At 35.0% G+C, this 72,089-nt stretch overlaps 4 protein-coding genes across 7 annotated transcripts; 2 read left to right on the forward strand and 2 right to left on the reverse strand.

Moving 5' to 3' along the window:
• Window positions 1-17,599: 17,599 nt before the first annotated feature.
• LOC146906821 (dCTP pyrophosphatase-like protein) lies at window positions 17,600-20,306 on the forward strand. The gene is made up of 2 exons (XM_085726188.1): window positions 17,600-17,820; window positions 19,817-20,306. The coding sequence occupies exons 1-2, from the start codon at window positions 17,698-17,700 to the stop codon at window positions 20,102-20,104; spliced, it is 411 nt and encodes a 136-aa protein (XP_085582314.1). The 5' UTR covers window positions 17,600-17,697; the 3' UTR covers window positions 20,105-20,306.
• Window positions 20,307-24,145: 3,839 nt separating this feature from the next.
• On the forward strand, window positions 24,146-24,694 carry LOC146906822 (uncharacterized). The gene has a single exon (XM_085723822.1). The coding sequence runs from the start codon at window positions 24,191-24,193 to the stop codon at window positions 24,482-24,484; it is 294 nt and encodes a 97-aa protein (XP_085579948.1). The 5' UTR covers window positions 24,146-24,190; the 3' UTR covers window positions 24,485-24,694.
• A 609-nt stretch (window positions 24,695-25,303) lies between these two features.
• On the reverse strand, window positions 25,304-31,939 carry LOC146906823 (embryonic stem cell-specific 5-hydroxymethylcytosine-binding protein). Of its 4 annotated transcripts, none has more exons than XM_085723819.1 (9): window positions 31,440-31,939; window positions 30,837-31,022; window positions 30,598-30,760; window positions 28,407-28,492; window positions 27,674-27,786; window positions 27,496-27,561; window positions 27,079-27,182; window positions 26,865-26,930; window positions 25,304-25,946 (listed from the first exon to the last, which is right to left on the reverse strand). In XM_085723819.1, the coding sequence occupies exons 1-9, from the start codon at window positions 31,562-31,564 to the stop codon at window positions 25,575-25,577; spliced, it is 1,281 nt and encodes a 426-aa protein (XP_085579945.1). In that variant the 5' UTR covers window positions 31,565-31,939; the 3' UTR covers window positions 25,304-25,574. The 4 variants fall into 4 exon arrangements, with proteins under 4 accessions (XP_085579945.1, XP_085579944.1, XP_085579947.1 ...); XM_085723818.1 differs by having other exon boundaries at window positions 30,598-30,754; window positions 31,440-31,588; XM_085723821.1 differs by lacking the exon at window positions 31,440-31,939 and having other exon boundaries at window positions 30,598-30,754; window positions 30,837-31,029.
• A 19,115-nt stretch (window positions 31,940-51,054) lies between these two features.
• Window positions 51,055-51,800, reverse strand: LOC146906824 (uncharacterized). Its single transcript, XM_085727571.1, has one exon. It carries the CDS (start codon window positions 51,777-51,779, stop codon window positions 51,135-51,137), a length of 645 nt encoding a protein of 214 aa, XP_085583697.1. The 5' UTR covers window positions 51,780-51,800; the 3' UTR covers window positions 51,055-51,134.
• Window positions 51,801-72,089: the final 20,289 nt, after the last annotated feature.

Genomic DNA, 72,089 nt, shown 5'->3' on the forward strand with positions numbered 1-72,089 from the left:
AGATTGTCCGTTAAATGAAACAGTATAAATAAATCGGATTTATACGCTAGTGTCAATAGTCATATAATCTCTAAAATCAATTATATTTGGTCAGAATCATAAAGGCATTATGAACAATTTATACTGAATAAACTAGATTGACATTCATAGATCAAAGAGTTTCAGGTTACATCAAATGAGCTATTACAGATTCATCTCAAGACCTAATCACAATGGAATTAGCTACTCATGGCTAAAGCACAAATAACTATTGAAAAGATAGAATTCATTACATGAAATTAAGAACCGACTATGAGTTTTGATGGGTTCCCACCTTTGCTCTAGGTCTCCAGCTCCAAAAGTATCTTTTAATCTCCAAAAAATCGACCCCTTGCTTCAGAACGCAACTGGGTTTAAATAGAAAAAATCTGATCTGCGTAGAATCGGAGTAAGATTGCACCAAATCGGAGTAAGATCTGTCATTAAACTCATCATTAACTCCCACGCTCCACTCAAATCGGAGTAAGATGCCTTAAAATCGTAGTACGATTTTTTACGAGACCAAGTGTCTCACTTCAGCATCAAAATCGTACTACGATCTGTTAAATCGGAGTAAGATTTTGTCAAATCTTCAGCATTGCAAATAGGTCCTTTTTCAGCTTCTAAACATGCATAATCACCTGAACTCGATCCAGAAATTGCATAAAAACAATACAAAAGTGACATATGACCTAGTGTCATCAACTATATCTTAAACATATCAATTATAGGGTGTTTTGATGTAATTCAAGAAGAAATCATGCAAATTGACAAACCAAAGCATCTTGAAGATCTGAGAAGACTCGGGACGACAATGAATAAAGATTCAAGAGGAAACCCCCCCCCCCCCCCCCAATGTGTGTTTTGCGTGGGCCTAGGTGTGTTGTTTCAGGAAATAACCATTTTTGCTACTTTTTGGTAGGAAAACCTAAGTTATAAGGCCCAAACCCAGGTGGAAGTTTTGCCTATAAATACAATTGTTCTCATTCATAAATTTTCATTCAAAATGAAGCGGTTCAAGAGAAAGGCAAGCACTAGGAGCTTCAAGGAAGGAGTCTCTCTCTCCTCACTCTAAGTCTCTAGTGTATCTAGGGCTGGAAATGAGCCGAGTCGAGTCGAACTTGTCTGAGCTCGACTCGACTCGATAAGAATGGACTCGGCTCGAGTTCGATACGAACCATTTTTTTAGCTCGAGTTCGGCTCGTTTAAAGTTCACGAACAACTCGGTTCGGCTCGTTAGGTTCAACTTGCTTGCCCAAGTAACATAATTCAAAAGTTTTTTTTTTTGTTTTTGTCAAAATGTATATCTTAACCTTTTAATTTATTTTTTTTATAAAAACAAAATAGTATTAAACTATTTACCACGAAGGAAAAGAGCATGCGCAGAAGTAAAAGAGCATGCACACCTTATAGTTACTACTGTTGTGCTGCCTATACTAATGTGCTTCTATTTATAACTACTCGTCCTCACTAGTTTGTGTAAACTTACCGATGTGGGACAAATTATAGTATACATATGTGTGGTTATAAGGCTAAGCTTGCACTAGTTTATTATTAGCTTCTTTTTTTTCTCTCGCTTTTCTTATTTTTTTTTTTAAGGATCTCTTTACTTATAATTAGTATACATATAATTTTAGTATCATAGGAAGCTTGTAATTAATTAAATATATATGTGTATATATTATCGAGTCAGCTCATGAACCAACCGAGTCAGACTATATATAGTTCAAGTTCGGCTCATTTATTTAAAGAACTTAATTTTTAGCTCAAGTTCAGCTCATTTGGTTCATGAACCAAGTTTAACGAGTTAATTGTCGAATCGAGTTCCGAACTATTGTCGAGTTGGTTCGGTTCATTGCCAGCCCTAAGTGTATGTTTCATTTCTATTGGATTATTTAATTTAAGTTCTTTTTTATGTTATTTTATGAATCCTATTTAATTTTATATGCAAAATTCTTTATTTCTTCTGAAGTGAATCAACCCTGAGATAACGGTACTTAAGGAAGTGACTTTCCTAATATTGGTGAAAACCTATCCGAATCAGGAAGTAACTAAGATAGAAAATAAGGTAATTAGGAAAATAGTAGTTACAACAGAGAATTGAATTAGCGTGGTAACTTTATTCTTGTTTCATCCTTGGTAAGGTAGAAGAGATAAGACTTCCTGTTTGTAGAACTACCGAGAGGGAGAGTGTGTTGATGAACCTCTAAGATTCATAGACGAGGGAACCTTTTGGACCATTGAGATTTTATGAACTCTACTTTAAGTCTTTGTTTCAATTACCTTTGAGAAAGTAAGAACCCCACACACGTTTATGTGCGAAGGTGCATCCTCCTATAGGATTGACCACCCTAAGCATTGACTCACGTAGAAACTCCGGTGTAAGATTGCAACTCGACAATTGGGGAAAATAAACCCAGCCATATGTGAGAGTAAGTCCCCACACGTACAAACTCGTGTGATCAGCAGGTGCAACTAGACAGCGGATAAGAAATAAAACCCTACGAACTCATCACTTAAATAGAAGACGTAAAACTAATATATGAATAATGCTTGACCATTAATTAATTCCAACAAATTAATAGAGGAGATTCGAAGAATCCTAACCGCCTCTAACATTATGCAATTAAAAACATGTTACTTCTAAACTCTCGCTCTGAAAAAATAGATTAAATTGCATAGACCCCCCTATCTTTTATTTATTTTTTTGTTTTATTTATTGTTTTATGTTCCCAAATAAGTAACAAGAATTGCCTAGTTGGAACGACAATCCTTGTGGATACGATAATCTACTTACACTTTATCACATAGTAAATGATTTGGTACACTTGCCTAAATCCGACCATCATCAGGATTTGGTGGAATTGATTAAACCTTTTAGCATAGAGGAGGTGAAGTAGGTTGTTTGGGATTGTGAGAGTTTCAAGAGCACATGTCTAGACGGGATAAATTTTAGATTCATTAAGGATTTTTTGGGGGAAATCAAAGTTGATATGATGCAGTTTATTTCTAAATTTTACTAGAATGGTAAGCTTGTCCAGGGTATCAAGAATCCTTTTATAGCTCTTATTCATAAAATTGACAGCCCTGAACGCTTAGGTGATTTTAGCCCAATCTCTTTGGTAGGGTACATGTATAAGGTGTTGGGAAATTGTTTAGAAAATAGATTACAAAAGATTATTGAGAATGTGATATTGGATTCCAAGTATGCTTTTGTTAAGGGTCGACAAACCATTGATGGCATTCTTATAGCTAATGAGGTGGTAGACGAGGCTCGAAAGTTGAATTGTTGTTATTTAAGGTGGACTTTGAAAAGACATACGACTCATATGATTGTCGATATTTAGAGGTGATTATGTCTAAGATGAACTTTTCGGTTTTATGGCATAAATGGACGATGGAATATGTTACTTCGGTTACAACATCGGTGTTGGATAATACTAACCCAACTTACTAATTCTCTTTTGAGAGGGGATGAAGGCAAGGTGGCCCTCTTTCTCCTCTCCTTTTTTTGCTCACTGCTGAAGGGTTCAATATTATCATGTCTTTTATGGTTAATTCCTGTTTCTTCACTAGTTATAGTATTGGCAGTGGGGATACCATCAAAATCTCTCACATTCAGTTTGCAGACGACACCTTATTTTTTGGGGTGACAAAAGCTGGGCAAATTTTTGTTCTATGTGGGTGGCCCTTATTTTATTCGTGACTATTTCAAGTTTCAAAGTTAATTTCAATAAGAGTTTGTTGGTGGGTGTAAATGTGGCGGACTCTTGGTTATCAGAGGCAACCATGGTTATGCATTGTAAGGGCGAGAAGATTTTGTTTGTTTACCTTAGTCTCCCTATAAGTGGTGATGATCGAAGGTTGAATTTTTGGGTACTGCTGTTAGACTACATCAAATACCGTCTTTCAGGTTGGAAAAGTAAGTATCTCTCTTTTGTTGGTCGGTTGATTCTTGTCAAGATTGTCATGTCCTCTCTTCCATTCTACTTTCTTTCCTTTTTCAAGGTTCCCACATGTATAGTTTTCTTTTGCAGGTGTACTGGGAAACCATATGCTAACAATGTTTTCAATATTTGATTGTTCAAGACACAAGAATTTTCAAATCAACATTGTGAAGAAGAATTTTTGCTTTAAGACATGTTGGTTTTGTCTGGTGCAATAATCGGTATTCAAGAAAAGTATTTATCTTTACTCATGAAATTTATTTTTGGATTCTATTATTTCTCTTATATTACGACCCTTTGAATTTTACTCCTTTTCTTCTTTTTTATGATTAAAAAAGGGGAGAAAGTGTATATTTGTTTTTTGTGCAAGTTATCCAATTGCAAAACAAATGGGGGATATACAAGATAGGGGGAGTTTCATTGAGAAAACATTGTCAAAATGATATGGTTTGTCATCATAAAAAAAATGGGAGATTGAGAAGAAGATTTCATTCTTAGAGTTGGATGGGATTTGATGATAACAAACTCATATCACAAAAGAAGAAAAACTATGGCGGCACAAGATGAAGATAAAATGAAGATGGAAACTTTTAGATTATCTAGTGTGAATCATTGTAAGTATGGTCTTTATCTTTGATTTATTACTTTCAACATCTATATAACTTAGAATGAGCAGAAACCCATTTGAATTCATTACAAATAATTGACTAAGTTAAATATAAGAGTCTATGAGAAGCAAACTTCTAAAATGATGGAAAATTGATTTTCACTGTCAGGTAACAGATTACCAGTTCAAATTTTCACTATTAGGTAACATGTTACCAAATAGGTGTAATAGGTTACCAGTTTAATTTTATGAACATGTATCAAGTTATCAAAATTGTGTAATTGGTTACCAGTTTTAAGTTTTTGAATTTTTTTGAGCGTTACATACTGTAACCAGTTACACCATACTTGCTGACAAGTTACCACCTGTCAGAATGCACTTTTGAATGAGCATGTGTGATTCACATGATCAATAATGTTCATGGAAACCCCTTGGATTTGGTGTCTTGCTTCATGGACGTTTTCTAAAGCCTCTAACCATCTTTCAATATTAAAACAACATTAACCAACTTTCATATTCAAATATTCAAAAATCAAATATCACTTTCTCACAAAAACTTTCAAAATTCCATTTTGTGAAACCTTGATTATATTTTTATATCAAAAAAAGTTTATGAGCACTAAGTTATATTCATTTGAAAAGTGACATTGATTTGATACAGCCATACAAAAGTTCTTCAACATTTGTTTGTAAGATTTTCATCAAGTGTTTGGTGGAAATTCTTGGTAAAGATAGTGGAGTCCTATCTTGGTTGTAACAAAGATTTTATCACAGTGAAATTCCTTCACGGAGTGTGGAGGGGAGTGGATGTACCCCTAAGTTAGAAGGGGAACCACTGTAATTTCTTGTGTCCATTTTTCTCTTCCATACTCTCTTTATTTTTCCCGCATTCGTTCATACCTTCATCATAACTTTTTGGAAAAATAATAAGAACCCTGATCTCTCTAATATAAACCGAAAAAGTCGCAAAACCTAATTCACCTCTCCTTTTAGGTTGCACTCTGAACTTACACCGTACGACCATGTGTTCGATTCATACGAAGACATCATTTTTGTTATAAAAAAAAAAAAAAACACGATACATTAACGATTTTAACACAAAATCACCTCTAATCAAATTTCAATAACTATTGTACTTACATCTATATATAAAAAAAACTTAAAAGATAAGACATCACCGTGTCCGACCGAAGATTATCTCATAATACCGAAATAATTAATTGTTTGAATTAACCCAAATTTTTGTAGTAGTATTATTATTGTCAACTAGTATGGACACCCGTGCCAAGCACGGGCTAGAATTTTGTCATAGTTGAGGGAGACAATATTATGATGTATCTAGTGTCAGTTAAATTCAAACATGGGATAAAACAACGAAGGTTTATTAACTAATAAGAGGGAAAAAAACTAATACTTAAGCATGAAATTTTTGGATGAAGACGCAGTATCATTCTCACTTATGTGGGTGCTCCATCTCAAATGTGTCGATCGACCGGTGCTGGCTCCTCCAGAAAATCCAACGATGGTATGTTATTTATGTTTAACATTGCGGAGGAGAAGTTCTTGGTGATGGAACACAGATATTGTGTCAAGTGTTAGTAAAAATTTCACTTTGTATGAAATAGTTTATGTAAAGAAACATATAAGTGAGGTAACTCATATATCTAATGTTTTAAGACTTCAGGAGAAGATGTGATGTCAATTTCAGTAGTGTAGTTAGTCTTAGCCCAATGTAATGATACAATCAATTGTAGACTCCCGCATAAGTCCTAATATTATGATGATTTATTTTGTTAGTTTCTGAGTGTCATTGAATTCTTTTGGTTTGAATTTTAGTTCGTCATTCACTTTCATGCCAGTTTTTTTTATTCAACCTCTGTTATTTCTAATTCCTTCACTTTAGGTTTTTGGTGGGATATGACAATGGAAAAATATAGATGTGTTATGCTGAGTTTACAAAATACATGTTTATTAGATATTTTAAATTGATGTTTTTTAATGAGACTAATACTTTGGTAACATAATTACTCAGTAATCTCTAACACCTTTTACAAATCTATATAATTACATGCAACTCACTCTATTTTCTATACCGTCACGGATAAAACACGCACTCCTTAATTTTTTTCACTTATCTTTTTTCTCGTGTTCAAATTCCTTTTTTTATCTTATTTCTTTTTCTAATTTACTTTATATCTTCTCATGAAAAAAACAAACAAAAACATTCATATATGTAACCGCCACTAACCCACATTTTTACCATGTTGTGCCTCTGACCTCATTTGACTATCACACCATATCAGATATACAGAGAGTCTTGCATTTAAGGAAGAGATGTTAATGTACCATGTGTGAGTTAAAATTATAGATTGAATGAAATAGTATATATTGAACAACATATAGGTGGGAAGACTAATACATCTAATGTCTTAAGCTTTTAGGGTAAAGATATGGTGTCAATCTAACTTGCAGGATTTTTTTTCGTAGTCAAATATGATGCATTATAGGCTCCCTCAGAACTTTGAACATTATAATGAACTTTTTTTAGTTTTTAATTGCTTAATTTTTTATATTAAATATAAGTTTTTGGATGTTGTTCCCTTTCATGCAATTTTTTTTATCCAACCTCTACATTTCAAGTACTTTCACTTAGGGTTTTTAGCACGATCTGACAATGAAAAATACATATGTGTTATGTTTAGTTGTAGTATATGTTTATTAGATATTTTAAATTAATGTGAACGTTTTTTTATTGACTATAATTTTGATGAAATAATTACTCATAAATCTCTAACTCCTTCAAATAACCCAAAAAATTACCATTAACTCTATTTCTAATATTACCATGGACAAAACACGCTTCTTTTTTCTCGTATCATTTGTCTCATGTTCAAAAAAAAATTATATTTTTTTCCTACTTTTCTTTCTCTCACTTAATGAAATATGGGAACATAATAAATCTTCATCCATGAAACCATGATCAACCCACCTTTTCTACAATATTGTGCCTACGTGTGATCTTACTTTACTATGTCACCATATCACAAACACAAAGAGTCTTACACTTAAGGAAGATATGTTAATGTGTCCATTTTGACTTAAAGTCCCACATTAGATGCAAAAATACATGTTAAGAAACATATAAGTGAGATGATCGATATACCTCATACACTAAGATTTTGGATGATGATGTGCTGTCAATTGTATGGTTAACCTTAACCTAATGTGATGATCCAACTCATTGTAGTCACCATCAGAACTCTGGACCTTTTTCTTTTGTTACTGAACTCTGAACATTATGATGAATTGTTTTGTTAGTTTTTAGATGTCATTTATTTAATTTTAATATTAAATTGAAGTAGATGTTGAACAACATATAAGTTATATGACTCATATACCTACTACTTTAAGCTTTAGGGTGAAGATGTGGTGTCTAATCACTTGTTTGGTTTCTTTTAATCTAACGTGATGATCAAACTCAAAGTAGGATCCCCCGAAACTCACAACAATATGATGAACTGTTTTTTTAGTTTTTGGATCTCATTTGTTTAATTTTGGCTTAATTACAGTTTTGGTTCTTCTATTTTCACTCACTCACGGAAATTGTCCTTCCATTTCAAAATTACACGGTCTTGGTGCCTCTTTCAGATTTTTGAACTTAAAAATGGTGATATGTCATATTTAAATTAAAACTTTAAAGGAGTTTTCATGTAATTACATGGGTATTGATCATTCTACATCATCAGACTAAATGCAAGGTCATCTAAAATATGTCACATCATTGTTTTTTAGTCTAAAAATAGCAGAAAGGGACCAAAATACCACTAAAAAAACAAAAATTAGTGAGGGATAACATGAAATCCCTCTCTGATTCTGTTACTAAATTTTGCGACCAAGGAATTTATGAGGGATTTGATTTTTTCTGTCACTAATTTTCCTCCCTAATTTTGCTTTTCCTAGCAATGAAGCTGAGTGATTTTAAAATGAACGGACCAATTCATGAGTTGCGGAAAATATGGGACTAAATCTGCAATTAAGTCTTTAACTTTTCAATCTTAAAATTTAGTTTTTGAATGTCATTCTCTTTCCTGTGAATTTTTCATTCAACCTCAATTATTTCAAATTTATTTACTTTTGGCCGTTTGTGGTAAATGATAATGAAAAAATGTCAATGTGTTATGTTGGGTTGATAATTATATGCTTATTAGATATTTAAAAATATGCGGTGTTTTTTTAATTGAATCTAAATTTTTGGTAAAATAGTTGTCCAAAAAATCACCAACTCCTTTAGTAAAATCATAGATTTATCATACAACTCACACTGTTTTCTATACCTTCACAAACAAAACACACAATGATTAGTTTTTTCCCTTATCTTCTCTCATGTTCAAATCCTTTTTTCGTATCTTTTTTTTTACTTCTAATTTCCTTTCTCTCTTCTCATGTGAGAAATGAATATAAACCTCCCTCAATGAAACCATCACTAACCAACCTTTTTAAACATATGTTGTCTTCATTTGATATTATTTGACTATGTCACGTAATTATGGACACAGAGAGTTACAAACTTGAATAAAAGATGATAATGTGTCAAGTGTGAGTTAGAATTCTATAGTGGATATAGAAGAGTTGATTTTGAATAACATATAAGTGAGATGACTCATATACATACTACTGGCTTAAGGTTTTGTGTGAATATGTGATATCAATCTCACTTGTATGGTATCTCTTAGTCTAATATGGTGATAAAACTCAGTGTAAGATCCCTTGGAAGTCTCAAAGTTATGACGAATTGTTTTGTTAGCTTTTATATGTCATTTTTTAAAAAAATTTATCCTAAATTTTGATTATTGAACGCCATTCGCTTCCATGTTATTTTTTTTATTCAACCTCCCTTATTTCAAATTCCTTCACTTTTGGTCTTTTGTAGAATCTAACAATGGAAAAATGCATGTGTTCCACTGAGTTGACAAAAACATACTTATTAAAAAAATTAAATTGATGTTGCGATTCTTTAATTGAGTCTAATTTGTCGTAAAATAATTACCCCAAAACTCCTAATTCTTCAACAATCCCGCAAAATTACCAGCAACTCACATTATTCCATATACTCTCACGGTAAAAGCACACACTCATTTTTTTCCTTATCATTCCCTCATGTTAAAATTCCTTTTTTATTTATTTCTTTTTCTCGTTCATTTTCTCTATACTCATGAAATAAATGAATATAACCATCTCTTCTTGAAACCCCCATCAACCAACCTTTTCTACCATGTTGTGTCTCAATATTACTTTATTTGGTTATGTCACCAGATTACAAATGTAGAAAGTCTCATATTTAGGAGAGAGAAGTTAATTTGTCGTATGTGAGTTAAAGTTTCATATTGGATGCAAGAGTAGGTGGTCAAAAAAAATATAAGTGAGATGACACAAATAACTAATGCCTTAAAATTTTGGATGAGGATGTGGTGTTAGTTTCACTTTTATGGGTGCTTTTACCCAAATGTGATTATCCAACTCAGTTTAGGCTCTCCTTGAAAGTCACAACATTACGATGAACTGTTTTGTTAGTTTTAGATGTCATTTGTTTAATTTTTTATCATGTTAAAATTTTAGTTTTCGAATGTCATTTGGTTTGACGCAATTTTTTTAGTCAACCTTTATTATTTTAAATTACTTCACTTTTGGTCTTTGGTATGATCTGAAAATGGAAAAATGTAGATGTGTTATGCTGAGTTGGCAAAATACATGCTTATTAGACATTTCAGGTGAAGATGTGGTGTCAATCTCACTTGTGTCATTGCTCTTACCATAATATGATGTTCCGACCCAATGTAGGTTTCCTCCGTAGTCCCAACATTATGACAAACTAATTTATTGGTGTTTTGATTTCATTTGTTATTCTTTTTTAGAGTTAATTAAGTAAATGGTCCCTATAAATATTCAGAATTTCATTTTTAGTCCATACAAAAATAAATCGCACTTTTTAGTTATTGTAAAAAAATTCGTCAGCAGTTTTAGTCTTTGTCAAGTTTTTTTATCAGCATTCTTAGTCCCTGTAAAATTTCCATTCCGTGTTTTTGGTCCCTAAAAATGCCAAATAAAAAAGTTACAACGATTAAAAATTTGCAATTTTTTTTTCAATAAACTAAAAAAAAAATTTATATTTATAGGAAACATTTACTTAATTAACCGTTTTTTTCGATAAAACTTCATTTGTGGATGTCAATCGCTTTCATTCTATTCTTCTATTCAACCTCTATTTTTTCAAACTCCTTCACATATGGTCTATGATGGGGTGTGACAATGGAAAATGCACATGTGTTATGATGAGTTTACAAAATACATGTTTATTAGAAATTTTAAAATGATACAACATTTTTTTAATTAAGTCTAATTTTTTGGTAATAATTACCCAAAAAATTTCAACTCCTTCAACAAAACCACATAATTACCGATAATTCAATCTATTTTATGTACTCTCACGGATAAAACACACAGTACATATTTTTCACCTTAATTTTTCTCTCATGTTATTTTTTTTCTCTTGATATTTGTTTTATTTTTCTTTCTAGTTTCCTTTCTCTATTCTAGTAGATGAAAGGAATATAAACCTTCCTTCATGAAATCATCATCATTCAACTTGTTTGAACATGTTGTGTCTAATTTTGACCTTATTTGATTACGTAACATAATTATGGACGTAGATAGATGCACAATTGATTAGGATATGTTTATGTGTCAAATGTGAGTTAACGTTAACATTGGATGGAAGAGTAGATTTTCAGCAACATATAAGTCAGATGACCAAAATACCTAACGTCTTAAGGTTTCATGTGAAGTTGTGGTGTCAATCTCATTTGTATGGTTGCTATTGACCTAATACAATCATCCAACCCGGTAAAAAATCACCTGGAAATCCCAACATTATGATAATTTATTTTGTTAGTTTTCGGTTGTCAATTGCTTATTTTTTATTATCTTAAAATTTAGTTATTGGATGTTATTCTCTTTCATGCTATATTTTTTATTCAACCTCAACTACTTCAAATTCCTTCACTTTTATTCTTTGGTGAAATTTGACAAAGGAAATAAGCATATGTGTGTTGTTGAATTGACAAAATAAATGCTTATTAGAAATTTTAAAATAATGTTGCGTTTTTTTAGTTAGTCTAATTTTTTGGTTAAATATTTACTAAAAAATCTCCAACTCCTTAATCAAACCAGTAAAATTATAGGCAATTCACTCTATTCCTTACACGCTCATAGAAAAGCACACACTCCTTATTTTCCTTATCGTTTCTCTCATGTTCAATTTTTTTTTTATCTTCACTCCTTTTCTAATTTATTTCATAACTTCTCATGAAAGAAAGGAACATAAACCTACCTCCATCAAATCACCACCAACCCACCTTCTTTACCATGATATGTCTTCATCTAATTTTATTTCGCTTTGTTACCAAATCATAGAAGGGAAGAGTCTCACACTTAAAGGGAAAGATGTTAATATGTCTTATATGAGTTAAACTTTCAGATTGGATGCAAGAGAATATAGTGACAAACATATAAGTGAGATGATCCATAAATCCAATTCCTTTAGGATTTGAATGAAGATGTGATGTTAATCTCGCTTGAGTAGTTTCTCTTAGTCTAATGTGATTATGCAACTCAGTTTACGCTCCCGCGAAATTCGTTACATTATGATGAACTGTTTTCTTCCTTTTTGGATTTCATTTGCTTAATCCATTGTTTCTCATGAAAGAAAGGGAAAAAAACCATTTGCATGAAACCGACATCAACCTACCTTTTTTAGCATGTCGTGCATCCGTCTAACATTATATTGTTATGTCTCTATATCAGGGTCGCAAAGAGTCTCATAGTTAAGGGAGAGATGTTAATATATCAAATGTGAGTTAAAGTTTCACATTGGATGCAAAAGTAGATGTTAAACAACATATAAGTGAGATGACCAATATACCTGATGACTTAGGGTGTGTTTGTTTCAAGGTTTGTAATATGATTCCCGGGAATGTGACATTGGAAATGCAACATTCCCATGTTTGTTTCAAGTTTTGAAAATTTGTTCCCAGAAATGTTATTTGCACATAATTTCTTCTATTGTTATTCCCATGCTTAAAGGATGAGAATCTAACATTCTCATGAGAATAGAACTCAGCTTGCCATAACTTCCCACTACCACTCACGTTTAGTTTCATTTTTATCTTTTTAACTAAATAATTTCTAAAACATTTCCATGAAATCTAAATTTTTAACAAACACATGAGTTGGAATGCTATTCCTAGAAATATCATTCCTAGGAATATCATTTCAAGGAATGTAATTTCTTACTTTGAAACAAACACGCTTAGATTTTGGTTCATTATGTGGTGTCATTTTTTTAACTCCTTAAAAAAACCATAAAATTACCAACAACTTTCGGACAATATGTTTGACCGACCAATCCCAATTAGCACGAATGATTAAACCAACACATTCTTTCAGTAAAAAAAAATTATGATTAGAGATGGTTTAAGTATAAGGGATATTTCATTTTTCATGATTAATTTGAAATAAAAATTCATTTTCAAGTTCACGGCAATTTTCCAACTTAAGGGTTTAACCTAGCAGTAGAAGGACAAACTTTGAATTTCGAGATTCAGAGTTTCGAACTCTGTTAGTATCCTTGGAGATAGGTAATTATATTTTTGAGCGCTCTTTTATCTCTAAGACTATCCAAAATGGTGGATACTTAATCTATTTAGCACCATACTAAATAAGCACCAAATTATGGAGCAAATAAATATGATGCTTGTAGAGAAGGGTGGCTATGGAAGCACCCTCTCTCTCTCTTCACTTTTTTGAGGCCCTACCTAAATAAATTGTATAAAAAAATTGTTGAAATTTAACGATTTAGAGTTATTGGTGGGACTAATTTGGTCATTTTTTTGTGGGGTGCTCGGTTGGCGAGATTGAGTGCTTATTCAGTTTTAATATTTAAAAATTGTAAAATTGATGATGTGTATATATATGACCCACTTAAGCACCTAAAATAGGTGCTCCATGTGGATGGTCTAAGGTCTTTCCTACATTGGACATAATGAACACTCTCGCACCATAAATGTTATACCCCAAGAATCATCATGGTGCAATAATCATTAGTGATATCTCGTGTACATTTTTCTTTTTTAAAATTAGCCGTAAATGTATTAAATAGTTTTTCTTTGTATTAAAACACATTTACGTGCATTTGTTATTAAAAGACATGACATAATTTAAAAAAAAAATCAAGATAAACATTGTCGAAAATTCGTAAAATTGAATTTGAAAAATCACTGAATTATAGCTAAAATTTAATTTTGGATATCATTCAATTCTCCTTTTATATTGTGTTTGTTATTGTTATTTCTTTAAAAAAAGTTCATTTAGAATACGCCCATCAGACTTTAATTTTTCATAAAAAGATTGAGGCTTTTCAACGACTACTATCGGAATCTACAATTTACAATTTAAACAAAATTGTGTTTTTTTTATTATAAAATATTTAGGTGAGTTAGACTCTGGAGAACACATCAAGGTCAGGACATGTCTCATGACTCAATGAACACTTACAAAATTACCTAGAGATCCCCTGTCAAAGAGATTATTACGCTAGTAGCGGGGATTGAATGCACGCCCATAAGAATGAGTCAACTCATTATTAGTTGAGTCAACCTTGATTATGAATACTATTATTAGTACTAATAGCAAAAATAGTGAATCAAAAGATGTTACCATATAATGATATCATTTAAATAACATTTTTTTTTAATCTGATCCAATAAATGAGACATTTAATAGAATCATTTTAATTTAAATGACCGCATTAATGACTCTTAATTTATTTTATCATGATTATATTTAATAAAATGAAAAAAATCACAAAAAGAAAATATTAAATATGTCAAATTATTCAAATTATAGTATTTGAAATTTAGAGATTTGTTTTTTTTGAAAATTTAACGATAATTTTTTCAAATACATGAAATATTCCCAAAAGACAAAAAATATTTTTGTTTTTTGTTTATTTAAAAAACTTAAAATATTCAATAGTTTTTTTCCAAGTAATCTCAATTATTTGAATTTCGATAGCACATCACTCTTTCTTTGCAATGTAATTTAAATTTTTTATTTTGTTTAATTAATGGCTACAATTAAGGATATTATTTAAAGAACATTTTAATTTTTTGGTTGACCTCTTTAAAAAAAATGTCTGTCCTATTAAACGATACAATTTAATATTTATAGGATCAACCCAATTAAAATGACGCATAAAATATAATTATTATAAATTATAAAAATATAACATTTCAAAATTAATTACAAATTTTTTTTTGTTTGTAAATTAAATAGTACCACAAAAGAAATGAAGGTAAAACATTAATAAAAAAAGGTAAAAAATTCAAATAATTCAATTTTTTTTATACGAATAGAAAAATTGAACTTTTTGAATTTTAAATATCTTTCATTTATTTGATATAAAATACTTCAATATTTGTTTGTTTCCATCTTTTTTTGGTTTATTTGTTTCCTTTAATTAAGGGTTATAATTAACGCTGTTATTTAATTTGTTTTCTTTTTCCTTATCATCCACCAAATGAGGTATTTTCATTCTTAATAATTAAATGAGACATGTTAACCTTTATGAAATCATTCTAATTTAAATTAAATGACATATTAATTACTCTTAAATTGTTTTATGATTATTATCCTTAATAAAAGGAAAAAAAAAGAATATTTGTGAACTATATAAAATTATTAAGTATACAAATATATGAAACTTTCGTGTTAATATAATTCATTTTGGCTTGTTAATAATACCAAATACGTGAAACTTAGAAAGAAAAAAAGAAAACAAAAAGAAAAAAGACACGACATTGAGACAAAAGATTGAAAAGAATACATTTTTTTTATTAAAATTGTGCATGGAATTGCTTGCAAATGGAGGTTACTTATAATACAATGTAGATAGCAAAATTAACAATATTTTTAATAGTCCCTGAAAAAAATTATTTAATAATAACTATCTAATTGACAAATCAAAGGAGAAAAAAAGTCATATATTGATTGTCAAATAAATGAGATGAAATGACACTTTGTCAAAAAAAATAAAAAATAAACCATGATTATTGATCAATGGTTGATTGAAGCTTTTGATACATTCTATTGAAGAAACTATGTTAAGTGAAAATCCGTCATAGTAAAACATGATGAAGTTTATAGATGTCTTCTTAAAAGAAAAGGTTTGTCCAAATTAGATGATGTGAACCAATTGTATGCAACCTTTAGGATGATGTTTAACATATCTGGACATGTCTGGAGATGTGTTTAAAAGCATCAATTATGATTCATCAAATAAGAGTTCATGTGTAATATATCATTTGTGTAAGACAAAAGTTCATAAAATAAATATAGATAAAGACTAAATCAATTTATTGAGATTAGTTTTTCGACATATCAATTCATTAAAAATATTCAATCACCCTAAGGTATCTAAACTCTAACATCTTGATTCTATATCAAATACAAAACATTGTCTTGACTAAAAATTATATTATTGATGTTGAACGTCTTGAAGTCGTAGAATGTAGACACATGCTCTCCAATGGGACCCTGAGAAAGTAGCATCAACAATTAACAATTAGATACAAATAAAAAAGAAAATCAACCCTATAATCTACAAACAAATGGTTAAACTTCTATCTTTTAAAACACATAAAATACTTGTTATTACAAAATAAAAATTATGGGGGAAGAGACACATGAAAATAATGAAAAACAAATTGTCTATATATAGGGGAAAAAATCAAGGCATGATCAATTTTGATTGGTTGATGAAAACTAAATTAGTCATGGTTCATCTTGATTGGCAAATAAAAAGATGAATGAGTCATAATTCAATTTGATTGGATGATAAGAAAGCATTAAATGAGATGAAGAATGTGAAGATGCCACATGTACTCTTCAAAAAAAATTAAGGCAAATATATATAATAAAGATTAACTATAACCAAAGAGTCAACTCTTGACCCCTTATTTTTATCATTTTTCTTATTTCTACATTATTATTATTACAATATTAATGATTTCCTTTTTTTTTTATTGAGGTGTAAAATAATTTCCTTTTTTTGAAGGAATCATTTCCTTTTTATTTTGTCAACTTTATTGTTCTTAGGGGTGTAAGTGGTTCGGACAAAACCAACGAAACCGAAAGTCCAAACCGAACCAAACCGAAAAAATATCCGACCTTGTTTGGTTTGGTTTGAAACCGATCCAAACCAATCGAAACCGATCTAGTTTGGTTTGGTTCATGGTTTTTCATTTTGAGATCCGTGAAACCGATGAACCAATCCGGATATAATCACCCTCCTTATTTTACTAATATTATCCTACATTCCTACCTCACAAACTCATGGTTAGACCCAAAATTAAACATAAAATAATTTCTTTCATGATGTTTAAATTTCAGGATGTTTTAATTTCAGTTTGCATGGATTTTTTATTTTGACTATGTTTTAATTTTAGGATGTTCTTTTTAGAATTTTTGTGTTTGTTGATAAATGATGCATGTATGGATCATGAATGATTGAAATATTTGAGTTTGATGAAGTTGTTTTTGAAGAATGATGGATGAATGAATCTTGTATCATATGTATGAAATATTGAGTAGGTTTGTTATAAAAAGTTGTGTGAAAAATAGAGAACATGAAAAAACAAAATATGAAATACAATTATACAAAGTTTTATGAAATATTTTGTGGGAATATGATTTTTTTTAATTGTATTTTTAAATAAACCGATCAACCGAACCAATCCAAACCGAACCAAACCGATTAGTTTGGTTCGGTTTCTTTTTTGAAAAACAGTGAAAACCGAACCAATTCGAACCGATGATCGGTTCGGATATTTTTTTGACTGAAAACCAATCCAAACCGAACCGTTACACCCCTAATTGTTCTTAATATTATATTATATTATATTATAGTATAGAAGAACCTTCATTTCACTTTTTCCCTCTTGTTTTTCTTCACTCTTTTCTGTGTCTTTTTGGTTCTCTCTCTCTCTCTCTCTCTCTCTCTCTCTCTCCAAGATGGCTGGTGTTCCCGAAGGAGACTCTGTAACCCTTGGCAAGCTGAAGCAGATGATGGCTCAGTTCGCAAAAGAAAGAGATTGGGATCAATATCACTCCCCAAGGAACCTTCTCTTAGCTATGGTATATTTCTTCTCCAAAAAAAATCATAATTTTTTTATTTTCTTTTTGATCTTGTTTTTTTAGGTATACCCATTTGATTTTTATTTTTTGGGTATTCTTTTGATGAGGGTTTTGTAGTGTTCTCATATAATGGGTTAGGAGAAGAAGAAGCATTTTTTATAATGGGGTTTTGAAGATTTATCTGACCCATCATTGATTTGTTCAGATTCTGTTTGGCGTTTTTATAAAGCTTATTCTTTTACAAGTTGTGTCTTTTTTTAATGATTTTTTAGAGAAAAGGTTAAACAAATTTAAGGGGAAATAGTCACTTTGGTCCTTGAATGAGTGACGAGTAGTCATAATAGTCCCTCAATATATCAAAATAGCAAAATAGTCCCTGATTGTGCACTTTGTTAGTCAAAATAGTCCTTGATATTAAAATATTTCGTTAATATTGTCATATTAGTCCTTCAATAGACTTATTTATTGTCATATTAGTCCTTATACGTACTTACTTATTGTCATTTTAGTCCTTATATCAAAAGAGTTATTGTGAGTATTAAAGGGTTATTTAAGCTTTAGGGACTATTTTGACTAAAAAAAGTGGACAATCAAGGACTATTTTGGAATTTTAATACATTAAAGGACTATTATGACTACTTGCTACACATTCAGGGACCAAAGTGACTATTACCCCCAAATTTAATGTCTTATTTTTTTAAGGTTTTGTTTTTGTTAATCCCAAGTCAAATTCAACTTGTTGCAATACAAACACGTTCCATTTTATTGTTAGGACAAAGCATGCATTTTTATGTGTTTTTATAGTTAAATGTTAGTGGTTTGTTTTTTACTTTTTTATAGGTGTATGTTTGGTTTTACCTTTGGAGGTGTTGAATTTATTCTATAGGTGTAAAATTGATTTTGATATGTTTGGATGTTTTTCCAGTATAATTGGATTTTTGCTCCATAATTGATTCTAATTTGAAGTTAGAATTTGTAGTTTTTGACTTCAAATGCGATTTTTACACTCAAATTTATTGTTGAACTCAATTTTGCATAACATGTTACTTAAAACATAAACCATTTTTCATTCAAGTTATTTTAACTGAAATCAATTCATTCAAAATTAATTTTTGTTTGGACTGAACCAAACACACCCTTCGAGGATACGTATGTAATTAGTTTCATTGCCTTATGTTCTTTAACATAACTTACAAAATTATTTTGTAAAGTTGATTTTGTTCAAAAGTGAGTTGAATATAAAATGATTTATGTTTAGATACATTTACGAAAAAAGTGATGTTTAATCTATTCATGTTTGGATCAAAATTCCTTTTGAGTATATGCATACATCCACTACTTCTAATAAACTTGAGAATTGATCATATGTCATTGAAAGCTAAATATTTAAGCTTTTGAATGGAATTGAGTTTGGTGCTGGAATCAATTTTTGACAGAAGCCAAATATAACAAATTTGTGGTCGAACCATGATTGACCAATCTGACTGTGGTTTGTGGAGTGTCTTGCTATGGAACCAAACATAGGCTAAAACTATTTGATGCCTTATTTTACAGGTTTTTTCCTTTTTAATCCAGATCCAATTCAACTTGTTGCGATTGCAAACATTTTACTGTTACAGTTACCAAACATCATATGCAATTAGTTTAACTTGCATTGTTCTTTAACTTTACTTGTAGAATGCATAACTGGGTCAAAATAGTTTCAAATGTATGCTCGTGCCATTATATTAGGGCATATTTGGATTGGTTTGTTTGAGCTTATTTACTGGCATAAACACTTATGCAGTTATGAAACTGTTTGGAAGAACTTATGAAAATAGCTTATGACATGTTCATAAGCTCTTCAAGATAGCTTATGAAAACAACTTATAAACTGACACAATTTAACTTTATTTTATCCTTTGCTATAAGCTGTAAATTAAGCTGTTTATCCAAATTGGGCCTACATAAGATTTGGGGCTGTTATCTTAATACTTTTTTGATGTGGTTTTTGAAGATTGGTGAAGTGGGAGAATTATCTGAGATATTTCAGTGGAAAGGTGAGGTTCAAAGGGGACTACCAAATTTTAAAGAGGAAGAAAAGGTTCATCTTGGAGAAGAGCTTTCTGATGTGTTGCTTTACCTTGTGAGGCTCTCTGACATCTGTGGTGTGGATCTTGGCAAAGCTGCTTTGAGAAAAGTTGAACTCAACGCTATCAAATATCCAGCGAAAGCAAGCAAAGAGGTCACAAACAAGGAAGATGGAATTGAAAACTCTACCTCTGCCAATAATGGTACTGATTGAAAGGGTTTGATAATATGTAGTTAAACTTAAAGGGTGTAGCTGAATTAAATGTTGGTATAATGGTTTGTATGCCATTGCATTGAAACTGGTATTAGGTACTTTTATTTTTGCCACAGATTTTGTTACTGTTACCCCCTTTACAAATTTAAGATGTGGTGAACTCTCTTTTATCCATTTTAATGATATTTAAATGTTGGGGAAATAGTAGATGAATAATTAGAAATGAGGATTTTCTTCCATTCATATATATGTTACAGGTGGACATGGGTCTCAGATGATCTGTGAAACCGATCAACTCGAGCCTGACCAAAATGTTTAGATTGGTTTGGGTAGTTGGTTTAGTTCTAGTCAACTCGATGTGGTAGATTCGCATATATTGAGTTATAGAAGTTAGAACTCTATCAATTATATTAGAACCAGTTGCAGAACACGATGAAATGAATAGCAACAATGATTGTCGAGAAGGAGAAAGGGAAGAAGGAGAAGTATGTCCCAATGGGATTAACAGCAGAACAGGATTCCATGGTACGATCTTCGATCACATTGTCCACTTGCTTTTGATGTTGAATTTCCAGGTCATGAAACTCCATTTCAACTCCAACCCTTCCCTTCCCATTATGTTGATTTGAGTGTTCTCTAGATTTATGGCTAATCAACTTAGGTGGATTTACCAGAAGAAGCTGCAACTCACTTACCACTTTACTCTCACCACTGATGGACATGGGCAGCATGTTTGGAATTGATGACAGAAAAGATTGTGTACCAAAGACCCTTCCTTTCCTTTGGATGAGATGCTAGTGAGAAGGAATTCAAGTTGGTCAATTTTTTTTTTTTAAGAAATTAAACTAACCCACCGAAATTGACACCGTAGAGAATCAAACTGAGACCTTTATCCACCGAAAAGGACCGAAGTTGGTCATTTTCTAAGAAGTATTGAATTTACAATTCATTAAAAACGACCGCCTGAATCAAACCCAAATGTGATAAGTTGGTTCAGTGAAAATTATACACTATACCCTTAGTCCTTCACCCCTATAAACCATAATAAATAGCAATTTTACCTTCTTTTTTATCACGTGTCCATCCTTAGGTATGGGTCGTATGTAATTGAATTATTATTTTTTGTTTATGTTCAATAAGTGAGCCAAATAGGTTTTAATTGGTTTATGTAAAATGAAAACTTTGTGAACAACATGTGTCTGGGAGAGTTGACAATACGACTCTCTTCTAAAAAGAAATAAATAACTCTGGTTTGATTTTAGATGCTATTCATTTAATTTCAGAGTAAAAGTTAAAAACAGTGTGTTAAAAAAGAGTGTTGCTAACGTTAGTCATATCTTTATCGCAATTTGTGTGTCTCGTCAAATATCGAGTATGTGTGGGTTTTAAGCTTTAAACCATTTCTCGTATGAGGTGACATCTAGGTAGTAAATCAGTATATAGTGGACCACATGTTTTATTATTTAGATTCATTTGATGCTCATGATCATGACGACCTTATGCATAATATCTTCTGAAAAGTTAAATTGTGATGTGAAACTTTTATCGTTTTCAAACGGTATCACATCATCAACATACAATCGAATAATATCAGATACTTAACCAATTAGTGTCACATAAATTTTTGACAGCATTGAGTCAGAATGACTTAATTTTGGAAACATGGATTGGATGATCCAATTTGCTTATACTTTGGGATTTCCTCGCAAATTATGGTGTTACAAGGATTATGTTGTTTACTTGGAGATGCTTTTGTTGAAGAACCCTTTAGTGACTTAAAAAAGGATATTGTGGAGAAAGCTGTACACGTTTTAAAAAATATAGTATTGTACTATTTTGATCAATTGTGAAATCTCACCGTGGGTGGATATTGAACTCGTTTATAGGTATGTTTTAGTAATCACAATATCAAAAGAGAAGAAGATTCATCTCATAAGAGAAATAAGTTAAGAGTTTGACTTGTTAAAAAAAACGTTAGAGTTCGATGATACAAAGAAAAAATCCATAGAATTAATATTGAATGATTTGATAAAAAAAAAAAAATGGTAAATGAGTAAATGAGATGATTTGTATATAGAGCTTGTGAGAAATCAACAAATTAACTATTTAATAAAGAACTCTTACTAACTAACTCTATTAACTTTCTATATTCTAATAGAATGAGTGAATGAGAAAAAATCATATTAATTTTTGCAAGTTTTTATCCCATACTCTTTACATTTGTTTACTTAAGTTTGGATTGAGTGATGAAGATTCTCACAATTTACATGAAGCTTCTCAACTCGACCTTCATAAACACAAATTGAAACAAACCGTATTTGAAGAAAACTAATATATGAACCTTTTTTTTTACTTCAAAATACACTTTCGAAGTCGTTTTTAAAGTTCGCATGTTCATCTGAACCTTCTACTTTAAAAGAGACGGGATGAACTCAAATATGATAAATACAAAAAAGATTTATAAGATTGAGCTGCTGAGAAGAGAAACACTCTAATAATAATAATAATAATAATAATAATAATAATAATAATAATAATAATAATAATAATAATAATAATAATAATAATAATGAGCTTTGAAGTTTGAAGCAGGGTGGGAACAGGTCAGACCGTCCGACAGGGACCTATGGCCTAGCCTATTTAAAGCCTAGTTCGGCCCAGCTCGTTTATTAACAAGGTCAGGCTCAAGCTTTTTATAAAGCTTATTTAATTAAATAGGTCAGGCTAAGGCTTACAAAAAAGCCTATTAAGCCCGTCGGGCCGACCTATTAAGCTTTTTATGTATAATATATCTTCAATTATTGATATCGTTAAAGTTTTTTTCTCATAAACTCAAGTGTTCATATGATTGGTTATTTAGTAGTAGATATATTGGTGTGATTAGACCTTCGTAAGATTTCATTATTTAGTAGCAGATATATTCACGTGCTTTAGGCCTTTGTAAATTTTGGCCTATTTAGTAGTAGGCTTACATGTGTTGCTAGACTTTAGTGTAAAATAGACTTTTAAATAGGCTTTCAGGCTTCATCAGACCTTTAAATAGGCTAGGTCAGGTCTCGAAAATGAGCCTATGACGGGTAATAGGCCAGGCTCAGGCCAATAATTTTTGAAGTAGGCCACGCTTAGACCTTACAAAACCCGGCCCGGTCTAACCTATTTCCACCCCTACTTTGAAGGCCTAAGAATAAAATTAGGATCACTTTATTTAAATAAAAAAAAAATTCTTGAAATGAAATGAGAGAACAAACAAGTTCAAATTTGTCTATCGACAAAGTAAATTAAAACAAACTAATAGTATACAAGGACAAATACTACGAGATTAAAAAATGACATAAACTAAACTTTTATTTTAATAGTCAATGTTAATAATTAATTATATTAGTTTTTATTTTTTTATTTTTTATGTTTGTGTTTGTTTGAACCAAGACTTTAAACTTTTTATCCTTTAACTCAAACCGATTAAGCTATCAAACACCCTATCGTATTAAATGAACTAAATATGTTTTAAAGATTAAATGTAGTTTTTTGTTTTCTTCAAGGGTAATGCGTGTTTGGCGTCAAAGAGAAACAGTAACACTAGCAATTCACATGGCATTGGGATATCAACGTTCCCAAGGTGTGGCTAAAGTCATTGAATTGAAACATCTAAAATAACATGAGAATGAGGTTCTATGTTAATAAAATATATTAACAACTATCTCCATTGGTTACTAAAAACTAACATTTTTCTATTAAAAAAATATCAACTTCCATAATCAAAGAGCAATAAAGAGGAGGAGCCTCACAAAAGAAGTGATTATTTTAACTCTAACTCTAAAGCTCATTTATATGATATAACTAGCAAGCCTACTTCCCTTAATGATGACAGCCACAACCCTAAACTAATAAAAAAATTACAAAGGAATTCCTTTCGGCCATTATTTATTTGCACACTAGGATTATTCCTAAAGCATTAAGATTGTAATAATTGTTGCCATGATGATAAATACGATGATGATGAATAACATACCTTTTCCACATGCTATATAAGAGTTTAGTATTATGTTATATTACACAACATTTTAGGAAACTACATTGCCTTCTAAAATGCTCAAGAGAGGTTCTATACACATATCAATGTTTTCAAATTCTAACCTATTGGTTGGATTGTACCGTCCTGGGAAGCGGCTCCGAAGGCGAAGAGGAAGCAGCGTCCGGCTAGGGAACAAGCAACGGCGAGGTTTTTGCCTTGGATCGCGTCGTGTTGTACAATGGGGTGTCATGGTTCCTTTTAGGATGTTGAAGAAAATCATCATGGAAATTGCACCAAAGGGTAATTGGATTGAGGCTTATTGTTGGTCTCTACCACTTCTACGTCCTCAACTGTTCCCTCTTTGTTAATCACAAATAATGGATTTCATTCCCCATGCACTATCCATGAAAATTGTAAAACCATAAAAAATATAGAACCGATTAATGAGTGTGTAAGTTCATAAGTTGTAATTCAGAACTTCCTATGTTTTATAGATCTGCTTGGAGACATAACCCTTTATACGTTTTCTTTTGTAATCCATCATCTATAATGTACAAGAAAATCAAATTTCTCTATCATTTTGTTCCATGTAGAATTAACACTTATAGTGTGTTCGGATGCACCTCGGACTTACGTAGTAATATAACCGGTTTTCATAACTTGCATCTCCATTAAACACAGTAAAAACCTCTTGTTTAAAATCTTAGAAGGTTTTACCCTTTTTCTTTGGTAGATAGAAGGAATGACAAGAGTTATTGAAAACTCACATATACAAGTGGAGGACCTTGGTCACAACATCCGGCCTAACAATTTCAACATTTTTTGCCAGTTGAGTTAGGACTTATGGACAAAGGTTTTGCCTTTAAATTTTTAAACACAAACAAAATAAAATCATTACTAAAAATAGTTTTATTTTGTTGGGAATAACTATTAACTGTGATTGCTGATTTTATACACAGTACATTCACAGTGCTGCTCCTCTTTTTATTTCACATCTCTATGTCCTTTCTAATCCTCTTTGTTGTACACCACTCTCACACTAACAAGTATTGTTCTTTAGTTTAGGCCCACCTGGAATTTATGTTTATATTTATTTTATTCTGATGAATTAATTCAGACTTGAATTTAATTTGAGAAAATTGAATTACCATAAACATGAATTTGATATCAGTAAATTGAGATGACAATTCGAAACAAGAAAATCCATACAATACCACTAACAAAAAACATTGACATATTAAGTTTTTCTTGAACATTGGATACAGAGAGAGACCTTCCTAGCTACAAGACTAGACAATGTAACTGCAGGATATGATGTTAAACCTGATCTATATGGGACATGCAAGAGCTAGAACAAAATGGTTCTACAGAATTTACACAAAATACTGAAATACAGAACATTGTAAATTAGCAATCTTTAAGTTCACGCTGACCAAAAACTAACTAGTTAGTGGTCAGTTACCTTTTTCCAAAGTAGGAAAATAAGGTTGGTTGTTTATCATCAGCAGTCTTCGCCTTTTCCTTTTTCTTTGCCGGGTTTGCACTCACCTGATTGTTATTTGCTACAGATGGCTTTGAATCAGATGAAATTGCATCGAATTCACGCTTGATTGCAAAATTGGTAACCTTTTTAGAAGGGGAAATGCCACTGGATTTGAAGTCGGTGTTGCCCTCTTCTGTCTTAGCTTCTTCACTGAGGTCTTCCGTTTGTTCAGTCTTGACAGGTTCGTGACATAGTATTTTATTCTCTGGCTTTGTGTCTTCAACTTCAGCTCCCTTTCTTGAAAAGAACTTGGAGATTGGAATGTTCCCTTCTGTCTTTACTTGAATCTGTCAAACATGGGATGATGCCAAGTAAGTTTTTCAATATTAAGGATAAAGTCTGGCAACATTCTTTCAAAATCATGTACAGGTGAGTACAGGTCTAGCAACATTTAATTTAACGGTTAGATTGGTGAATTTAGTGTATGCAGTGAGTTATTGAACAGAGTAAATCTGCAAAGAGTTACTCATTGACTAACTAGATCCTTTACGGGCCATAAAATATGACACTGACCCATCCGTATTTTCTGTGGCATGGGTCAAACCCAACCCTAAAAAGCTTCGACTGGGTTGAACCGGGTCTTAGACACCCCTAGTCAAAATCAAGATCCTATTTAAGATTGGAAGGGAGCGTGAGTGAAAGAACATAAAACATACTATCATAATACAGATTGTAAGATCCTATCAAAGCAAGAAAATTATATGTTTAAACATAAACGTGCATGCAAGTGCACACATGCACATACAACTAGGAACTAGGTTGTCAGTCAAATCAGGGGAGGTGAAAAATCATAACACGTAGAGACGTAACACGGATCAGAAGATCATACAAAAATGCAAAATTATCTTTAAACAGAGACACACCGTACACAGCAACATGCACACAAAAGTAACCTATAAATCACACCAAACTATTGATTAAACTTTCATCGAAAATCCCCCCGGTCTTCAGACCAAGGGGCGGTTGTTTTGGTGAGGATGCAGTCCCTTATGTTCCTGTTTTTCTTTAATCTCAATAAATTGTTTGCATAAATTTTTCCTCTTTGAAATTTTATGCATCAATGAACAAACAAGAACAAAGATCTAAGCAGATGCATTGCAGAGGTTCAGATAAAAAAAAATGGGATATGTTCAACGGAGACAGAGTAAAAGGTCGGACTCCAAAAGACTAAGAAAAGGCCAAGGGATGGGAAGCAACTATCATACCTCCTTTATACACTCAGGTCCATCGAATGAAGGCTTACCCATAGCAGGTGTTACAGGGTACCACACCTGACATTAAAATATTGGGGAAAACCATGAACATAAAATCATACTAGTAAAGCTTTAATATCAAAACATTTAATAAAACAAGGAAGTTCCACGCTAACGAAGAAAATTGAAATTCAGTCTTAAGTTATCATTACTACAAAGCTTATACCAAATCAGATTCTTCGTATGGCTTCATCACACTCTTAAAACTGGAAGCACTGCTTAGCCAGGTATCAGTTGAATCCTTGTCTCCCAAAATAACAGGCATCCTGTCTAAAGACACACATTTGAAGTACAGATTTAGATACTTTTATCTATATAACACATGGTCATTCTTAATTAGCAAAAGCCAAAGAGGGCCACAAAATTCCTCTTGGTAGGTAGGTTTATAATCTAACAGATCACGAGTATTTGTGCAAGTAAACACCAAACTCATTAACCAAAGAAAAAAAACTTGATTCCACTTTCCACATTAAAGTTTATTGTTAAACTATTGAAACAAGTAAACTTCAACATTGTTTTCAGAGTTAATAATATCAACCTGAATGCTAGTTGGCATGTCAACATTTAGGAATGCATGACTCACCATGAAGCCACTGGAATGCTGAAGAGGACGAGGTTGTAACAATAGTAAATGTGTAAAGTATTTCACCTGTGGTTAAGAATATGTTACATTAAAATTAGCAATCGTAAGAATAAACATCAGCATGATCTTTCATTCTGAATAAAACCCATACCCAAAATCTTTCTATAGAAATTCTCACCTTCAGAATTTTGCCACGAGTCATAAAGAGCAGCAAAGACAAGAGGTCTTCCATCTTTGAAGTGAATATAGTAAGGCTGTTTCTTTGAACCATCTTTTTTCCACTCATAAAATCTTAAACATATACTTACAATAATTAATTCAAAGAACTGAACTTAAAGCCACTAATAAGAACACAACGGACGTAGATAGGCAAAACATTAGGAAGCAATAATTGACTGAATAAGTTAAATAATAATTGACAGAAATATTGATCAGAATAACAGACTGAATATGAAAAGGTGTATACTCCCAGAATAATGGTTGTCATGTTAGGATGGAATTTTCCTTCCTATTCTCAATTAAGAATCCACCCTAACTCAGACGAACGGCTATGTACATAACAGAAAAATGACACATAAATTGCATTGTTCACCAAGCAATCAGAACTAATTTTGAAGATGAATGACAAAAACAGCTCTAACATAGACCCAGCCAAATCTTCAACCGCGCATGCAAGCATTTTCATGTATAAAAATTCAGCACGAATATCCAAACATAAGTGGAATGCACTCCTATACCATAATTAGTTAAGTATAATTAACCATTTGGGAATAGAAATGCATTGCAATACCAAGATAATGGAGAAAACATTAGTGGATTTGATAAAAACTCAATCAACAGGAAGAAATCTTCAATGCTAAAGCAAAACCATGAGAGAAGAGTGAAAACTCTAAAAATAATGCAATACATACCCTTCTACTGCAACAAGACACCGGTTTTTAGGAAGGAGGCGACGAAATGAAGCTTTTTCATCTATGGATTCAGATCGAGCATTAAACTGCAGAACATAACAGACATCATATCAGACTAAATATTTCATTAGAAAGGGCTATAATTTTAAAAGTAGAAACATTGTAGTGTACATACTGCAAAATAGAATATGAAATCAGTTAATACGCATGAAGTAATCTCGTTTAAATACGTTTTTAGTCCACAATTTTTTTATTTGGTCCTCCATTTTCAATTGTTTCCACACAAGTCCTCTATAAATGATTTTTTATATAACTGTACCTCTATCAGTGGTCCACTAAATTTCAAGGTTAAGTGGACATGTGGCATACAATCCAAGATACAATTTGCCGAAAAAAATCATAATCAAGGGACTTTAGGTGGTTGGTCAATGTAAAAATGCATCAAGTTAGCTTCTTATTTCAGCTTCTTACTAAGATAAACTTTTTAACCATAAAGTAATTATGTATTGCCAAGATTACCTATTCAAACACTATCATAGTTACTATATTCACGTATCTAATCAGAAGTTTTAGTTAAGTTATGCCACTGGTTTTCCTTCTTCAAGCTTACCATCACCAAAGGAAAATGACAGTAACAACAAAATCTATCACTAAGACCTGTTTTCACTAGGTGAGTCAGGTTATATGGATAAACGGATGCAATAGTATTATAAGAAAATTGAACATGCACGGTCAGTAAAAACTAGTTTTACACAGACGTTCAATGAGAAACCAGTATTTTGCAGTTACTTTTAAATTGTGGTTACAAAGTGCACTTATGCGTGTAATATAATTAGTTCTCATTGAATGCTGATGTAAAACTAATAATTTACACCGACAATACATCCATGTTAAACTCTTGAGAAAATGGGATATGTATTGTCGATGTAAACTAGTTTTACCCTGATGTCTAATGATAATACAATATGAGTTTAATTAGTATGTTTTATTAGTGTACCATTATTTTGCACGTGCATCAAATGATGTGTTGTCACGTCAATTAATGAATATGACAAGTCATGTGTTTTCATATTCATTAATTAACGTGGCAACACATCATTGGATGCATGTGTAATGTGTAAAATAATTATACACTGAAAGAGTATACTAATTAAATTCATACAATATTTTACCGTTATTTTAAAATGTGGTCACAGTGAATTTATGTGGTAACATAATTAGTTCTTGCTCCAAAAAAAAAACATAATTAGTTCTTATTGGGTTCCTAACATGTATCAAATCATAAGTTATAGTTAAGTTCTGTTGCCGGTCTTCATTCTTTAAGCTATCATCACCAAAGAAAAAGGACAGTAACAACAAAAACTATCACTAACTTTGTTTTTCAACAACAGGTGAGTAAGGGATTCACAGATAAAAGGATGCAATAATATTATAAAAAAATGGAACTTGTTGCAATTTTGACGTAAACCAGTTTTACACAGACGTCCAATGAGAATCCAATATTTCGCAAATACTTTTAAATTGTGGTTACATAGTGAACTAATGAGGATAATATGACGAGTTCTCATTGAATGTCAGTGTGAACTAATTTACACTGACAATACATCTCCATTAAACTCTCGAGAAAATGGGATGTGTTGTTGACGTAAACTAGTTTTACATTAATGTCTAATGACAATCCAATATTATACGGTTATTTTTAAAAGGTAGTTATAAAGTGAACTTACGTGGTCATATGAGTTCTCATTGAATGTTAGTATAAAACTAAACTACATCGACCGTGCATCTAATTAAACTCTAATATTATTTTGAAGAAACCAAATCAGCCCACATAAATTGAAACCGTGGGAACCGTGGGAATTGAACGTGAGACCTTGATAGGAGTACCCTCTAAGGTCCCAAACCATAACCATCAGGTCAAAACCAAATGGGTTATTATAAAACTAAACTATAGTGCATCTAATTAAACTCTAATATTTTTGTGATGAAACCAAATTAGCCCACATTAATTGATACTGCGGGAATCGAACGTGAGACCTTGACAGGAGTACACTCTAAGGTCCCAAACCAACGTCATCACGTGAAAACCAAATGGGTTATTAAACTTTAATATTATATCATGAATCATGTCTATTGAGTATTGACACCAAATTAGAGAGGAAAGTAAAAAGAATGAATCAATAAAGTTTACCATCTTGTAGTGATCAGGTTTGTCAGTTTTTTTAGTGAAACTAGGGATTAAACCCCATTTCATACAATGAACAACATGGCCATCACTCTCAGCAGATGCATCATCTTCTCTACGAACAACAGGCATATTGAATCCCGGCGACACATTATTTGACGGTCTATACCTATACACAAAATCAAATTCACATACATTGAACAATGAAGATAAAATTGAAAATTGAAGAATATAGTAATTTATACCGGTCTATATGGAGAAGACGAGAAGGGGCAGTGGTGCGGTGGCAGGCCCTTGGAACGTCGTCGGCTCTAAGACTGCAACGAGTTCTGCCACACATTTCTTCTTCTTCCTCTCTCTCCGATTTTGATGGGTTTTTTAGTTTCCCAAGGCGGGAAGGGAAAATTTCACAGAAAAGGAAAGAAAGGAAACTGCTTCAAAGTGAAAATAAAGGACTCAAGACCCAATATAGTCAACTTCCAAAAAAAAAAAAACTTCATCGGATTAGTTAACATTTACTAAAATTTAGAATTTTTTAACGTGAAATGAATTAAATATGAATTTTTTAAAACGACAAAAGTAAAAGATAAAAAGTAACAAAATTTGGATGTAGAAATCAAATTTTGCAATAATTTTTTGCGGAGGAACTCTTAGTAATGTTCTAAACATGTCTGCAAAAAATTGTTCAAAAACTTAACAGTTTAAGCATAAATTAAACAAATTTGAATTGGGTAGGGACTAATACTTAGTGCAGAAAAAAAAAATTAAGGACCAAAAGAACTATTAAAATCAAGTAAGGACTAAACTTAAAAGATCCTAATTTTACAGGGATTAAAAACATATTTTACCCTACAAAATAAACCCATGTCTGCAATGGCCTTTTTCTCCCTTCTCCCAAGGTCACTCTTTCCTCTGGTCTATAAAACCCACGTTTTCTTCTTCTCTTCTCTTGTTTTTTTATCATCTTCTTCATAAATTTTCAAAGTACCCTGTAAATAAAAAAACCCAAAAAAATAAATACGGAATGACCTTGATGTGAATTCGGCGTTTGTTTCCTTCAATTCCTCTGAAAAAACATTCTGGTAGTGGAAGTGTAACGTTCAGGATGGTCGCAAGATGGTCCAGTTTTGGTTTCGAGTTCTGGGGAAGAGATGAACCGGTCTAAACCTGCTTTTCTTCTTTCTCCTCATGTTCTAATGAGAAGCAATCTTCGTTTGTTTGCGTGCCAATTGAGATTCTAAGAAGGAGCTGGTGCAGTTGTGAGAGCTTTGCCATGGGTGAGTTGTGATTCGACGTCGTTGTTTCAATCGCCGATGAATCATGCGGTTGTGAGAGTTTCACCATGGGCAAGTCAATAATTTCACACGTGGCATGCCACTTAGGTGTTGACTCGGTCAAAATTGACTATTGCAAAGGGTCTAAATTTTAAGGAGGCCAAAAATTTTCATTTTTTTTATTAGGGATCAAAATCGCAACATTGGTAAACTTAAGAGGCAAAAATTGTTGTTTAGCCATTATTTTAATAGTGCTACGATGGTAAAAAAAAAAAAAAAACTCAAAATCGTAACGATCCTCCTTCATGTCCTGCGCGGCCCCTTTATATCAGTTGTTTTTCCCATCATTAGAAACTTTCATCTAAATTTGTGGGTCGGGTCAGCCATTGGTTTGGGTCATAGGCCCACTTATGTATTTCTTCATTTCCCAATAATGCTTTGAGGAATGCTAGCGACACACATTTTAGCGCACATTTTTTAACACGCTCTATTTGATTGGTTAAAATTTATATGGGTCCATATAAATTTAGTGGGTCTCATGTGAGTTCTAACCAATGTTGAAAAGTACTCCCTCCGGTCACTATTAAAAGCAAAAATTAACTTTTTAGGTTCATTCATTAAATGATGTATTTAGTCAATAATTTACATCATTTAATGAATGAACCTAAAAAGTTGATTTTTGCTTATAATAGTGACCGGAGGGAATATGTGTTAAAATGTGTGTTCCTAGCATTTCTCCGTTGCTTTTTATTTTAACAAACAAAATCTTCCTTTTTATTTACCACTAACTGCCAAATAATCGTAATAATGGACTACAAGACTCTAAATAAAAAATTACAATTTATTCAAAATAACTATAAATTAAATACTAAACTAATAGAAAGAGAGTAAAAACTTAATTAAAAAGACTCTGAAAGTATGATATGACATGATGTCATCACTTTACAAATTCAATGATGAAAATATTCACTCTTCATATTGTTTTTTTTATTTGGTGAAATAATATGATGATTATAGCTCACACATTTTAAAAGTGGTGAAATGATGAGTCAGGGGTTCGAACTTCTGCCCGTGCACATATTATGGTGGCTGGAGTTCACACATTTTTAAATGTGGAGAAGTGGGGTGTCAGGGGTTCGAACTTCTACCCCCGCATATATTATGCAATGTCTCTACCAATTGTGCTAAGCTGACGGAGACCACTCTTCATATTTTTTTTAAATAGGGTTAATATTGCTTTTCCCTCTGTAAAATAGGTCATTTCCGATTTACCCCTAAGAAATTTTCGGTTTGAAATTCGTCCTTGTAATATTTTTTTTTTGCTTTTGGACCTTCATGGCAAATTTCGCCCCCTGTAGTTTGGGAAAATTTCAGTTTACCCTCTGTAATTTGAGAAAATTTTGGTATACCCCCTGGTAATTTGATTAAATTTCGATTTACCCCCTGCCAGATCATTGATTTTGTATAGTCAGATGACCTAGGGGTATTCAGGAAAAAAAAATTAAAAGGACGAATTCCAACCCGAAAATTTCTTAAGAGGATAAACCGGAAATGACCTAATTTACAGGGGAGAAAGACACTATTAACCCTTTTAAATATGATAAAAAAATCATGAATATGTTATAATTCCCCAATTTAATCCCTATTTTATTTTCTGTCGAATAGACTAGTGTCTAAAAACTCACATTTTTTAAAGATGAATAAGTGAGGTTGACGGGTTTTGAACTCCGACACCTGCATATAATATGCAATATCACTACCAATTGAGTTAAGTTCACAGGAAGAGACAATTGTACTCATTTAATTTGATTGAAAATGTACACTTCATCCAATCAATTAAAGACATGTCATATTTTATATTAAAATATTTTTTTAAAAAAATTGAATTTTACAAAAGTCTATTAAATTGTTTCTTTTTTCAAGTCTTACTGTTAACAGTGATAACGTGTGACGTTAAATGCTGATGTGGATCGCCAACTTAGATGACACATATTCATGGACGAAATTGATTAAAAACTTTGAGTTTTTTCTTGGACTTTTTTTCTTCTGAATTGAAAGTCATTCCAAATTGTTACATTGTCAAATCGATCTCTGAATTATTCATTAAAAGTTAAGATGGTCCTTGAATTATGTCACTCACTATCAAAATGATCCCTAAATTATTTATCTTAACTATAAATGTGATCTGTGATTTTGTAGCACAATAAGGAGATGAAAGAAGTTTTCACCATTTGAAACCATAGCTAGCAACATGAGAAGAAAAGACGTTGACTGTTTGAGATAGGACTTTATCTCATAGACTCATCAGTCGCGACAAAATTGTCTATTTTCTTCATGATAAATTTAAATTGGCCATATAGCACCAATTTTTTTGTTAAATTGTATTTTGTTCTACTTCATTTAAGTTGCATTTGTATCTTAAATACTAACAATTTTCTGTTTTCGCTCATGAGTGTACACTGCTCAATTATTTAATTTGATTATAAAAAAAAATGCAAACTGAAAAAACTAGGAAGTGTATCAAAGCCACATCTTCTTGCTTGGATTATTATTACACTGCCTAAATCCTCTAATGTCAACATTGCGTTTATATTTTTTGTACCCATAAATAAAGTTTAAAATATTATTATATGAACTATATTCTAAAGGTTTTCATCATCATATTGGAATATTACTTATATGAAATATATACCAAGGTTTTCATCGATAACTCAAATATTTTAGTTGATATTTTAGATTTTCATTGTGTCTTCTCTTGTTGCTGATCACGGTTGCAAGTTGTAGAAAACATAAAATATGAAGTGGTTTTCATCACTTTTGTATGAAGACCTAGAAGGCTACTCTCAACATGGATGAGTAACATAATTCAGAGATCAATTTGATAGCGAGTGACATAATTTAGGGACCATATTAATTTTTAATTAATAATTCATGATCGATTTGAATATGTAACGATTGTAATAACTTTCATTTAAAAAAAAATCCAAAACAAATCCAAATTTTCGGTAAATTTCATCCCTGAATACGTGGCATCGGAGTTGTCAATCCACACTAATGCTTAATGTCACACATCATCACCGTTAATAACCCAACTTGACAGAGGACGAAATTGACAATGCTTGTAAAGTTCAAGGATGTTTTTAACTATTTCGATTAATTTAAGGACAAATTAAACGACATGTACAAATTCAATGATGATAATGCCTATTCACTCTTCATATTGCTTTTTTATTTGGTGAAGTAGCCTAGTGATTGGAGCTCACACATTTTTAAATGTGGAGTAGTGAGGTGTCAGGGGTTCGAACTTCTGCCCCTGCATATATTATGGTGGCTGGAGCTCCCACATTTTTAAATGTGGAGAAGTGGGGTGTCAGGGGTTCGAACTTTTACCCCTACATATATTATGCAATGTCTCTACCAACTGAGATAAGGACTGTTACCTAAGCCCTCAGATGTGTACTTCAGATCTCAACTACCCATTACTGACACAACTCTAACAGGTTATAAGAAAAAGCTGAGAGAGGCAAAGGGGGTCCAGCTAGGGCCAGAGGGGAAACAACAACATCAGGAGCAACTAGAAGCTGAATATCCACACTCTACCCAATGATGGCTGACTATATGTTTGGAGAGGCGAATTGGATTGAAGAAGCATCATCCCAGTTGTACATTGAACCACCTTGATTATCTAAAAAATTCTCTGAAGCAGTACTGTGGCATAGACAGAAGCCTAGTGGTTCCTTTGAGAGGTTTGGTACAAAAGAGAAGATGAGGGGCTACTTCAGAGAGAATAGGGAGAGAGCTGATCGTAGGGTGTTTTATCTTGGTTTTCGGGTGTCAAACATTGATTACGTTTGAACCTTTTAAACCGGTGATATCTTATTTTTTCTTGGGAAGGGAAAAAGTAAGCAAAACCCTTGAGAATCGAGGTCCGGGAGTTGTTTTCGCTACGGGAAGGTGTTAGGCACCCATAACGACTATAGTATCCTATAGGAACCGTCTTTAATTTCTACGCGCGCGCTTTATTTTTAAATGCTATTTTGAAATGTTATCCACACCTAAGAATTTCTAAGTGAAGAATTGGAGGGAGAAGAATGTGTTTGAAATTTTATTTTAGTTGAATTGAAGGAATTTTGTTCCTTGCCTACGTACCCGTTTAAGGGATCAAATCCATCGTAGTTCTCTTCCAAAAATGTTTTTGTTTTTGTTGGTTGATTTTAAGTTTGAAAATTGGAGTTTGAAGAATGGAGATTGAGAGGCCTCAAGGGCATAAGGTTGTGAAATTGTAAGGTTGAATTAGTCATTTGCAAAAGAAGTCAAGTATGATTATTTTTCATTGAAATTTGATTAAGAAAATGAAAAGGAAAATTCAATGGGATTTTGATCCCAAGGTTTATTTTGAAAATGGTTTGAGTGAAGTTTGTTCAAGTTTTTTTGGAAAATTGGTTTTTCTAAGTATAGAGCCTAAACATTCATCTAAACACACAATCCTAAACATACATCTAAACATGCATATTCTAGCTATATCTAAAGTGAGGTGTGTGCATGTGTCGGTGCTTGTGTCGGTGTACATCATTAGAGTCCATTGTCCTTATTACATCATACCCTAGATACATTCTATGGTCTTGCAAGGAATGTAAATGACATGAAAGTAAAGTACAAAAAGTCCTAATTATTACATTCTAATCTTGGGTGAAACTTAAAGTGCAAGAAATAAGATGGAGATGGAATGAAATGGGAATGCTTATGAGGAATATGAGACATGAAATGGAATGGTTAGCAACACATGGTAATATCAAAAGAAATAAAGCAAGAGAAACATTATAACACAAAGCATAGAAAACAACCCAAAATAAAGGCAAAATGAGTGCAAACATGACTAAAATTTGCTCATAGAATGCAAGAGCCATATGACCTATAATTCTCACACTCCAACACATTTTTAAAGGTTTGGAATCAAATTTTGGAATGGGAATTAAGGCAACATGGTTAACTTGCCATTTTGGAAGCAAACCTAAGCATATTTGCATTATTTATTTACACAAGTAACTTGTAAACTAAGTAATCTATCAAGATTCACAATTATGCAGCAATATCAAACACAAACAGTGGCTAAAACTCCCTCAAATCAAATGGCATAGGTCACAAATGTTCATCAAGAAAGTGGAATTGGAATCAAGCAAATTTTCATTCATTTTTAGCACAAAATATCACAAAAATAGTAAGAGAAACACCACATTATCTTTTACCAATTTTTATTATGTAAAATTAACACTAAAAGGTCACAAAATCATCAAGAAACACTCATGAATTTTTAGGAATTTTTTTTTAAAGGTTTTTTGGACTAAAAAGTGCAAGAAAATTACTAATTCTAACAAAAATAAGAAAAAAAATGCTTCAAATACTTTTCTCAAGTCTTAGCACAAAAAATGTCACCAAAATGTTAAGAAAAATATCAAGAACACATAGAAATTTTTTTAGGATTTTTTGTAAACAAATTTGGACAAGCAGGGGTGTATATAGCAAGAAAATTGCAAAAACATGCAGGAATGGGAGGGGCGCATAGCAAAAACGTGTGCAGGCAGGTAATTGGGCCTAAGAATGCAGGGAATGGGTCGGTTTGGACATGGAGCGGGTTGAACCGGTTTGTTAACAGTATATAAGGGTTTGAACCGGTTCAACCCTCACTTCCTCCCAATCTTTCTCTCTCTAACATGTGAAAGGAGAGAGAGAAGCTCTGCAAGCAGCTTCATCTTCTCCGACGAAGTGGCTCACTCCGGCGTGGTGCCGGTGGTGGCGCCACTGCGTCGGAGTTCCAAACTCCTCCGTTTCAAAAGAAACCTACGTTTTCTAACATCCTTTTCCTTCCTCGTCTCAAATCCGAAGCTATTTTTCACAGAAAAGTTACGGAAAAGTCTAGATCTAACTTTGAATTTCGAAAATATTTTCTTGAGAGGAACAAGGACTGGTTCGGATTTAAGACGAATAGGAGGGATTTCTTTGCATCCTTTACACATATTTTCGAAAACGGTTATTCATGAGGAAAGGAGAGGAACACGGCAGAAGCAAATCTTGAGAAATGAAATTCGTACCTTCTCTGGATCAATTACGATCTGGAGATGCTACGAACAGTTGTTGTTGTTGTTCGTCCCTCTCCGTTCTTGGTTTCTGCTGCGATTCTGAGGTATTACGCGCGCGTAGCTTCACTCTCCTTCTTCTCTGGTTCGATCCAGCTTTGATCCCTCTTCTTCTCTGATCTACACGCGCCTCTGTGATCGGTGCTGGAGTTTGTCACACTTCGTGACGAATTCGCACTTTGAATTGCAGAATTGGTGCGATTCTTGCTCGATGATGATGATGCTTCTGAGAGCCTCTGCAAATTTTGTGGAACCTTCGTAATTTTCAATCGAATTTTGTTAAAATTTGTCGAATTTGGAATCTGTTTCGATGAAATGCTTGCTGAAATGAATCTGTTATGGTTGAATTGATGAAAATTGATATGAAATTGAGAGGATTTGGAGGATTTTGTGGTGATTTTGGTTCGGTTAGGGTTGAAGATGAAGATGAATCTTCATCTTGTTCTTGAAGGTTTTTACGGTTTTGATCTGAATGAAAGAGAGAGAGAAAAGAAAAAGTTGTTAGTGCTGAGTTGTAATGTGATGAATGGATCTGTTGAATTTTTGACTGCTGACTGGGCTTTATAGGCTGATGCAGTAATGCCTGGACCAATCATGATCTGCCATGTGGCGTAACTAACTCTTGGACAAATGAAAAGCTGACACGTGGCATCTGGACTAATGACTTGGACAATTAAGGACTTAAAATGCAAATCTTAAGAATTTAGGACTAAAAAATAAAAAGTAAAAATAAAATGAATTAAAATTGGTAATTTGGAAAATAACGTAAAGTGAAACGATTAAAATTGACAAAACGGACTAAAACGAACCAATGGCCTAAATGAGGTACTTTAAAGTAACCTCTCTCTGCCGAAATTTCGTGTGAAATGACCAAAATGCCCCTGGGGCTAAAACGGCTGAAAATGACTCAGATGCAATTTAAAAAATGGATTTTTTACAGGGAATTTGAAACAAAAGTTTATTTAAACCAACTTGAAAGACTCAGAGGCAATTTTTAAGATTTGAACAGAGTTTTGACACTTGAAAAGACTAAAATGCCCCTAGGGGCAAAACTGACTCAAGATGACTTCAAATGCAATTTTTGAGATGGATTTTGACATAGAATGAAATGAAGACTTATTCAAACTACTTGAAAGGACTCAACCCAATTTTTAAAAGACTGAAAGAAATTTTAACATAGGAAATGACTAAAATGCCCTTTTTCATGAATTTTGCAAATAACATAGAAATAAAATGCAGAGAAAGATGTAATTGATCAGAGACATATCAAATGGCTTGAAATGCAAGAAAAGAAGAATTGAGTTGGTATTTTTAGGTCCAAAATTAGGGTATAACAGCTGCCCCTATTTAAGTTTCTTTGTCCGGAGAGTCAAGAGACGAAGTCTTAGAGTTGACGGGACGAAGATACTTAAATATTAACATTTGCACTGCTTTTGGACGTAAAAATACGCTTTCAGATTTTCAAAAACATGAATGCCATGCAATACTTTGATTATGAATGCAAGACAAATGACTGGAGTCCATGGAACATGTCATGTCACTGGGGATTCAGACGGACATTGACAGGGTGGACAAACTAGGGGATAGAAAAAGGGTACAAGTTGTTCTTTGGGTCGAACTAGCCACTTGACCAAGGAATACAAAACAAGAGATAGGTGCAAGCTGTTCTTGGGATTGAACTTGGCAATTGACCGGAAATACAGACATATAGGCAGACACAAGCTGTTCTTTGGATTGAACTTGACACTTGATTGAAAATACAAACAGATAGGCAGACACAAACTGTTCTTTGGATCGAACTGGCTGTTTGGCTGGAGATATAGACAACAGGGTAGATACAAACTGTTCTTTGGATCGAACTTGCTTGTTGGATTATCACCACGTCATGCGGGAAGGTGCAAACTGTTCCTTCAGATCAAACTTGCCGTTTGACCGATAACAAAGCATAAACTGGGTACAAACTGTTCTTCAGATCGAACTTGCCGTTTGACCGATAACAAAGCATAAGCTGGGTACAAACTGTTCTTTGAATTGAACTTGTCGTTTGTCCGGAGGTATAGGTATATAAGCAGGTACAAGTGGTTCTTTTTTGGATCGAACCTGGCACTTGACCGATAACAAGATATGTTGGAAGTCTGATTTGACAAGATACCTATTGAGGGTAAATTGTCATTGACTTGGTTTGAAGATAAACATGACCATTTTTGTTGGCCCAAAAGCAAATGGAGAGTGAATTGACATTGATTTGAATTGAATTGAAAATTGACATTGAAAGAGAGATTGAGAATTGAGATTGAATAGAGACATAGGCATAGACACTGGATTGAGAGTTGAAATTGAAAGAGACATTGGAAATTGGAATTGAATTGAGACATAGACATTGACATTGGATTGGAGAGTTGCATTTGACATTGAGATTGGATTGGAATTGAAAATTGAAATTGGCATTGACATTGAGATTGGAGATTGACATTGATATTGAGATTGGATTGAAATCGGAGATTGACATTGAATTGAAATTGAGATTGGAAATTGCTTCGAATTGACATTGAATTGAAATTGAAATTGAAATTGAGATTGAGATTGAGTTTGACAGTTGAAATTTGGATTGAATTTGACAGTTGAGAGTCGGATATGCAACATGTATGTATGGTATAGCAAGATTATTGGATGTATGAGCACATAAAATGCATGATTATGCATGTATGAATGCTTGAAATGCATGATTGGTTTGTAACTTGACAGAGGAGTTTCACAAAGGCAGACAAAACATTGGAAGATTGGGCACGTAATGGCTCGTGCCGCAACATATTCACAGGGGAACACCTCTTTGGAGAGACCGTCGTTGAGAGACGTATCAAAACCATGGCTGAGGGCAATAAAACTTGTAGAGGAAGTAGCCTTGGAAGATTCTTGGATATAGGTCGCCGTTGCTAGGCGTGTCAGTGCTGGGTAAACATTGGATGTTCGCATCTGTGGTCAATGCTTTTCATTATTTTATTCTTTCATTCTTTCATTTTTCAATCCCATTTTTGCCTGAACCGCCCTTTCGGGTTTTCGATTCACCGGGGAATAAATTCTTTTCATTGCCCCATTTTTGCCTGAATTGCCTTCATAGGTTGTCAATCAGCGGGGTGCTCATTTTTGCCTAAGCCGCCCTTTCGGGTTTTCAACTTAGCGAGCTTTTTATTCGTATTTTTTTCATTTTTTTTCATTTCATTCTATTTTTTCATTCTTGCCATTGACCACAGATCATCCTGGGGAGTAACCTGCTTGTAACTTGTATTGAAAAAGACATTGACACTCATTCATTCATGCATGTTTCATTGAAATGTACCCTATTGCTCAGGTTTGCTTTCAAAATAGATAGAAAAAGATTTTCAATTTTCAAAAATGTTTGTTTCAGATATTGACATTATCAAATAGAAAGAAAATGTTTTGTATATGGTATTGAAAGTAGAAAGAAAATAGAATTTCAAACAGTAGAAAGGCTCAAATTGAAGTAGAAGAGTGAAAATTAGCCAAAGGCATAACTCCACAGATTTACAAAGCTTGGAAAATGGTAATTTTATTGGTTGGTGATACATTGAACACGATGACCGCTACTTTTCATAGAAATTTTGAATTCACAAGTACAGAAGCTTCCGATGAAGATGACCATTGACAGTTACAGATGCCCCAAGGGTTGATGGTGATTTGCCAGATATAGTTACTTGTCTTTTATTGTCAACCTCATTTTTGCATGAACCGCCCTTTCGGGTTTTCGGCTCATCGAGGCGCTCATTCTTGCCTGAGTTGCGTACAATCTCAGCGAGCTTTTTCACATTCATTTTTTTTGTCCCTAACTTTTGCCTGGATCGCCCTTTCGGGTTTTCGATCCACCGGGAAGCGCATTTTTGCCTAGGCCGCCCTTTCGGGTTTTCGACCTACCACGCTGTTCTTTTCTTTTTAGACAAAGTATTTCTTGACTATATCGGCATTGACAGGATTTGGGAGTTCAACACCATCCATGTGTGTAAGAATCAAAGCACCACCAGAGAAAGCCTTCTTGACAACATAAGGACCTTCATAGTTAGGTGTCCACTTGCCCCTTGGGTCGGGTTGCTGACTTATCCTTCTTTTCAATACAAGTTCGCCTTCCCTGAATTCTCGAGGTCGGACTCTCTTGTCAAAAGCATTCTTCATTCGCACTTGATACAACTGTCCATGAGCCATAGCATCCATACGTTTCTCTTCGATCAGATTCAATTGATCAAACCGACTTTGACACCATTCAGCCTCAGTTAACTTTGCTTCCATGATTACTCGAAGAGATGGAATCTCCACTTCCAGAGGGAGAACTGCTTCCATACCATACACAAGAGAGAAAGGAGTTGCCCCGGTTGAACTGCGCACTGTAGTACGGTAACCATGCAAGGCGAAAGGTAACATTTCGTGCCAGTCTTTGTAAGTTGTGACCATCTTCTGAACAATCTTCTTGATGTTCTTGTTAGCGGCCTCGACTACACCATTCATCTGAGGTCTATAAGGAGAAGAGTTATGATGTTCAATTTTGAATTCTTCACATAAAGCTTGCATCATGCTATTGTTCAGATTGGAACCATTGTCAGTGATGATCTTGTTGGGAACACCATATCGACAGATGATGTTATTCTTGATAAACTTGACAACCACTTGCTTGGTCACATTGGCATAAGAGGCTGCCTCAACCCACTTGGTGAAGTAGTCAATTGCCACCAGAATGAAACGATGTCCATTGGAAGCCTTTGGTTCAATTCTTCCGATCATGTCGATGCCCCACATAGAGAAAGGCCATGGGGAAGAGATAACATTGAGGGCATGTGGAGGCACATGAATCTTGTCAGTATAAATTTGACATTTGTGACATCTCTTAGCATGTTTGTGACAATCACGCTCCATAGTTATCCAGTAATAGCCGGCTCTTAACAGTTTTCTTGACATGGTGTGACCCGAAGCATGGGTCCCAAAAGTACCATCATGTACATCATGCATCAATTTCTCAGCTTCTTGTTTGTCAACACATCTCAACAAGACCATGTCATAGTTCCTTTTGTATAGGATTTCTCCGTCCAGAAGGAATTTGCTAGCCCATCGTCTCAAGGTCTTTTTATCCCTGTTGGAAGCACCAGGTGGATATTCATGATTCTGCAAGAATTGTTTGATGTTGTAATACCAAGGCTTTCCATTATTCACGTCTTTATCAGCTTGATCTGCCATATTTTCAATAGTAAACACATGAGCGGGTCTATCAAGACGCTGTACTTTGATTACGGGCACATCATTCCAGTGATTGACACGAAACATGGAAGACAAAGTAGCAAGAGCATCAGCCATCTGATTTTCGTCCCGAGGGATATGGTGCAGCTCGACCTTTGTAAAGTACGTCAACAGACGTCTTGCATAGTCACGGTAAGGGATCAGTTTCTCATGATGAGTCTCCCATTCACCCTTTATCTGATTAATAACGAGTGCAGAATCTCCATAGATGTCAAGGTGCTTAATTCTCAGATCCAGGGCTTCTTCAATGCCCAAGATGCATGCTTCATATTCAGCTATATTGTTTGTGCATTCAAAAGTTATTCGAGCAGTGAAAGGAATGTGGTGCCCCTGCGGAGTTACAATGATGGCCCCAATTCCTTTACCATAAGCATTAACAGCACCATCAAACACCAATCCCCACTTGCTATTGGGGTCCGGCCCTTCATTGATCAGTGGTTCTTCACAGTCTTTCGCTTTCAAATACATGATCTCTTCATCAGGGAAATCAAACTTAATTGGCTGGTAATCATCAAGAGGTTGACAAGCAAGATGCTCAGCGAGGACACTTCCTTTGATTGCTTTCTGAGCTTTGTACACAATATCATATTCAGACAATAACATTTGCCAACGTGCAATCTTTCCAGTAACAGCAGGCTTTTCAAAGATGTACTTGATTGGATCCATTCGGGATATCAACCAAGTTGTATGATTCACCATATAATGACGTAGGCGTTTGGCAGCCCAAGCTAAAGCACAACAAGTCTTTTCAAGCATTGTATACCGAGTCTCACAGTCGGTGAACTTCTTGCTCAGATAGTAGATAGCATGCTCTTTCTTACCAGTCTCATCTTGTTGACCGAGAACACAACCCACTGAATCATCTAACACTGACAGATACATAATCAAAGGCCTTCCTTCCACTGGCGGGACTAGGATAGGTGGTTCCAACAGGTATTCTTTAATGCTATCAAAAGCTTCCTGACATTCATCATTCCATACAACAGGCTGATTCTTTCTGAGCAATTTGAAAATAGGGCCACAAGTAGTAGTCATATGAGATATGAATCTTGAAATATAATTCAGACGTCCGAGGAAACCTCTGACTTGCTTTTCAGTTTGAGGGGCTGGCATCTCTCTGATGGCTCGGACTTTGTCAGGGTCAACTTCAATGCCTCTTTGGCTGACAATGAAGCCTAGCAACTTTCCTGATCTTACACCAAATGTGCACTTATTAGGATTCAACCGCAGTTTGTACTTTCTCAATCTTTCGAACATCTTTTTCAAATACACAACATGCTGCTCCTCATCACTTGACTTCACAATCATATCATCGACATATACTTCAATCTCTTTGTGAATCATATCGTGAAACAGAGTAGTCATACTGATAAACTTTTAGCAACTAAAAATATATCGAAGTAATAAAATTTATAAGTTCGTATCCACAGGGACTGTTTCAATTTCTACTCGGCAAAAGCTTTAAAATAAAGGATTTAACAAATAGAGGGTATGTAAAGCATATATTTGATTGAGTTCAACAACAAATAAAAATAAAAATAAATGGTTTTGGAAAATATAGGGATAAAAAGTGATCAGGTCTTTCGAATCAATTAATTATCGCTGTTTGGTAAATTGCACCTAGTCTCTACAATTATTCTCCTAGACTCACGACAAATTAACAAAATAGTTTTGATCAATCCCTTGACTCAGAACACACTTCTAAAGCTACAACACCCTAATCCCTTAGGTGAGTTCGTAACCGTTGAAGGCTTTATGAAAGTTAATTTTTATGTCATAACCTAACAATCATCTATCCCTAGACTGACCCGTTAGATTAACCAGAATTATTAGATCAAATTCAATAGCTAGGATCAGTAGTCAATTGATATTTGAATTCAGTTTATATGTGATCAGTATACAAAAAGCATTAAGAGCAAACAATTCTAAATAAAACTAGGATTATAATTGTATTGAAAAGAGTTCATACAATCACATGGTTCAAACAGCTCCAATTAAAATCATCTCAGACCTAATCAAAGAAATTAGCTAGACATAGCAAATGAATAAAAAACACGAATAAAAGAAATTACAAACATAGATGTTTTGCTTTTCTTCGATCCTGGTGCCTTCTATTTCTTTGTGTATGCGCAGCTTCTGTCCTCCCACAGTTCTTCACTTCCGTTTCTTCCTTCTCCAAAACCGTGATATGGGTTCCTATTCCATAACGTGAATGCGCCCCTTTTCTGTACTGTGCGCAGCCTTTATAACAATTGCCAATCCTTCTTTTTATTCTCGGGTCAACCAAGGCAAATTTGGGTCAAAAGCCCATTCCATTATTTTCTCCTTTCTCACTTATGCATCACGTTGCTTGAATATATATGTAAGGAGACATGCTACTTTTTGTCTATTTCAAAGCCAATGAAACAAATTTTCTTTTCTTCAATGGTCTGCCACGTTGTGGCTCTTTTTGTTGGTCATTTAGCCACCATTAGTGCTAATAGATGATAATAATATACTCTTTGACTCAATAAATTAAAAACAACTATTTATTTAAAATGACCTTAACTTAAATACTAAACTAATAATAATAGACTAAAAACTTAATTAAAAAGACTATAAAAATAGTGAATGGCTGACTGTCATCACAACCCCAAACTTGAACTGTTACTTGTCCTCAAGGAACAAACTTGTTAAATTGACAATTGACAGTAAAATAACAATTACCTGATCAAGCGATAGTACCCAAAAGTTCAACACCTTACTGGCTAAAAATGAGCCAGTTTGACTTGCACGCATCCACCACTTCACAACTCCACGCAACAAATTTAATAGGGTTCACACATAGTCGACATGCAATTTACATATTACCATACGTTTGAAAAGTTTCTAAACATCAATCAAAATCTATGTCAATGCACACTTTGAGGTCTTTAAGGGTTATAACGGGGCTTAAGTGAAGGTGGGATAATATTTGGATAAGTAGGCTACACAAAATTTGAGTTAGGCATTCCTACGGAAGTTAAGCACAAAATTCAATCCAACATTCATTCACCTTATAGAACAACAATTACAAAGGTACTAGAGAATATATATATAACAGTTGGGACAATCGAGTTTGAAGTTACTCGGATTTTCAATGTTTTGTCCCTTTTTCATCATTCATTTTCATTCATTTTTTTTTGATACACCATTTTTTTTTGTGTGTATTTTTCATGATAAAGTTCATTCTTTGTTCTCTTATTCTCTAGTATCCCCACCCCAAACTTAGTTGGTTGCAAATTCCAATAGCAACCCCAAACTTAATCTTTAGCAACATTCTACAATGCCTAACTCAGAAAAACAGTAAGGGACAAGTCCTAAAAGTCTCTAAGCTTGTAATGTAGTTTGTCACCGAACAAAAAGTTCTAATCCTACCGGCTCAATGTGGCTAAGAAAAGGATAAAATATAACAATTATAATCAGGGTAGGCTTCAAAAGGCTCACAGGACCAAGCACTTTTGCCTCAGTGTGCTAATGACAAAGATCAATCAACAGTAGAGAAAAATCGCAAGTTCTAGAAATGTAAATGCATGGAATACTCTATATAAGTAAATTGAAAAAGAAAATTTGGCCATGAATCCTTACAGTTTAGATATCTGGGAGTTGTGACTACCTATCTTTAAATGTCGTACACTTCGCCTTTGAAATCAAGTCACTCCTCCTTTTGAACTTTTGGAATACCACTTGACCAAACATTTGTTACTAAACTGTAAAAAGTCAAGAAACAAGAAAATTCATTAATAATAAACAAGCAAACAATTAAAGTTACTGAAAAAGGGAATCAAACTGACACGACTGACATCTGACAAAGACAAGTTATTGAAAAAATAAGAACTGATGTGGACTCTGATTTTTCTTTTTCTTTTTTTTTGTCCATCTTTTCACTTTTTTTTATTGCTTTTTTTTCTTTACTAAATAAAAATACTTGCAAAATGTTTTATCTTGGTTTTCGGGTGTCAAACATTGATTACGTTTGAACCTTTTAAACCGGTGATATCTTATTTTTTCTTGGGAAGGGAAAAAGTAAGCAAAACCCTTGAGAATCGAGGTCCGGGAGTTGTTTTCGCTACGGGAAGGTGTTAGGCACCCATAACGACTATAGTATCCTATAGGAACCGTCTTTACTTTCTACGCGCGCGCTTTATTTTTAAATGCTATTTGAAAAATGTTATTTACACCTAAAGGTTTACTAAGTGAAGAATTTGAGGGAGAAGAAAGTGTTTGAATTTTTATTTTAGTTGAATTGAAGGAATTTTGTTCCTTGCCTACGTACCCGTTTAAGGGATCAAATCCACCGTAGTTCTCTTCCAAAAATGTTTTTTGTTTTTGTTGGTTGATTTTAAGTTTGAAAATTGGATTTTGAAGAATAGAAAGAGGCCTCAAGGGCATGAGATTTAGAAAAGGTGAGGTTGGATTAGTCATTTGCAAAAGAAGTCAAATATGATTATTTTCATTGAATTTTTGATTAAGGAAATGAAAAGGAAAATTCAATGGGATTTTGATCCCAAGGTTTGTTTTGAAAATGGTTTGAATGAAGTTTGTTCATATTTTTTGAAAATTGATTTGTCTAAGTATGAATCCTAGGCATTCATCTAAACATACAATCCTAAACATACATCTAAACATGCATATTCTAGCTATTTATCTAAAGTGAAGTGTGTGCATGTGTCGGTGTACATCATTAGAGTCCATTGTCCTTTACATCACACCCTAGATACATTCTATGGCCTCTTTGCCAAGAAATTAAAAGTGGCATAAAAGTAAAATATTACAAGAACTCCTAATTATTACATTCTAATTTTGCATGAAATTGAAACTTAAAGTGCAAGAAATTAAAGTGAAGAAAGGGATGAGATATGGAATGCAATGGGAATGCTTATGGAGAATATGAGACATGAAAGGAAATGGTTAGTAACACATGACAATATCAAAGGAAATAAAGCAAGAGAACTATTAGAATATAACGGATAGAAAATAAACCAAAATAAAGGCAAAAAGAGTGCAAACATGACTAAAATTTGTTCATAGAATGCAAGAACCATATGACCTATAATTCTCATATTTCAAAGTGATGTTTTGAGATTTAGGATGAAGTTTTAATACAAGAATTAAGGCAACATGATGATCTAAACATTTATGGAGCAAACCTAGACATTTTTTGCATTTATTCATTCATAAAGGCAACTTGTGAAACAAGTAATCAATTAAAAATCACACACATGCAGCAAAACAGTAGCAAAGTATCCACACAATCAATTGACACACACCATCAACATATCAAGAATTTGGAATAGAATTTAAACCATTTTCCATGAGAATTTTCACATAAAATCAAGAATTAAAGCAAGAAAGTACAATAATATTTTTTATCAACATTTTCAGTGAACAAAATGCTCACAAACATCACAAGAATTATCAAGAATATACACGAAAAATTGTAAAAAGTTTCAAGTGATTTTGAGCATATACAGAGGTGTAGAAAGTAAAAAAAAAATGTAGGAAATAGCAAAGAGGAAAGAAGAACGAAGCCTGCAAGGATGCCAAGCCCAATCCCAAACCCATGGATGTATCTGGATCATCCAAGAGCCTTAGAGGCGTTGGATTGATCCAGGTTTTCCAAGACCTAGATCTAACGGTTGAAACGAAAGGGAACCGAACCAGAAACAAACCGGACCGGTTCAACACCTTTATATAAGGTATGAGACCGGTCCAGTCTCATTTTCAACACACCTCTCTCTCTCTTCTATCGTTCTCTCCTCTCTCTAGCCTCACCGGTTGTCTTCTCCGGCGGACTTGACCACCGCCGGCGAGGGAAACCTAATCTCTTCAGACCTACATGAATCTAAACCCTAAACTATACTATCTCTTGCGCTGGTCATGGATTTAAACTCAGTTTTGCAAAACGAACGGTGAAACCTTGTAGATCGAGGTTTAAAACTACGGTATCAACATTTTTGGAACATCTGGAAACGAAACCCTAATTTACACTTATTTTTTCATGCTGATTTCGAATTTATGCTTGGATTTGCAAAATAAACGGTGGATCTTTGTGGATTCATGCTTTAGGGTTTCGGTTTCAGTTTCTTTTTGAATCTTTTCCAATCTTTTCGAACGAACAAGTCTCAGGACTTGTTGATCTACTTGATTCACCGTTTATTTTGTTCGTAAGCCTTCGATGAAGAAAAGAAAGAAGAAACGAGGAGGTTTATGAGTTTACCTGTTTGAAATTGGAGATTCGAACCGAAGAAAAAGATGTGAGAAAGATGTTTTAGCTTCTTCTTTGTCTCTGATGCGTTCTTGAATCAACTTCGAAAATAAATCGAAGTTTTGCGTCTTCTCACCCTTCGTCTTTTCGAATTTTTCTGGTATTTGATTCTCTCGTTTCTGCTTTGATCCTCTTCTTCTTCTCTTCCACGAAACCCTTCGTGATCGCAAAGAATTCGTCTCCGATGAGTTCTTGCTTGAATTGCGAAGGTGTGAATTCAGTGATGAAGATTCTTGATGAATCTCTGAGAATTCATGTTAATTCGAATTGTCACTGATGAGTTTTGCTGTGTAATTGTTGAATTTGAGCTTCGTGTGGTGAAATTGATAGGAATTGGTGATGAATCAGTGTGAATTTGTGTTTGTTACGGTGGTTTCAATGACGGAAAAAGTTTGTTAGGGTTTTGGTATGGTGGCGCGTGGGCGCGTGGAAAGGGAGGATTGGGACTGTGTTTGTTGATGAGTTGGCCGAAAGTGAATGGTTTCTGTGTGTAATTGTGTTGCTGACGCAGCCTTATATAGGCTGACATGTGTAATGACTGGACCAATGTAAAAACGCCACCTGGACTTGGACCATTGGGAACTTGACACCTGTGCTTGGACTTAAAGCTTCGGCTTTGCTGGATTTGAGACTTAAGGCCCTTTTTGCAATTTTGGAAAACCTGAAGGACTATTCTGCAAACTAAGAAAACTAAAGGGACAAAACTGAAAAAGTGGAAAAGAGGACTTAATTGCAATAAAAAAAAAGACTTGAAAAGAAAATTGAAATAAGAAGGACTATTATGCAAAAAATGCGAAATTAAAGGCCTAAAAAGAAAATTAAAAGGGACTTGAATGAAATTTTGGACACTTGGGACTAAAAATAAAATTGGAATAAAAAATGGTAACTTGACTAAACGTAAAGTGAAACGTCTAAAATTTGACATAACGGACTAAAACGAACCAATGGCCTAAATGAGGTACTTTAAAGTAACCTCTCTCTGCCGAAATTTCGTGTGAAATGACCAAAATGCCCCTGGGGCTAAAACGACTAAAAATGACTCAGATGCAAATTAAAATGGATTTTTAACAAGGAATTGAAGCAAAAATTTATTTAAACCATCTTGAAAGACTCAGAGACAATTTTTAAGATTTGAACAGAGTCTTGACACTTGAAAAGACCAAAATGCCCCTAGGGGCAAAACTTACTCAAAATGACTTCAAAGGCAATTTTTAAAATGGATTTTGACATAGAATGAAATGAAGACTTATTCAAACTTATTTGAAAAGGACTCAAACAAAAATTTGAAGATTGGAAGAAATTTTGACACAGGAAATGACTAAAATACCCTTGCATGTGAATTTTGCAAACAATATTGAAATAAAATGCAGAGAAAGATGCAATTGATCAGAGCCAGTTCAAATAGCTTGCAATGCAAGAAACAGAAGAAACAAGTATTTTTAGGTCCAAAATTAGGGTATAACACAAAATAAAAAACATTAAAAAAAAGGATGGGCTGCCTCCCACCAAGCGCTTTCTTTTACATCATTGAGCTTGACGCTCCAACCACTGTTAGGGTGGCAAAAATGACAGAAAAAATATATCATCCTTCTCTTTCCTCTTGTTTGGTAGGAAATCCATGAACTTATCACAAAGAAGTAGATGTTCCCATGCACCCACCAATAGGCTTCTTGACATCGTGACCTCCCACCATACAGGAGAATGAGTCTTTTCTTGCAAACGAATGTTTTCTTTCATCCTCATTGATTGAGTCTCCATTTTACGGTACAAATCGATACGCCTCACCCGTGTCTTTTCTTCTATGTTACTACTTTTATTTTTCAAATGTTCAGCTTGCACTAAGAGGGCATGTCGCTTCATCTCAATCTCAACCGATTTCTTTTCACACTCATCTGCTTTCTCAACAAGATTACCACACTGAACATCAAACTTCTCAAATGAAACTTGATTTGACACCAAGAAATCATCTAAAATATTTTGAAGTTTAGTATTGTAATCGATGTTGATCACCTCTTTCTTCCCTTCACAATTACTACCTGGTTGATTTGCCTCATAACGACCACATCTCTCATTTAATAGCGAGATTATACTGTCCAAATATTTTATCTTCAAAGATAGCATATATTTTTCATACTGCAACGTAACAATCTCTTCAGTGTCATAGAGGCGTAATCTGTCTGCTAACCTGTCTATCATAGCTGCACAACTTGGATAAACTTTTTAGTAGCACAGTAAAATGAGAAGAAAACGAAGATCATAAATCACAATTAATTTTTTTTCCAGTTTTTTTTTTTATATACAAAAATATAAATGACAGAAATCCTAAATAATAAAGAAATTACCAAATTGAAATGATTCAACAGTCCCCGGCAACGGCGCCAAAAACTTGATAAACTTTTAGCAAGTGTACTAAAAATATATCGAAGTAATAAAATTTATAAGTTCGTATCCACAGGGACTGTTTCAATTTCTACTCGGCAAAAGCTTTAAAATAAAGGATTTAACAAATAGAGGGTATGTAAAGCATATATTTGATTGAGTTCAACAACAAATAAAAATAAAAATAAATGGTTTTGGAAAATATAGGGATAAAAAGTGATCAGGTCTTTCGAATCAATTAATTATCGCTGTTTGGTAAATTGCACCTAGTCTCTACAATTATTCTCCTAGACTCACGACAAATTAACAAAATAGTTTTGATCAATCCCTTGACTCAGAACACACTTCTAAAGCTACAACACCCTAATCCCTTAGGTGAGTTCGTAACCGTTGAAGGCTTTATGAAAGTTAATTTTTATGTCATAACCTAACAATCATCTATCCCTAGACTGACCCGTTAGATTAACCAGAATTATTAGATCAAATTCAATAGCTAGGATCAGTAGTCAATTGATATTTGAATTCAGTTTATATGTGATCAGTATACAAAAAGCATTAAGAGCAAACAATTCTAAATAAAACTAGGATTATAATTGTATTGAAAAGAGTTCATACAATCACATGGTTCAAACAGCTCCAATTAAAATCATCTCAGACCTAATCAAAGAAATTAGCTAGACATAGCAAATGAATAAAAAACACGAATAAAAGAAATTACAAACATAGATGTTTTGCTTTTCTTCGATCCTGGTGCCTTCTATTTCTTTGTGTATGCGCAGCTTCTGTCCTCCCACAGTTCTTCACTTCCGTTTCTTCCTTCTCCAAAACCGTGATATGGGTTCCTATTCCATAACGTGAATGCGCCCCTTTTCTGTACTGTGCGCAGCCTTTATAACAATTGCCAATCCTTCTTTTTATTCTCGGGTCAACCAAGGCAAATTTGGGTCAAAAGCCCATTCCATTATTTTCTCCTTTCTCACTTATGCATCACGTTGCTTGAATATATATGTAAGGAGACATGCTACTTTTTGTCTATTTCAAAGCCAATGAAACACATTTTCTTTTCTTCAATGGTCTGCCACGTTGTGGCTCTTTTTGTTGGTCATTTAGCCACCATTAGTGCTAATAGATGATAATAATATACTCTTTGACTCAATAAATTAAAAACAACTATTTATTTAAAATGACCTTAACTTAAATACTAAACTAATAATAATAGACTAAAAACTTAATTAAAAAGACTATAAAAATAGTGAATGGCTGACTGTCATCACATACCCCTCTGATAAGTAGCACCAGCATTTATCAAGCCAAACGACATCACTTTATAACAGAACGTTCCCCATGGAGTGATGAAGGACGTCTTTTCTCTATCTTCAGGTGACATCCGTATTTGGTTATAGCCAGAGAACCCATCCATGAAGGAGAGTACTTTAGACTGAGCAGTACTGTCAACAAGCACATCAATATGAGGCAACGGGAAGTTATCCTTTGGACTGGCTTTATTCAGATCTCTGTAATCAACACACATTCGAACTTTCCCATCTTTCTTTGGTACTGGTACAATGTTGGCAATCCACTCAGGGTATTCAGCTGTCATGAGGAAACCCGCATCAATTTGTTTTTGCACCTCAGCCTTGATCTTAAGAGCCATGTCTGGACGAGACCTTCTCAATTTCTGTTTGACAGGAGGACATTCAGGCCTCGTCGGTATCCGATGTTCCACAATCTTGGGATCTAGACCCGGCATATCTTCATAGGACCATGCAAAGACATCTGGGTAATCATGGAGGAGCTGAATGATCTTCTTTTTCACTTCTGGCTCAAGTGCGGCACCAATCTTGATCTCTCGTTTGTTCTCTTCAGTACCCAGGTTGATGAGCTCAATCTCTTCCTGGTGAGGCTGAATGGCTCTTCTTTCTTGTTCAAGCAGTCGAGTGATCTCATACGGTATCTCTTCATCATCCTCCTCATCTTCAGCTTCATATACAGGGAATTCAAAATTTGGAGGAACCATAGGGTCACTGTGTTCAACGGGTTTATTGTGGCTCAATCTGCATAATATGATTGGGATGATTTTAGAAAAAGTTTTTTTTTATGCAGATTTTTGAAATTAATAAGAAAATACAGATGTTTTGGTTTTTTCTGGCATTACCATTATTTCCAAGAAAAAGGCACTAAAAAGTAAAAAACAAAGAGTCGTGAGAAAAGACGACAACTTTTATTGATAACGGCAATGCCGAAACAAACACGCCCTTACAATGATATCACTTTCGCCTTGGGCAGAGCGAAAGGATTGTTATTTTGAAAACAAAGAAAAACATGAGCAACAAGACACATTACATGGAAGCATGCATGACTAAAGGAACATCAATGGCCTCCCAATTTCTCACGGTGCCTCCTGGTACAACAAATGCGGGCACGTAACTACTTCCAGCAGTATCTTCAGTAATAGCATTGATGAACCCAGCACTGTAGAAAGTTCCTTTTGAAACACCAGAGGTTGAGGAGAATCCAAGGCCCTATTTACGCTTGTTTTCCAGAATCTGAATCACTTTGCCCCAGCCGGCAGCTTGCCCTTCTTGAACAGCCTTCTGGGCATCTTTCAGTGAAGTCATGCTAGCACCAGCCCTCCGGGGCTCTGCCCCTTCAACAGTCAATCCTTGAAATGATGTCCCTTCAGCGGACCCTGCTTCAACACAAGAGAAAGATGACACTTGGCTAACCAGGTATGCTTCTTCACCATGCACAGTGACAATCTTACCGTTCCTCATGAACTTGAGCTTTTGATGCAAAGTAGAAGTGACTGCTCCAGCGTCGTGAATCCACGGTCTTCCGAGGAGACAACTGTAAGAAGCATTGATGTCCATGACTTGGAAAGTGATCTGAAATGTCTCAGGACCAATGGTAATTGGCAAGTCTACTTCCCCAAGAACATCTTTGCGAGATCCGTCAAAAGCTTTAACCAAGTAGCTGCTACCCCTCAGAGAGATTCTATGATGGCTCAATTGTCTTAGTGTAGACTCGGGCATTACATTTAAAGATGATCCAGTGTCCACCAACACATTGGATATCATGTCGGACTTGCAGTGTACCGAGATATGCAGAGCCAAGTTGTGGTGTTTCCCTGCTTCGGGGAGTTCATCGTCACCAAACCCCAAGTTATTACAAGCAGTAATATTACCCACTATTCCATCAAACTGATCCACAGAGACTTCATGATCAACATAAGCCTGCTCCAGTATCTTCATCAACACCTTCCTGTGGGCCTCTGAGCTCATAAGCAAAGACAAGATAGATATTTTTGACGGAGTTTGCAGCAGCTGGTCAACAATTTTATAATCGCTCTTCTTAATAAGCCTCAGAATTTCATCCAGATTAGACTCTTCAATAGATTGGCCTGATGGGCCGGGGCCCTTGTCAACAGGAGGAGCAACTGGTGGAGTTATCGTGGCAATGGGTGTCACTACCTTCTTTTGAAACAAGGGTGGACGGACTTTTCCGCTTCTCAGAGCTGTAATTTCACCGGCAACATTGTCAACTGTAGCTGGGGATACCAGAGGCACCTCCACTCCATTCTCAATCATGGTTGCATTGTATTTGTAAGGAATGGCTTTGGTAGAGGCATAAGATACCGGGCCAGGTGACCTGATCACTAAAGGCTCAACATTCCTTGTCTGAGATGCAGTCTCAACTGGAGAATCGTGGAACACTCGCACAATCACACATACATCACTGGTAATCAAGTGCTTGTCATCCATCAGACTCTGGATATCATCTTGCACCACACAACAGCCCATAGGATTCTGAAGGCATTCTGAACAAGAAGCATGATTGTGATTGAATAAAGAAGCCTGGCAAAGTTTGACATGTAGCGGTACCAAGGGAGTAACAACATTGCGGACATCCGACATGGGATCCTCTTGAGGAACGGGAACCCTTTCGAAAGCCTCAATCATGTTAACAGCAGCATGGTTTGGAAGTGGATTGTCAAGAACATGCGGAACACTATACCGCAGTGTCCCTTAGCCAGTAGAGTTGGGAGCAGCTCACCATACCGCATTGGTATTGGTGGAAAAGAAGGCTTGGGTCGGGGACCCTGTTGTTGCTGCCGTTGCTGTTGAGCAGGAGGCTGTTGTTGTACTTGCTGAGCGATGGCATTAACAGGCACTGGTGGTTGACCCGGTGGCAGAGGATATTGCTGGTAGAATGGTGGGAAGAAAGGATGTTGAGAGTACTGCATGTAGTGATAGGGCAGAGGTAATTGTGTGGCAGCTGCAGATGGGTTACCAGATACCATCCCTACGTCAGATTCTTTCCTCTTATGGTGGCCATTACCATACTTCTTTGGTGCACCGGTTGAAGATTCACCCTTTTCAAGAACAATGATGCCTTCTCTGACAGCCTCCTCTAGACGAGTTCCCATAGTGACCGTGTCGGAGAAGTTGTTTGGAGCAGAGACTATCATTCTCTCCTTATATTCCTTCTTCAGAGTCTTCAGGAATGTCTGTGTTAATTCTTCCTCATCAAGTCGAGGAGAAACACGGGCAGCTGCCCCTCTCTACCTCTGAGCATATTCACGGAAGGTTTCATCTGACTTCTGAGACAGAGCCTTAAGAGAGTCCCTATTTGGCTTCAAGCGAGTGTTGAATTCATATTGACTTTCAAAAGCAGCAGCGAGTTCCTCAAAGGTATGGATGTTGTCTTTGCTCAAACTAGTGTACCAATATGCTGCATCATCTGTCAAGCTATTCTGGAAGCAGTGTATCATCAGTGCATCATTATCTGCGTAGTTAGCCATCTTTCGGACATACCGGATAACATGGTTGTGTGGGAAAGAAGTTCCATTGTATTTGTCAAATTCTGGCTCTTTGAATTTCTTAGGAACCTCAAATCGGGATACCAAGCATAGATCACGAGCTTTAGCAGGAGCACCGTTGTTTCCCCGGCTAGCCTTGACTTCACGGAGTTCTCAAGCCAACTCCCTTAACTGTCTTTTCATAGCTTCCATTGCGGGATCTTGTCCACGCGGAGTATCGACATCAATCACTTGTTGCACAGTGTGGACAATAGGATCAGTGACAACAGTAGTCACCTGAGGCATAGCAGTGGATATGGGAATCTGTCCTTGACCAGCAAAACCAGAGACACCAGCAGCAGTATTAGGAGAGTAGTAAGCTGAGAGGCCATAAGGACGGCCGTTGGGCATAACAAACCGAGCATCAGTAGCCACAGTAGACAGTGGGATAGAGGGAATCACCTCAGCAGTAACTGGAATAGAAGTGGCTGGTTGTTCTTGTGCAGCCATCATAGTGGACATAGCGTCATGAGCCTTAGCCAAGTCTTCTTTCATAGCAGCCAATTCGGCACGGAGCTGAGCATTTTCTTCTTCAAAGTTAGCCATCATTCTTCTCTTGTGAAGTCTTGTTTGATGAATTCTATCTGGTTGGTAAACCTTGCGAACACGAGCCACTTTTCAGACTGCGGCGGACAAAACCAGGAGGCAATGAGCACGAGGGAAGTTCTTTGTGACCAATGAATGCATATGATGCATGAAATGTGTTAATGTATATGCAAAAAGACTCTTTTTTGTGTTATCGAAGGGTTTTAGACAAATTAGAAACTTGTAAACATTACTAAACATAAACGAGAAACAAACAACCAACATGTAATTTTACAAGATGATTCCAACATAAACAAATGGAAATAACAACATAAAAAGAAATCCTCAAGCATAGGAAGTGGAAGCGTCATCCTTCGACTCAGACTCATAGCTGCAGTATCGGGCATAGAAGTCACGGGCACTCCTAGCCCTCTTGGAGTCCCTCATAAGCAACCTATCTTTCTCTTCAATCTCTCTCTTAGTCTTAGCTAACTCTTTCTTCAGTGTCATCACCTCATGAGTCTTCTGCTCATCCTTTCCATCCAAAGTCATGATCAAGTTCTCAGCCTCATAGTATCTAGCTCTCCATTGATGCTTCTCCCGACTCTCCATAGCTAGATGCTCCTGATACATCTCCTGGGTATGTGGGAGTAGAGGCAAAGTCATGGTAGGAACAGATGCAGACACATATCTCATAGGGGGTAAGGCATACCAATCTCCACAGCTTGGTTTATCACCCACTGTGTATAGGCCTCATGAGCAACACCGGACCTTACACCCATATGCTTCACCTCTTTCTTCCGAAGCTTGGACCAAGCATCCATGAAATCCTCTTTTATTCCCGTGGGAGCATTGGAGTAGTGAAAGAAGTAAGGAGCTGTAGCAAGATTGATGGGCTTATCTTTCATCGGGAAACCAAATTGTCGCAAAACAAGCTCCGGGTTGTAGTTGATTCCACCCCGGGTACCAAGAAGAGGTACATTAAGAAACTTACCACCACCAAAGGTAATTTCCTTAACCCTAGAAGCGGGAGTAAGCCAAACCACTTCGTTAGGAGTGAGAGCCATAATCCTCTGTGAAATAGACCAATTCTCCGGATTGTCATGGAAAGACTCCGGAAGGTGCGAAATAAACCACCTATAGAGGAGAGGCACACAACAAAGAATATATCCACGACCCTTGCCGGATCGATCATGAATAGCATGGTATGTGTCAGCTAGCAAAGTAGGAACCGGATTCTTGGAGTGGAAGATCATAATAGCATTCATGTCCACGAAGCCATCAAGATTCGGAAAGAGAATAAGCCCATAGATGAGAAGTGCAAGAATAGCCTCGAGAGTGTCCTGACAAGTGGTCTTGAGGTTGGCTTTCCCAAGAAGATACTCTGAAGTGAACCCTCGGATGCGTGCCTTAGTGACAAGATTCTTGGAGACATCGGTGGTCTTGAGATAGAGATCCTTAGCAATAACCAATGGAGTAAGAGGAGGCTCAAGTCCTGAGAAAGGTACCCCCTTAGCAATAGATAGATCCATCAAGGAAGAATAAGCCTCTAGAGTAGGCACCAGCTGAAAGTCCAGAAAAGTAAAGCACCGATAGTCCCGATCATAGAATTGCACTAGAGTGTGCACAAGCTTCTCGTCCACATTGGTCTGGAGAATAGTAAGTAAAGCCCCGTAACGACGTCGGAAACCAGTCGGATCCTCAATCTTGAGTGCCAAATCTCTCAAACTAGCCAAATCCACTTCCTTGAACTTGTAGGAATTAGTCCTCTTCATTCCTATAATGTTTACAGATTCAACTTGTCTAAGCCCTTCGATAACAATGCATGGAAAAAGTTTATGCATGTATGCATGTATGCATGAATGCATGATTATGTTCAAGTTCAGAGAAAACATGATGGGTTGAAGTTCAAAGTTGAGGAGTCATGGGTGGACACGGCGTCCGGTGAAACTAGGGCTTTAGGATAATAGTAACCAGGTTCTAAAAAGGTTCCCAAGTTGCAACCTCTCCGACGTATATCATGGTGTCACGAGACAACACTCGCTCCATGATTATCCGAGGAAGGTCTAACTTGAGTGTAGTATCGCGTGACGACTAAAATTCAAGACAACACTCGGTTTAGCCTCCGTACTGCATCCTAGAAAATGGCCATGGATGGGTTTGGTTATCTACGGTTCATAGCGTCATAGAACAATTAGAAGTAAAGTGCCTAAACGCGACAACACGCGCCGACAACATCACCCCTAAAATGCCTCAGCTATGTGGGATTGATCGCATAATCCAAAACACGAGGCAACCCCCGGAATGAATTGTCGATTATATCCCCCCTAAATCCTAAGTTCACTCAGCCCGGGTGCAGGACTTTTGATATTCTCACCCCACACGTTTGCAAGAAATTAAACATTTATTCACATAAGAAAGAAAGTAAAAGAAACAAGTAAAAATACAAGCGCAAGCGTGGAAATAAAGACTAGGCGTAACTCTCGAATATCCCCAGTGAAGTCGCCAGCTGTTTTATCTTGGTTTTCGGGTGTCAAACATTGATTACGTTTGAACCTTTTAAACCGGTGATATCTTATTTTTTCTTGGGAAGGGAAAAAGTAAGCAAAACCCTTGAGAATCGAGGTCCGGGAGTTGTTTTCGCTACGGGAAGGTGTTAGGCACCCATAACGACTATAGTATCCTATAGGAACCGTCTTTAATTTCTACGCGCGCGCTTTATTTTTAAATGCTATTTTGAAATGTTATCCACACCTAAGAATTTCTAAGTGAAGAATTGGAGGGAGAAGAATGTGTTTGAAATTTTATTTTAGTTGAATTGAAGGAATTTTGTTCCTTGCCTACGTACCCGTTTAAGGGATCAAATCCATCGTAGTTCTCTTCCAAAAATGTTTTTGTTTTTGTTGGTTGATTTTAAGTTTGAAAATTGGAGTTTGAAGAATGGAGATTGAGAGGCCTCAAGGGCATAAGGTTGTGAAATTGTAAGGTTGAATTAGTCATTTGCAAAAGAAGTCAAGTATGATTATTTTTCATTGAAATTTGATTAAGAAAATGAAAAGGAAAATTCAATGGGATTTTGATCCCAAGGTTTATTTTGAAAATGGTTTGAGTGAAGTTTGTTCAAGTTTTTTTGGAAAATTGGTTTTTCTAAGTATAGAGCCTAAACATTCATCTAAACACACAATCCTAAACATACATCTAAACATGCATATTCTAGCTATATCTAAAGTGAGGTGTGTGCATGTGTCGGTGCTTGTGTCGGTGTACATCATTAGAGTCCATTGTCCTTATTACATCATACCCTAGATACATTCTATGGTCTTGCAAGGAATGTAAATGACATGAAAGTAAAGTACAAAAAGTCCTAATTATTACATTCTAATCTTGGGTGAAACTTAAAGTGCAAGAAATAAGATGGAGATGGAATGAAATGGGAATGCTTATGAGGAATATGAGACATGAAATGGAATGGTTAGCAACACATGGTAATATCAAAAGAAATAAAGCAAGAGAAACATTATAACACAAAGCATAGAAAACAACCCAAAATAAAGGCAAAATGAGTGCAAACATGACTAAAATTTGCTCATAGAATGCAAGAGCCATATGACCTATAATTCTCACACTCCAACACATTTTTAAAGGTTTGGAATCAAATTTTGGAATGGGAATTAAGGCAACATGGTTAACTTGCCATTTTGGAAGCAAACCTAAGCATATTTGCATTATTTATTTACACAAGTAACTTGTAAACTAAGTAATCTATCAAGATTCACAATTATGCAGCAATATCAAACACAAACAGTGGCTAAAACTCCCTCAAATCAAATGGCATAGGTCACAAATGTTCATCAAGAAAGTGGAATTGGAATCAAGCAAATTTTCATTCATTTTTAGCACAAAATATCACAAAAATAGTAAGAGAAACACCACATTATCTTTTACCAATTTTTATTATGTAAAATTAACACTAAAAGGTCACAAAATCATCAAGAAACACTCATGAATTTTTAGGAATTTTTTTTTAAAGGTTTTTTGGACTAAAAAGTGCAAGAAAATTACTAATTCTAACAAAAATAAGAAAAAAAATGCTTCAAATACTTTTCTCAAGTCTTAGCACAAAAAATGTCACCAAAATGTTAAGAAAAATATCAAGAACACATAGAAAATTTTTTAGGATTTTTTGTAAACAAATTTGGACAAGCAGGGGTGTATATAGCAAGAAAATTGCAAAAACATGCAGGAATGGGAGGGGCGCATAGCAAAAACGTGTGCAGGCAGGTAATTGGGCCAAGAATGCAGAGAATGGGTCGGTTTGGACATGGAGCGGGTTGAACCGGTTTGTTAACAGTATATAAGGGTTTGAACCGGTTCAACCCTCACTTCCTCCCAATCTTTCTCTCTCTAACATGTGAAAGGAGAGAGAGAAGCTCTGCAAGCAGCTTCATCTTCTCCGACGAAGTGGCTCACTCCGGCGTGGTGGCCGGTGGTGGCGCCACCGCGTCGGAGTTCCAAACTCCTCCGTTTCAAAAGAAACCTACGTTTTCTAACATCCTTTTCCTTCCTCGTCTCAAATCCGAAGCTATTTTTCACAGAAAAGTTACGGAAAAGTCTAGATCTAACTTTGAATTTCGAAAATATTTTCTTGAGAGGAACAAGGACTGGTTCGGATTTAAGACGAATAGGAGGGATTTCTTTGCATCCTTTACACATATTTTCGAAAACGGTTATTCATGAGGAAAGGAGAGGAACACGGCAGAAGCAAATCTTGAGAAATGAAATTCGTACCTTCTCTGGATCAATTACGATCTGGAGATGCTACGAACAGTTGTTGTTGTTGTTCGTCCCTCTCCGTTCTTGGTTTCTGCTGCGATTCTGAGGTATTACGCGCGCGTAGCTTCACTCTCCTTCTTCTCTGGTTCGATCCAGCTTCGATCCCTCTTCTTCTCTGATCTACACGCGCCTCTGTGATCGGTGCTGGAGTTTGTCACACTTCGTGACGAATTCGCACTTTGAATTGCAGAATTGGTGCGATTCTTGCTCGATGATGATGATGATGCTTCTGAGAGCCTCTGCAAATTTTGTGGAACCTTCGTAATTTTCAATCGAATTTTGTTAAAATTTGTCGAATTTGGAATCTGTTTCGATGAAATGCTTGCTGAAATGAATCTGTTATGGTTGAATTGATGAAAATTGATATGAAATTGAGAGGATTTGGAGGATTTTGTGGTGATTTTGGTTCGGTTAGGGTTGAAGATGAAGATGAATCTTCATCTTGTTCTTGAAGGTTTTTACGGTTTTGATCTGAATGAAAGAGAGAGAGAAAAGAAAAAGTTGTTAGTGCTGAGTTGTAATGTGATGAATGGATCTGTTGAATTTTTGACTGCTGACTGGGCTTTATAGGCTGATGCAGTAATGCCTGGACCAATCATGATCTGCCATGTGGCGTAACTAACTCTTGGACAAATGAAAAGCTGACACGTGGCATCTGGACTAATGACTTGGACAATTAAGGACTTAAAATGCAAATCTTAAGAATTTAGGACTAAAAAATAAAAAGTAAAAATAAAATGAATTAAAATTGGTAATTTGGAAAATAACGTAAAGTGAAACGATTAAAATTGACAAAACGGACTAAAACGAACCAATGGCCTAAATGAGGTACTTTAAAGTAACCTCTCTCTGCCGAAATTTCGTGTGAAATGACCAAAATGCCCCTGGGGCTAAAACGACTGAAAATGACTCAGATGCAATTTAAAAAATGGATTTTTTACAGGGAATTTGAAACAAAAGTTTATTTAAACCAACTTGAAAGACTCAGAGGCAATTTTTAAGATTTGAACAGAGTTTTGACACTTGAAAAGACTAAAAGGCCCCTAGGGGCAAAACTGACTCAAGATGACTTCAAATGCAATTTTTGAGATGGATTTTGACATAGAATGAAATGAAGACTTATTCAAACTACTTGAAAGGACTCAACCCAATTTTTAAAAGACTGAAAGAAATTTTAACATAGGAAATGACTAAAATGCCATTTTTCATGAATTTTGCAAATAACATAGAAATAAAATGCAGAGAAAGATGTAATTGATCAGAGACATATCAAATGGCTTGAAATGCAAGAAAAGAAGAATTGAGTTGGTATTTTTAGGTCCAAAATTAGGGTATAACATAGGGAACAAGAGATTGAAGAAGATTTTGATTAGGGAATGAATTTGGAGCTTGACAACATTATGGAAAATCACCCAGAGATGACTAAGTTTGACCCAAATAATATCTGATTCTCCACTTTCTTCGCATTAGTGTAGTTATTTTTCTTTCTGTTTGTTTTCGTTATCTAAAAAAAATATATCATAAGAAAGAAAAACAAAAAAAAAAAGAAAGAAAAACATAAAGAAAGAAAAACAACTACACTACTGCAAAGAAAAGTGGAGAATCACATATCATTTGAGTCAAACCTAGTCACCTATGGTTGATTTTCCATAATATTGTCAAGCTCCAAATTCATTCTATGATCAAAATCTTCTTCAATCTCTTGCTCCCTACGATTAGCTCTTTCCCTATTTTCTCTAAAGCACACCCTCATCTTCTCCTTTGTACGAAACATCTCAAAGGAACCACTAGGCTTCTGTCGATGCCGCAATGCTGCTTGAGAGAATTGTTGAGATAAACGAGGTGGTTCAATGTATAAATGGGATGATGCTTCTTCCATCCCATTCACCGCTCCAAACATATAGTCAACCATCATTGTGTGTAGTGGTGAATATTCAACTTATGGTTGCTCCTGATGTTGTTGTTTCCCCTCTGGCTCTTACTGGACCCCCTTGCCTCTCTCAACTTTTTCTCATAACCTCTCAGAGTTGTGTCAATAATGGGTAGTTGAGATCTGAAGTACACATCTGAGGGCTCAATTAGCACTCATGCCTTCTCATAAAGAAGGTTAATTATGCAGCTTTGACCCAGAGTGGTGTTTTTGGTGGTTACAATTTCCTTGGTATTGTATGCAATTAGCTTCCCCACATCCATATATTCATGCTCTGAAAGTAAAACCAGAAGGATAAAAACGCGAGCAGTGATCATGTTTGCATCATATGAGGTGTTGACAATGGCGGACAAAATAAAGGATGCCCATGCTCTAGGCATTCGTAATAGGTCAGAGGTGTTGATTCTTTAAGGAATACTTGTTGGTGTTCTCCTCTTACATCCTTTTCCTTCTTTCATCAATCCTACTAGCAGCTCATCCCGTGCCTCTTGACTTCAGGGCTAATTCTTTGATAACCTTCTCCATTCCACATCACAAATCTCAGGAGTTGTCAACCCCAACACACGGTTAATGTTATGGGGATGGTAGTCAAACACCTTCCCTCTCACATCAGACCTATACTCATGATCTTTTTGGTAAAAAGCATTTATGTCATACCCCAAATTTTGACCACTTTTCTTTGTATTTACCGTTTTTATTCGTACTTTTAACACCAAGAAATTTCGTCGTCTCAGACAGAATTTTCGGCAGATAGTTATTTTGAAATACCTCATTTTGATTCTGAGGGGACATTTTTAATTTTTGTTTTATTATTTTTTTTATTATTATTTTGTTTTTATTTTATTTAGCTCTTTATATATGTATGTATGTCACTCACCTGACATTTTTTTTATTTCTTTCCCTCATAACCTTTTCTTTTTATTTTGAGTCTTGAGCCTTTGTGTCCAAGTTTAATCTAGTCCATGTGTCCTTTGTTTATTGGTCCTCTTTTCAAAACTTTTTGTTCAAGTCACAAGTGTCTTGCTGGCCAAGTAGCATAGGTCCCTTCGAGAGGGTATTTTTGTCCAATCCAGTCACTAGTCTTAACCTAGTTGGTCACTATATAAGCTATCCAATCATTGATGAAAAAGGGGGCTGCACTGAATTTCAGAGAAACACAATCCATTTTCGGCAGTCACCAAAAACAGATCAAAAGCCTTTTTTCCTCTCAAATTTCTCAAGAACGCTCATCATTTTTCCCAGCAATATCAACAATATTCATATCAAACCTCACCCATATTCTCTTAACACGTACAAACCACAAATCAACCATCAAAATCATCACTCTAGGTCCATTCAATATTTCTTTTCACAAATACATCAATTCCCAAGATCCAATTTGCGTTTACACAAGAACACAAAAAATCAACTCATTCACAAACCATCAGATTTAGAGAGCCATTTTCGAACTCCTTCAAGTCACCATCAAAATTGTCCACGACACTCAAACTCATACAGCTCCAACAATCCAACAAGTTCACAATTCCAGCAACAACACACTCACAGCAGAAGCAGGACGTGAAGCAAAGAAGAGGAAGAGTAGAAACAGAATCAAACGGAATCAAATGGAAACACACAGTTCGTGAAGGAAGAAGGAAACAAAACCGATTCGTTTTTGTTCGTGAAAGAGGAAGGAAATCCGAATTGATGTTGAAGCACAAACCGAATCGGCTCGCAAAGGACCAACACGCGAAGAAAACAGAGCCAAACCGTCACTGTTCAAGAGGAGAGTGGATCAAAGTTTTCGTTCGTGACACCTCCAGATCCTAACCGATCGGTAAAGGTAACGATACCTTTGCATCTTTTGTTCATCTATGCTCTAATTCTTTTGAAACTGCAGAGTAGATCTAGGCTTGTTATGTGGTTTGTTTTGAAAATCCAAGACCGGATTTGAGTAGAGGAAGAGAAAATGAGCAAAATGATATAAAAATTTCGAAAAAAAATAACCAAAAAATAACTCCGGCGCGGCGGCGCTCCGGCCAACCACCGCACCGGAGGAGCTCCGGTCATCTTCCTCATTTCATCGCCGGCGGACTGGTTCTAGAGAGAAGTCAGACTCTCTCTCTCTAGAATCAAGTAGTGAGATGTTTTTTGTTAGTGTGTAGTGTTTTTTTGGTACAAAGCATTTTATATTCCCTCTTCTTAAACCGGTTCGGTTTGGTTTGACCCATGAACCGACCCGGTCTGCCTTTAACCCTAGCCCATTGATTTCTCTTAAGCCCAACTGTGTTGTTTTCTCTTTGTTTCTTTTTTAAGTTGTTACTGTATGAACCCCCCCCCCCCCCAATATGCTGTCTGCACCCCTTGTTTCCTTGAAAATTTTCTGCGCATATGTTAGTTTTTAGCAACTTTCATGCATTCTGTTCAATTCAATTTTTCACATCATGTTTTTCTTATTATGTAGTTTATTCATTGATTTAATTTTTATCATCATGCATTTTAATTCAAATCACTCTTTATATCATGCATTTTTATGGAAATCATTTAAGGATTATATTTTCTTCTCATGCATTTTTAAACTCGTTTTGGGACTTTGTTCCAAGCATTTTAAATACTTTAATTTCCATAACTTATTTTTTAATGTTGCTTTAATATTTTAAAACATTATTTCATGCATTTTAAACTTTTTTTTACTCCATAATATCTTGTGTTGATTTGGCTTTAATATGTCAATTTCTACTCCATGCATTGCTTTAAAATTTTGGCATCATGCTTTCTATTTGATACTTCATCCTAGTATGTGATTCATTTAAGTCTCTTGTTATCTCGTTATATTTTGTTTGCTTTAATTTTAGTATAATCTCATGCATTTTCTCTTCCTCTTGCAATTTATTTAAATTTCCTTATATTAGTGTGTATTTTAGGATTTGATGTAATTTATTTTTGAGCATTTTTTTTCTACCTTAGAATGTATCTAGGATGGTATGTAATAGCGTAGTAATTGCACACACCGACACGAGCACCGACACTACACCACTTTATTTATTGATTTTCGCTCGCTTTATTTTTCGCATCGTTACGCTAGCTTACCGTTAAGTTAGAAAAAGCTTCTTTTTTTTTTTTTATCTCAAAAATCAAATATGTCAAACTTCAAACATTTTCTTAATAAACCTTGGATCCAAATCCAAGTTGTTTTTCCTTTTGCTTTTTCTTAATCAAATTCCTAATGAATCTTAAATAAACTTAGACTGAATTTCATAAATATAATGAAACAACCTCACTTCCATTTTATTCTTCTATACCTTGAGGTCTCGCAACCCTTCTTAAAACCATTTTCAAAAATAATTAAAATCAACCTAACCCACAAAAAAAATATTTTTAAGAGAGAACTACGGCAGTTTTGATCCCTTTTTAGGGTACGTAGGCAAGGGTTTTATTCCTTCCAAATCGATCAAATAAAAATAACAAAAGCTCATACTTCTTCTCCCTCCATTCTTTCACTTAGACTTTAAGCAAGAAATTTTCAAATAAAAATAATCTAGCACAAGATAAATTTAGAAAGAGGTTCTCATGGAGTACCGTGATCTTTAGAGGTGCTTAACACCTTCCTCTATCGAAACCAACCTCCGGATCCAAAAAGGGTTTTAAATTCATCTTTTCCCTTCCCACGAATAAAGATCGAAAAGTCCAACGATTGAAGGTTCAAAACCAATTAATGAATTGATACCCGAAAATCATGGTCTACAAATTGGCGACTTCACTGGGGATCCTATGCGGGTTAAACCCACCTTTTCTTCCTTTATTTTTGTGCTTTACTATTTTGTATATATTTTACCGATAAGTCCATGAGGGTAGTTGTAATTTGGGAACTTGGTAGAACCTTTGTTACAAGTGCAAGTTAAAAACCATAGTCCTTACCATATGGCGTTACCTTCACCTCCAACATTTTGAATCTAACCCCCCATGTATTCAATGTTCTTAGCATCATGCATGCATGCATTCATCCATAATTTTCATCCGTTAAAAATATCGAAGGACTTAGATAAGTTGTCTTGTAAACATCAAAGGTATGAATCTTGTAAGAATGAACACCAAAAGAGATACAACTTCAAAAATCTTAATTAAGCTTTTGCTTTTGTTAAAGAAATTCTTCCTTGGTTTCATTCTTACCTTTTGAAAATAGAATCGATTGCAATATCTTTACAAATCTTCAACTGAAACCATGTTCCTTTGCAATGTTTACAATTCGCTTTGACAAATCCTTCGATAAAAAAAAAAGAAAAAAGAAAAAATTGTACATTTTTGCATAAACATGTCATGCATCATTTGCATTCATAGTTTCTAGTCTGTGTCTCATACCTTGTTTCTGTCTACAAAGATTTATCCATCAGTAAAGTGGTCCGATGTCTTCATCCAAGTTCGGCTCGCATATGCAAACACTCGTGCAAACACAAAAGACGGATCAGCTTGAGCAAGAGGTCCATGAGCTTCGTGGAGAGGTAACAACACTTTGAGTTGAGGTAGGGAGGTTAACTAGCCTAATATCTTCATTGATGACTGCAAAGGATCCACCGCTTGTTCAGCAAAGGTCTCAGCCATTATGTCAGCCAATGTGTATGAAACGACCTCGACAACAGGTTCCACAACAGCCTCAGTCGTTTACTACTCAGAATCAGGCTCCTCAGCCATTTACTTCCCAGAATCAGGCTCCTCAGCAACTTATTCTTCAAAGTCAGGCTCGGAAAGCATCGCAGTTTGACCCAATTCCTATAAAATATGCAACTTTGCTTCCCATCTTGCTTAAGAAAAAAACTTGTTCAGACCAGGCCACTTCCTCGTGTGCCGAATCCGCTGCCATCTTGGTATCGCCCTGACCTCAACTGTGTATTCCATCAAGGGGCACCAGGTCATGACACTGAGCAGTGCTATCCTTTGAAAGAAGAAGTTCAGAAATTAATTGAAAATAACACCGGTTTCTTCGAAGACCCAGATATAAAAATGCTACTTCAACAACAACATCTGGCTTGTCAGCCTGTTGCCGCTGTTAGGCTCACCAATGCTGTTCAAAATCCGGGTTATCAACCCCAGTTTCAACAAAGTCAACAACAGTATCTGGGTTCTCACTCTGTGGCTGCTATTAAGCTCACCACCAATACTGTTCAAAATCCAGGTTATCAGCCCCAGTTTCAGCAATACCAACTGTTGCCTCAACAACAGGCTCCAAGGACTCAGATCGATCATATTCCCATGAAGTATGTAGAGTTGTTTCCAGGATTTCTTCAGAGGAATTTGATCCACACCAAGGCACCTCTTTCAGTACCGACAATATTGCCAGCAGGGTATAGAGCTGATCTATCTTGTGCCTTCCATCAAGGGGCACCTGGTCACGATATTGAACAATGTTTTGCATTTCAAAAGATAGTTCAGAAGTTGATCCGAAAAGACCTCATACCTTTGAAGAGTTTGAATTTGAATCTGCAAGTTAATCCGCTATCGGATCTTGGAACATGATGTTGACACATGGAATGTTTAGCTGCAATTGGGTCTTTGCTGATGTTTATTTCTACTACTTATTTGTTCAAATAATACGTTTGTTTGTTGTTTTATGTTTTTCCAAAACAAAAAAATCCTCTCGTCCTACCCGAGACAAAAGTGACTTGTTTAGGGCTTTTTTTTGCTTTATGTATTTTCATCATTAATTAAAAGTCGCTTTGATCCCGACTTTGTTTTATTTTGTGCTTTTCTCCGGAAAAATGGTAATACAAAAAACCAAAAAAACTCTTTTTCTTTAATCATTTCCACATATCTGCATAATCATAATGTTTATATCAATAATCAAATCATGCATTAATAAACCCGTTGAACACGTAACCCATGTACTCTCTCTCGACTTTGAGTCCCCTTTGTCCGAGGCTGAAGAGGAGGATGATGAAGAAGTTTCCAAAGAGATTTCTCGCCTACTGGGGCATCTTGGCCATCGAAGCTGCAAAAATATCAAGAAAGATTGTCCAGAAGAGGACTTTCATGTACAAAGACTAGCACGAGATGCTACCATCTTCCTTGCAGGGATATTGTACTTCAAGTGCACACTTTAACAGGGGCAACCCCCCACCATCCCTCAGTATACAATTTAAAGGCAGTGTCCCACATGGGGGTCAAGGTCCTGTCAACAGAGGTTCCAATGAAAGCTAAGCTTGATTGAATTCAAAAGTGTTATTGTCGTGTGCCACCGACAGTTATATCAAGTATTCGACAAAGAAGGCTCGTCCCCGTGAATGTCAAGAAAGTGGCTTTGTGCTCAAAAATATGTCACCTGATTCCAGGGGCAAAGGAATGCCAAATTACAAAGAACGGTGACAAACTTTTATGTCCTGTGAATGCCAATGCAGTCAAGAAATACTTTGTTAAAATGAAAAGCTCGATAAGCCGCAAACTTGAAAAAGCGACTTAGGCAAAAAAGAGCGTCTTGATGGATTGAAAACCCGAAAGGGCGGTCCATGCAAAAGTTAGAGACATAGAAAAAAAGAGAAAAATGATAAAAAAAAAAATGAATGTTTATCCTGATAGGTTGAAACCCGCAAGGGCGATCTATGCAAAAGTTAAGGATTATGACAAAGTAATTGCATCTGGTCGGACATGACTCACTTGAGCCATTTCAGTTGTCAAAAGATTTCCGACTTATGGCAAGGTAACTACATCAAATCAGATTTGGTTCGTCTGGGGCATTTCAACTGTGAAGAGACCTCCGATATGAAGCATCTACAAATCAAAGACTCGGAACCGTGGAATTCAAAGTTGTTAGAGAGCATAGCGGTTATTGTGTTCAATGTACCTTTCCCATATAATTACCATTTTCCAAGCTTTTTAAAATTCGTGGAGCCACGCCTTCGGCAGGTCACCACTCCTTTACATCTAATTTGAGCCTGTGCCCGTTTATTTGAAATTCTCATTTTTTCTATTTGCATAATTTTCTTCTATTTTTGATGTGAATACTTAAAGCAAAAATTTTAAAACTTTTTTTTAAATGTTTTTTGAAATGCATAAACAACAGGTACATCTTCTTTGAACTCTTGAGTAGTAGAAACATACATCAACATTCGTCACAAGGACAGCTAAACTCTGCAAGGTAAGCATGACCAAGTGTTGTGAGATGGCCTCTGTCAAAAAAATTAAAAAAAAATAATACAAAAAAAAGAGCTCGCTAAGTCGAAAACCCGAAAGGGCGGCTTAGGCAAAAATGAGCGTCCCGGTGGATTGAAAACCCGAAAGGGCGATCCAGGCAAAAATTAGGGGCATACAAAAAGAATATATTCCCGATGGATTGAAAACCCGGAAGGGCGGTCCAGACAAAAATTAGGGATTCAAAAATTCAAAAAAAAAAATACAAAAAAATGAAAAAACAAAGACAGAGTCATCACAGTTTCAAGTGGGCTAAATGGAAGAATGTACTTTATGTTGGGTTACAGATGGCAACTTCTGCCAAGTGTTGATTGATGGGTTTTATCCCGAGAAATGGCGACTTTTGCCGGTGATTTGATGAATGACGTCTTCTGCCTGTGGTTTGATTAATGACATTTTCTGCCTGTGATTTGACTGAATGGCGACTTCTGTCAGGTTTCTGATTGATGAGCTTTACCCCCAAGGAATGATCACTTCACAATCAACTGTGATTGCTGGCTTGTTGGGTTGTATCCCCCATAAGTGGTTTCGATTATTGTGGTTTTGATTATTGGGTCATATCCCCATCAGTGGTTTGACTATTGGGATGTATCCCATCAGCGGTATAATTAATATGCTATTACCCCTTCAGTGGTATGATCAATGAGTTATCCCTTCAAGTGGTTTGATTATGGGGCATTCTCCCCTCAGCAGTATGATCAATAGGTTGTTATCCCTTCAAGTGGTTTGATTATGGGGCATTCTCCTCTCAACAGTACGATCAATGGGTTGTTATCCCATCATGTGGTTTGATTATGGGACATTCTCCCTTCAATGGTTTGAT

The sequence above is a fragment of the Medicago sativa genome, chromosome 7 (assembly GCF_051527215.1).
Source record: "Medicago sativa cultivar Bolivia chromosome 7, Bolivia_mono, whole genome shotgun sequence".
NCBI lineage: Eukaryota > Viridiplantae > Streptophyta > Magnoliopsida > Fabales > Fabaceae > Medicago > Medicago sativa.

What these genes read in the sequence shown, in the direction of transcription:
- LOC146906821 (XM_085726188.1), top strand. Translation starts at nt 17,698, where the DNA reads ATGGCTGGTGTTCCCGAAGGAGACTCTGTAACCCTTGGCAAGCTGAAG. An exon ending in GGAACCTTCTCTTAGCTATG is followed by an intron (nt 17,821 to 19,816) that starts GTATATTTCTTC and finishes TGGTTTTTGAAG; the next exon opens with ATTGGTGAAGTGGGAGAATT.
- LOC146906822 (XM_085723822.1), top strand. Translation starts at nt 24,191, where the DNA reads ATGCTCAAGAGAGGTTCTATACACATATCAATGTTTTCAAATTCTAAC.
- LOC146906823 (XM_085723819.1), bottom strand. Translation starts at nt 31,564, where the DNA reads ATGAAGAAGATGATAAAAAAACAAGAGAAGAGAAGAAGAAAACGTGGG. An exon ending in ACATGGGTTTATTTTGTAGG is followed by an intron (nt 31,023 to 31,439) that starts GTAAAATATGTT and finishes ACTTTGAAGCAG; the next exon opens with TTTCCTTTCTTTCCTTTTCT. An exon ending in TGTCTTGTTGCAGTAGAAGG is followed by an intron (nt 27,787 to 28,406) that starts GTATGTATTGCA and finishes TATATGTTTAAG; the next exon opens with ATTTTATGAGTGGAAAAAAG.
- LOC146906824 (XM_085727571.1), bottom strand. Translation starts at nt 51,779, where the DNA reads ATGATAGACAGGTTAGCAGACAGATTACGCCTCTATGACACTGAAGAG.